This window comes from Diabrotica virgifera, chromosome 3 (genome assembly GCF_917563875.1).
Source record: "Diabrotica virgifera virgifera chromosome 3, PGI_DIABVI_V3a".
In the NCBI taxonomy this organism is placed as follows: domain Eukaryota; kingdom Metazoa; phylum Arthropoda; class Insecta; order Coleoptera; family Chrysomelidae; genus Diabrotica; species Diabrotica virgifera.
The window spans coordinates 276,911,183-276,983,271 of NC_065445.1; the positions used below are offsets into that span (position 1 = coordinate 276,911,183).

General features: G+C 33.1%; 1 protein-coding gene across 1 annotated transcript; it reads right to left on the reverse strand.

The window, feature by feature from the left end:
* Positions 1 to 23,016: 23,016 nt before the first annotated feature.
* LOC114331457 (odorant receptor 43a-like) lies at positions 23,017 to 42,880 on the reverse strand. The gene is made up of 4 exons (XM_028281043.1): positions 42,684 to 42,880; positions 30,559 to 30,658; positions 24,041 to 24,142; positions 23,017 to 23,214 (listed from the first exon to the last, which is right to left on the reverse strand). Exons 1-4 carry the CDS (start codon positions 42,878 to 42,880, stop codon positions 23,017 to 23,019), a joined length of 597 nt encoding a protein of 198 aa, XP_028136844.1.
* Positions 42,881 to 72,089: the final 29,209 nt, after the last annotated feature.

Here is a 72,089-nt window from a genome sequence, read left to right on the forward strand (position 1 = left end):
CTAGTGAAAAAGTTTAAATAAAAAAGTTGTAAGCTTTAAAAAGTTCTGTCCGAAAAAAATTTTGTTCTTAATTTTTGGCGGGAAATTTAAATTTTAGAACGATTTCAAAATTTTAAATGGGTATAAAAAAATAACTAAGATATTTGTTTTCACTAAAAAAATGTATAACGTGTATTTTTGCATAAAGTTTCACTCTGAATTTTTTCAAATTTTTAAAATTGGTGAAACGCACCTTTAAAAATAAAAAACCGCATTTTTTCGGTTTTTTTTTTCGTTTTTTGATACAATTTTATACATATTTTTCAAAAAAGGTAACACCGTCACTGGTGTAGGTAAAAAACTAAAGAATAATTGGGGTTTGCTTAATAAAATTTTTTTGTAACGCCATCCATTTTCAAGATGCAGGGCGTTGAAGAAAACAAAATTTTACACATTTTTTACGATTTTGCCGAAACTACTGGCAACATTGTAGTAAAATTTGGCGAGTTTTAAGAGGTAGTTATTGTGCATTTTTTGACATACAATTAAGAATTTTATATTTATCATTGGCGCGCATAGGGGTAATGATCTGAACTTTTTAAAGAAAAAAGATAGTACGCCACTGACATATTTCAAATTAACAATCGTTTTTGAATTCCTCGTTCAACTTGTGACAAAAAATCTATCTTTCTATTTCTTCATACGAGGCGCCGTTTTGCTGCAAAAAATAAAATATCTTAACGCTTCCAAAGTATTCGAATTAGTTTTTATAATGGATGTACGAGTTTACGTAGATGTAGAAACTACTAATAGTAGTATTTTATTTCATAGAAGTTCGAATACTTTGTAACGGTTAAGATGTTTTATTTTTTGAATAAAAATGGCGCGTCATATGAAAAAATAGGAAGATATATTTTTTGTCACAAATTGAATGAGGAATTCAAAAACGATTGTTAGTTTAAAATATGTCAGTGGCGTACTATCTTTTTTCTTTAAAAAGTTCAGACCATTACCCCTATGCGCGCCAATGATAAATATAAAATTCTTAATTGTATGTCAAAAAATGCACAACAACTACCTCTTAAAACTCGCCAAATTTTATTACAATGTTGCCAGTAGTTTCGGAAAAATCGTAAAAAATGTGTAAAATTTTGTTTTCTTTAACGCCCTGTATCTTGAAAATGGATGGCGTTACAAAAAATTTTTATTAAGCAAACCCCAATTATTTTTCAGTTTTTCACCTACTCCAGTGACGGTGTTACCTTTTTTGTATCAAAAATTGTATCAAAAAACGAAAAAAAAACGAAAAAATGCGGTTTTTTATTTTTAAAGCTGCGTTTCACCAATTTTAAAAATTTGAAAAAATTCAAGGTGAAACATTATGCAAAAATACACGTTATATATTTTTTTCGTAAAAACGAATGTCTTAGTTATTTTTTATACTCATTTAATTTCCCGCCAAAAATTAAAAACAAAATTTTTTCGGACAGAACTTTTTAAATCTTACAACTTTATTATTTAAAGTTTTTCGCTAGTTCTCGATGCGGCTGAGATTAAAAATAAAAACCTAAAAACCCTACTTAGGCTCTAGGTGGGTCACATGACCACCTAGGGGGCTAAAAATTTCAGAAAGTTAGTTTCACTATATATGGTAAACGGTGACCTATAAGGAATTCGAATCGAGTTTTCATCTTTTCGACTTTTCATCATCTTACCCGGCTAGGCCCTTTGTCCAAAGTAAAACAATTGATTTTTTGAATTCGTTTAAAAAAATGTTTAAACAATTTTCCGACCGCGGTACTGCCTGGCACCTTGTGGATTTGTTACAAGGACCTGTTTTTGAGCAAGTTTGTGAAAAAAAATTAATCGGAATAATTTACCTAACGGGACAAACATACAGCGTGGACTATTTGCATTATGAGCCAAACGTAGATGGTTTGTAAAATACACAAAACACAAAAAAAATTAGCAGCCATCGCCAAAAAAAAGTTATACGTACCTATTAAAAAACAAAAAAAAAGAGGTTATAATATGTACACTCGACCTTCGGGTCCATAAAAATAGATGTTCTGTAAAGCCTCAGCTGTGCGTGTGAATTTTTTGTAATTTATAATTTAATAAGTATTATTCTAAATGCGAAATAAGCCACAATTTAACTAAAAAATGATTTTATTAACGTTTCGACGTCCACCACGGACGTCGTTGTCAAAATACAAAATATTAATAAAACAAAAATGTTGCTTGGTAAAAAAATCTAATAATTTAATTTAATCTGACTTATTTATATAGATCTTCCCAAACCATTTTTCAGTGCGTCACAGATTATCGAATTCCCTCTGTGGATATACCCACAATTCCCACCAATATACGTGGATGATATACTAGTATACTTTACAGGAACTAACAGACAACTTGACCAATTTCTATCATATATTAATTCACTTCATAATAATATTGAGTTTACAATAGAAACAGAACAGAATAACTCCATAAACTTTCTAGATGTAACGATTTCCAGACTACACAACAAACATGAGTTCTCCGTATATCATAAACCTACCCATACTGACACAACTATACACAATTTATCATCCCATCCTACACAACACAAATTAGCAGCCTACCATAGCATGATACATAGACTGACAGAAATTCCCATGACAAAAAATAACTTCGAGATAGAACTAAACATCATTAAACAATTAGCAGTAAACAACGGCTATGATGAACAAACAGTTAACAAAATTTTAAACCAAAAACTCCATAAGAAATCCCTGAAATTAGTGTATCCACCACCACAGAAAGAACCCAGTACCTTCTGCTCTCTCACATATACTGGCAAGATAACAACAAAAATAGCCAGATACATAAAAAAGAAAGGAATAACACCAGTTTTCAGAACTAACAACAACTTAAGCAAATATATTAAGAACAATAAAAGCCGAAAGAGAAAGCAACTACAGAGTGGTGTGTACAAACTAACTTGTGGTGACTGTCCGAAAAGGTACATCGGTCAAACTGGCAGAACTTTTGACAAACGGATAGCAGAACACAAAAGGGCATTCAACAATAGAAAAACAGACACTTCTACATACGCACTTCACCTTCTAGATCATAATCATTCCTTCAATGAAGGGTTTCAAATTCTACATATTCAAAATAAAGGCCTTAAGCTATCTTTTTTAGAATCTATGGAAATTAATAAACTGAAAAATACAGATATAATTCTGAAGGACCAACTCGAGACAAATAGCTCCCCACTCCTCAACCTCTTCGGTTGAAGACTTAAAAAGGCAAACACATTGTAAACTATATCACTTGAGAAAGGCACTCTGCCGAAACAGCTGTAGTCACTTAGTTATAATAAATTTTGTGGAAGTATAGAAAACAAACGTTTTCAGTGTTTTATTGTTAAATAAATTAATTGATTGTTCACCTTAAAAAATATTTGTGTGCCAAATATAAAATAAATATACAGTGTAGTTAGAAAGTTATGAACCAAATAAGAAAATGGCAAAATAGATAAAACATCCAGTATCTGTGTTATTAGTGAAGTAAGACCCATTAAGTATGGTATTTTTGAGACCGCCTAAGTATCCTTTTTCTACAGTTAACGTATGTTACTTTCCCAATGAAACACCCTGTATAGTCTAGTTTGAGAATTACATTAAATATTTACAGTTACATGACGGACTCCCCTTATTGAGTAAATTGACTCTTCTCCATCTATTTTACGTGTCGTGACGATTTTTCAGTTTATTTTAGAAAAAAAATAAATACATCACGTTATTTCATAGATGTCAACGCATATTTTTCACAAAATTGTCAAAATAGTCTCCAAGCTCCCCTACCTTCAACAATGGGTTGGTTAAGAAGGCAACACCTTGAAGTTAACAGGATTTACTCTAAAGACATTTCCATTCTAGCAGGGTATTAAAATGAAAATGTACTTTAAATAATTCGAGTAATATCCAACTATGATTCCATTTAGAATTTAAGCAAGCAAGTAGCTCGTAGCGTAGTTAGAGTAACGTTTATCACACTAATTATACGTTATAGTAACGCAGTCTAATGCATTAACCAAATTGCGGCACTATATATTATTGGAACTGTAGATCCACACCTGAATTTCAGAGATTGTTTGAATATGTGCCTAAAGTATTAACTTATTGGTGTTGAAAGTTATGGAGGATGGAATTCTGAATAGAATGTCTCGCAGTTATAGGATAACTTGCTTTGATAAATCTTTGGTAAAGCTGTTACCGGTATTATATGACGTTTTCAAAAATCCCGAGTTGAGTTAGTCAGTTTTAATTTAATATTATTAGGCATCTGTAAAAACTGATCGCTAAAATCAACAAAATAAGGCCCGAAAAAAGTTAGGTTTTATTGACTACAAAAGCAGGCTGGAATAATTACAGAACATAGCACAAACTACCATATATAATATATTAGTTTCGTGATTAGGAAATCTCAAAATATACTTTATTGCTATATTATTTTCGAAAGATAATTGACAATGGAGAATATGTATGGAGTAATTAAGGAACTAAAGAAAGAAGTAAGGAAGGAACTACGGCAGATTAAAAACACCGAACTAGAATAATTACCAAAATAATCACCGACGTGCCTTTTTTTCTGTCATATACAATTTAATGCGTTAGAAAGAAATCGAAAAACTGTGACGCACTGAAAAATGCTCATGAGAAAAAGCATACACACAATACAGTCACAATCGGAACGATGTTATGTTGTTTAAGAACAGTGAAGACTAAGACCATTGTTTAAAAAATAATTTTTTAAATAGTGTTTTAGTCTTTTTTAAACAATGCTAAGACAGTTTGATTGAAATACATAAATAAAGGAATACTATAGGTGCCTCTTGTTTCCGATAATTCAAGCCAATAAACGTCGCTCTGCCGCCGTGTGCCATGAGTCATTTTTACTATCGTATATAGTTCAAATTACACAAATACACATTATCTCTCAAATATTATGTTACATACATTTTTATTTTAAATTGTTGAAATGTTTTTCTGATGAAAATCGGTCCAGGTTAGCCGGACTTCCGGGTTATCGGGGGCCGACTTATCGGTGTTCCACTGTACTTGAAAAAGAATGAAGGGAGAGAGAAGCTAAAATGATGAACCACTATGCTTGTTGAAGGCGATGGGATAGATGTTTGAAGGTTTTTTATGTGAAAGACTGCTGTCTGAGAAAGTTAAACAGAGAGGGAGACCTATTTGATGACCAATAATAAAATAACAATAGTGGAAGAGGGTCACTTCATAGCCGATTCGAGTTATAGGGGTCTACTTAAACGATAGACAAAATAATGATAGAACGATGGGATCGAATACTAGGATAGAGAGAGATTGAGAGATAGAGAGAGAGAGAGCGAGAAGTTTAAAATTAGTACAAATTTTCCAGTTATGATGATAGACCCGAAGAACTGTAGAGTTTATATGAAGGGGAAGGACCAGAAATAACAAAATCAGAAATACTACATGCTATAAAATTGGCAAAAAATAAGAAAGCCGTTTCGTTGGTCCTGACAACATACCTACAGAAATGTTAAAACTCATAAGTGAGGAAAACATTGAAATACTAGTCAAACTTTTCAAGATGTTTATTCGACTGGTGATATCCCTGAAGATTGGTTAAAGTCCGAATTCATAACCCCACCAAATAAACAACGTCCGAAAAACTGTAGCGATTATAGAATGATAAGCCTTATGAGCCACACTTTGATAATCTTTCTACGTATCATCCACAGTAGAATCAGAGATAAATGTGAAGAAGTCCAGGATGAAACACAATTTGGCTTCAGAAATGGACTGGGAACCCGGGACGCATTCTTTGCACTAAATGTATTATTGCAGAAGTGCTGAGATCAAAGAAAAGACGTATTTGCTGTATTTATTAACTATGAGAAGGCCTCTGATCAAGTACATCACAAATTAATTAAAATATTAAAGGATAAAGGAGTTCATAGTCAAGATGTACGAATCATAGAAAAATTTTACTGGCGTCAAACAGCGACAGCTTGCATGAATGGAAAGTCAACAGAAATATGCAAAATACAAAGACGTGTCAGACAGGGTTCTATACTGTCCCCACTGTTATTAAATTTATATTCAGATAGAATATTTAAGGAAGCGCTGCATAATTTAGAATGGGGTGTGAAACTTAATGGAATTCTGATAAATACAATCAGATATGCAGACGATACAGTTATTTTAAGTGATGATATGAATGTATTACAACACCTTTTAAATGCCATTGACACAGTGGGAAGAGAGTTTGGCCTAAACGTAAACTGTTCAAAAACAAAATACATGGTATTTAGCCGTTTGGCCCATCAAGATTCACGGTTATATGTTGATGGTCATATAATTCAAAGAGTACTCAGTTTTAAATATCTCGGTTGCCATATTACTGAACAACTAGATCCAGATAAAGAGATAAAATGTAGAATCGAGAAAGCCCGCACGACATTTTTTAAAATGAGGTCATTCTTCTGTAATGATAACTTGCAATTTCAACTTCAAAAGCGCATGATTAAGTGTTACATTTGGTCTGTCCTCTTGTATGGTGTCGAAGCATCGACATTAAAAATATCCACCATTAATCGTTTGGAGGCCTTTGAAATTTGGCTGCACAGACGTACACTGAAAATACCATAAACGGCTATGCTGACAAATGTGGCAGTCCTTAAGGGAGCAAATGCTGCCCGCGAGCTGCTTGATAACATCAAATATAGAAAGATGGCCTATTTTGGACACGTAGTAAGGGGAGACCGGTATAATATTATTTAACTTATTATTATGGGTAAAATCAAAGGACGCAGATTAATTGGTAGAAAGCAGGCCTCTTGGTTGAAGAATATCCGGAAGTGGACAGGAATAAAAAAAGCCGATCAACTATTTAGAATAGCTCGAGACAGAGACAGTTTCGCCATGTTAATCGCCAACGTCAAGGGGACTTGATAGGGCACGTTAAGAAGAATTCAAAATTTCCGCAGGTTGTATAATAAATTATATCTGTCTTGGTGTACATCATTTAAAACATGTATTATGATAAGGTGCTGGGTCTGTAGATGCTATTGGGTATGGAGCTTGTAGGTTACGCTGTCGATATGTAAGTCGATGCAGTGGCTGGAGTGGAAAAAAGGATTAAAGATCAAGTGGAATAAATGGAGAAGATTTCATTGAGAACTAAAGAAAACTGGAAGTGGTCCTACAAAAACCCAAGCAGATTTGGTAGTAGGGCGGCGAATACTGAGAGAGTTAATAATTAGTATAATAAGGGTACGGATTATGTCGATTAAGAAAGTGTGTCCTATATTGACCTACACGGCGGAGACAAGACCTGACACACCTAAAACGAGACGACTACTAGAAACAACAGAGATGAAAATACTCCAACGAATATAATGGAAAATTCTGTTGGATAGGGAGAGAAGCGAAAACATAAGAAGATCATGCAATGTAGAAGACATAAATGGATGGGTGACAAACGGAGACAGGAGTGGAACGAACACATTAGTAGAATGACAGAGGATAGGATAGTACGAATAGCACGAGATAAGTCACCAAATGGACGAAGAAGTATTGGAAAACCAGGAAAAAGATGGTGCGATAATTTAAATAATTTAGGAGGCTAATATTGAAGAAGAAACAGGCTTTAAAGCCTACATACAACAAGGAAGAAGAAGAAAAAGAAAGTGTGTGAGCTTTAAATAAAATTCACAGAAGAACCTCAGAATATTTCCGCACACGTTAAAGATGTTATTAAGAGAATATGGGTGGTATTAGGCATCATTTTTAAATTATTAATAGAGGGTATCGATACGTCAAGATAAATCGTGAGGAGATTGAGGTGCTCAATAATGTATTCTTCCATGCTTTTGCTTAGAGTACTGGTATGAATGGAGATTTTCGAAATCGACATATGCACTTAGAAAATCAGAAAGGTCTAGTGAAGATTACTTCCTAAAATGTGTATGGTGATTGCTAGGGTGAAAAAAAGAAAAATATTGATTTTAGAGGGAACGCATTAACACAGCTAAAATTTCGTAGACGAGAGACGATAGGGAGTGGACGCAGAGGTCTCTACATAATGATTCTTTATGCAAAACATGTCGTTTTGACTAACACATTTTTCACTAATTATTAATTATTGTTCCCGATCAATCAGTATCATAGTTATTGGAAGCCTAACTATTATACGATAATAGCTAATACAATAATTAAAGAACTTTGTTTTAAATATATTTATTGAAGTTATACTTCTTTACGATCGAGAGTGAAATTTTATAATGCATGCGCACACAGATAGTATGTAGTTCGTTGCTAATCTTTCAAGATATGTATGTATCAGCGCTGTCAGCGCAAATAAGTCATTAAAAGGATATATTAGTGTTTTTAGTAAATGTATTATTTATTATAAGCTTTAGTACGTTCTTTAAAGATAAAATATTTCAAAACCTCTAAATTTTAAAGAACTGCTTGGATTGACATGAAATTTAGCATACACATAGCTAACAAGTCAAAGAAAAAAAGTGATATTGTGCCGATGTGTGTTTTTGCCCTAGGGGTGAGTTCCACCCCCTTTTTGGGGTGAAAAATATATGTTCTAAATAAGTCCGCAAATGGATAAAATGACTAATTCTAAGCAACTTTTGTTCTATAAAGTTTTTTCACCAAGTTAATAATTTTCGAGTTATTTGCGAGTGAATATGTTAATTTCTCGACAAAATACCCACCTTTTCAGACGGTTTTTCGCAAATAACTCAAAAAGTAAGTATTTGGTAAAAATAAAAATTTTTAACAAAAATATAGCACGCAAAAAAGTGAAAAACTTGGTGTACATATTAGGTCACATATTCCAAATCGTATATTTTAACGTGCCATAACCAAAAAACGAAGCACTTTTTTGGAGAAAACTCTATTTAACTTTTGTAAAGTGTTTAAAAAATGCTTATTTTTGTTTTTTTTTTATTTGTAACATCCAAAGTAAACAAGTTACGCTCAAAATAAAGTTGGTCCCTTTTTTTGATAAGTATCGGGAAAATCATCGTATCGATCATAGGATCTGCAAGTTTCATCGGTTCAAAAATCCTTATTTTTGAAAGAGCTGTTGTTAAAAGGGCTTGAACGAGTCAGAGTGTATGCAAATTTAGCAACACCGAATCTTGAGAAATTTTGTCATACAGAAAAACAAAAAAATACAAAATATTCAGAAAAGTAAAGCCGACTTTTTTATTGTTTAAGACTTTTGGTATCTCTAACAATTTTTAAGTTATTTTGAAAAAAAAAGGATTTTTTCAAAATTAAAACTTTTAAAAATTTTCCTTTAAAAGCATTTTTTTCAAAAATAAGCACTTTGAATCGATCAAACTTACAGATCATATAAACACAATCATATAAACACAGGGGTGATCTTCCTGATTTTTTTTTGCCAAAACAAAAGAGACCAACTTTATTTTGAGCGTAACTTGCTTACATTTTATGCTTGAAAATTTTTTTATAAAAACAGATATAAAGCTTTTTTTAAACACTTGAAAAAAGTTGAAATATTTTTTCCCCAAGAATGCTTCATTATTTGGATATTTCACATTGAATTATTCTATTTGGAATTTTCCGAATATGAACCTATTTCTCATTAGCTATAACTCTGCTTTTGCTAGCTATAAAGACCTAATATATACACCGATTTGTTCACTTTTTTGTAGACTATAGTTTTGTTAAAAATATTTTTTTCGACAAAATGTTTACGTTTTGAGTTATTTGCGAAAAACCGTCTAAAAACGTGGTTATTTTGTTCAAAAATGAACATATTCACTTGCAAATAACTCGAAATGTATTGATTTGGCTAAAAAACCCTATAGAACAAAAGTTGCTTAAAATTAGTCAGTTTATCCATTTCGGGACTTACCTTGGACATATATTTTTTCACCCCCGAGATGGGGTGATATTCACCCCCAGGGCAAAAGCACACATCGGCACCATATAACTTTTTTTCTTTGACATGTTAGCTATGCGTACGCCAAATTTCATGTCAATCCAAGCGGTTCTTTAAAATTTACAGCAAAAACCGTGAAAGAATGTACTATTTTGTGTCTTTGGATTTCCCTTCCTCGGGAATAAGATATTTTATAATAATAACAAGTATATTTAAAGTATTTTTGTATACTTCACTTGGTCTATTAAATTTGTCAGTATGTATGAGAAATCTTGAAACGTGTCAAAGCGAAGGGAATATAGCTCAGTGGGAGAGCGTGTGACCGGAGATCGAGAGGTCCTGGGTTCAAATCCCGGACGATTCATATTCTTTTTTTTTTTATAAGTGGTAGGTAAGAAAGTTAGTTTAATATTTAAATGAAATACAAATAACCTGTTAAGTAAATTTATTTCTTTGAAATTATATAATAGAAGTATAACTTCTTACGTGCGTACAAAGTACACACACATTCTTTTTTTTAACAATCACAAATCATTTAAAGTGCTATTTTAACCATAGAACTACAAGATGACACGGAGAACATTTTACGGAAAAAATTTGAAACAAATTTTCTTTTAAAATAGAAGTAGGTTGAAGGCTCGAATATATGGAATTTATAGGAATAAAAGGCAGATATCGAGTGTATAGTTTAATTATTAAATCTTGCTTAAGTCGAAAAATGTAAGAACAATCTTACATTTTTCGACTTCCCAAGATGTAGTACCCGGCATAATTTAATTAATTTTTGATCTGTTTGTCCTTCGTCCTGGGTGTGTTTTATGGTATGTATTAGTTGCCAATTTTAAAGAATTTATTGCCAAACAAATGTTGCATTTTCAATGAAAAATTCACACAGAAAATTCCATGGTTCGCCAACATGGTCATAAAATAATTTCGTTTGTCTACAAATTTCTATAGTAGTTCAGAGAAATAAGGAAAAAAAATATCGTGTTGGTGACACTTCCCCCTCCAGGCTGAAACCAAATTTTTCGAGTAATATGGTCATCTATAATAATAACCTATATTATGTTTCCTGCAGCCGATTTTGATGATATACATAGTTATAAACAAATGAAGATCAAAAAACGGTAAATTTTCGCTTTTTTCGTCTCTTACTAAAAAATTGGGCATTTTAAACAAATTTGAGAGTAATAAACTCATAAACCGTATAAAAAACTTCAATATGGCGTTCGCTGAATATGTCTATCCTTATTGGTTACTTAGAAAATTGCCAAATAAATCATAAATTTTGAGTTTTTATAAATATTCATAACTTATGTAAAAATTAACTTAGAACCTTCTTATTACACGGAATGCTGAGACTTATGGTGCTTTAATTACACCCTAAATTTCAAAGTAATTGGTCAAATAGTTTAAAAGTTATTTAATTTGTTTATCCAAAATTAATTTTTTTTGCAACACTGTAAGTCTGAAAATGATGAAGTTACAGTAATATTTTGGATAGTTTATGAAAGAAGAAAATTTACAGTATTAATTTAATTTAAAAAAATGACAAAAAATAATTATAGATATTGCAAAATAATTTTGCAAAAACATGTGAATTAAAAAAATGGGGGGGGCTAACTTTGTCCCTAAATGTCCTAGAACAGTTGTTTTTCTTTCTAAATGTGTATAAAAATTCAGTCTTTCTAAATATGAAAAAATAATTTTTCTACGGGTAACGGTTAAAAAGTTATTCTAATTGTTTATAAGTAAGCAAAAAATGGACATGTTTTTGCAAAATAATTTTTCACTGTTTAAAGTTATTTTTTGTCATTTATTTTTAATTAAGGTAATAGTATAAATGTTCTTCTTTCATAAACTGTCCGAAGTATTATTGCAACCTCATAATTTTCTGACTTATAGTGTTGCAAAAAAAATGAATTTGGGAAAAATAAATTAAATAACTTTTAAACTATTTGACCAATTGCTTTGAAATTTAAAATATAATTTAAGTACAAGAAGTCTCGGCATTCCGCGTAATAAGAAGATTCTAAGTTAATATTTACCTAAGTTACGAATATTTATAAAAACTCAATATTTATGATTTATTTTGCAATTTTCTAAGCAACCAATAAGGTTGGACATATTCAGCGAATGCCATATGGAAGTTTTTTATACGATTTATGAGTTTCTTACTCTCAAATTTGTTTAAAGTGCTTAACTTTTTGGTAATAGACGAAAAAAGCGATAATTTACCGTTTTTCGATATTCATTTGTTTATAACTATGTATATCATCAAAATCGGTTGCAGGAAACATATAGGTTAATAATATAGATGTCCATACTACTCAAAAAATTTGGTTTCGGCCTGGAGGGGGATGTGTCACGAGAAAAACCTTATTTCTCTGGACTATAGGTACATTGCCATACACTTGGTAGTTTTTAGAAACAGCATTTTTCTATAAGATTATTTATTACCAATAGTTGATCGTTTGTTCGGAAGTCTTTTCTAAAACCCAATTCCAATTTATTGGAATCCATATACATATTGACATAGTATGTACTATAACGTATATTCGGTACACTTATTTTAGCTAGCCACCAATGATCGGTTATTAGAATATGCCGCTTATTAGAATATTTTTGCCTGGCACGAAGGCTATTCTAATAAGCGGGTTCTACTGTAATTTTAAACGTCACATTTTTACCAACTGTGTGTTGTATCTTGGTTAGCCTGAGCTCTGATTAATGCTATGGCTGGACATTTTTTTTTTATTTAACCACATTTATTTTAACAATCCGTTACTTTCATGGGAACAATTAGAACGAAGTCAAATGTATGTCTATTATATAATGGTTATTTAGGGATAACTTCCAATGAAGTTTCTTTCAATGTCAATTGGAAACCAATTTGGTTGTCTGTAATAATCTTAATTTAATTTTTTTGTGTTTCTTACCAACATAACAATCAAATTTGCCTCGAGACTACCTCGTGGTTCTATGATGTGTTTAATAATTTTATGATACATATTATATGATAGAAAATTACAATTTTAATGAAAATTATTTAAGTAAAAAGCTTCACTCATTATATCTCATAGTGATGAATATATTTAAGGTTGCGTAACCTGCTTTTAAAATCTGAAAAATAAAAATTTTGTAATTATTGTATTTTGTAACTGTATTATAAAGTGTGTACCTACTTGAAGATATAGAAAAAGAAATCAAAAAGAGACTAATGAAAGCAAACAAGTGTGTTTATACAGGGTGTCCAGAAACTCTACCGACAAAGGAGGACAGGAGATTCCTCAGGTAATTTTAAGAGAATTTAACCAAATTGACCTAGTCCGAAAATACTTCCTAAGGGAGCTAGACCTATTTGAAGATGGCGTCTGGTAATTAGTTTTTCTTAAACACCTCCGGAACGCTTCCATTTAGAAAAACCAAAATTGGTATGCGTATTTATCTTCCAGAGATAAATCGATTCCATCTACTGCAAATTTCTAGTACCGGTCATAGGCGTCCGTTTTGGGTAGGGCAACGGTTACTTTATTGCATAACTTTTTTTGTCTTTAACTTTTAAGCATTTTTGACACTGGATAATTAAATTGTGAGGTATTCCTGTACTAAAAGGTACTCTTGTTGTAAGAAAAACTAATTACAAGACGCCATTTTAAAAGAGCTCTAGCTCCCTTAGGAAGTATTTTAGGACTAGGTCAATTTGGTTAAATTGTCTTAAAATTAACTGAAGAATCTCCTGTCTTCGTTTGTCGGTAAAGTTTCTGGACACCCTGTATAAATAGGTTACTAATAAATTGATACATATCGCACTCCTAGATGTAAACTGCGTTAACTCAAAATTTGACCATTTCGACTTAACAAAATTTTCAAATTCTTGACCTGAAGATCTATACGTAAATAAAACCCACGTAACAATACCTTGAATAGTTTCCGAGAGATGACGCTAAACGTCACTTTAGTTGAAAGATTTTAAACCGGGCGGTTCAAGTATTACTACGCCATTTTCAGTTATCCTCCAGTCACCGTAAGTGGATGTCGATAGTAAACTCGCTGAATTTGAGTTACAGCACTTTACGTGAAAAATATGTGGTAAGTAACATTTTCTATTTCAAGTTAATGTAGTTTACATGAACATTTCTTTGGCGATTTAAATAGTGATTTGATATTATTTTAAGTTGTACTGATTTTGGTGGAAATATATGATAAATTTTTTTGAGATATTTCAAATTACTTTACTTATCGTGAAAAAATTATTGCTTTCAGAGTTACAGTAGTTTAGATGAATAAAATTTTTCCTTCATTTATTCAGTTAGTCTTTTGAAGTTTGTCAATTTTCGCAATCCAAAGAAATTAATTGTGACATTTTGAACTATAGCTTTGACCCTACGTAAGATGCATAAATAACTTTGTGACAAAATAATGTTTTTTGAGTTGCACTACTTTACATGAATATTTTGGTAATATCAATCAACTTTTCTGTTTTTTAGGAAAATGACAGGCCGTGGAAGCAAAATATTAGAAATTTTGAAAAAAGAAGCAGAACAACAGCGTGCAGCTGTTCTGCATATACCAGTAAGCAGCCAAGTCAACAATGAAGAGAATATAAATCCAATATTAACTGATCCTGACCATCCGGTCATAACTGAATCTGTATTTTCTGTTCCTGGTATGTATAGAATTGATTTACCTACTCAATGTATTTCAACTGACGTACAGGATGTGACAAACTCTTCAAAAAAAGCTAACGATGTGTCTCCGATTATTAGCGAGTCTTCCCCTGTTCCTGTTTTGGATACAATGGTACTGCCTATTCACAATGCAACTAGCAATATTCATGTGACAAACGCTGTAAAAAAAATTCCAAAGCATTACTATGTCTCACCGATCCATAGTAACGAAAGTGATGTAGACGACTCAGACGCTGATCCGAACTACAATTATCGTGAAGCTGATTTACCTCAATTACAAACAACGCGATCTCGTAGCTGTTCCTCTTCATCGAGTTTGACTACTTCTTCCAGCTTTAGTAGTAGCTCTTCTTCTGATAGTGATGATAATACTACTAGTCACATACTACAAGATGCAACCAATATCTGCGATGGTCCGACGTTAAGAGCAATTCAAGATTTGGCACATGACCAAGAAGAGAAGAAAGGAAAGAAGAGGTTAAGAAAACCAGAAGGCTGGAAAATTAATTACACAAAGAGCCTTAGAAATTCGGGAAAAGCTTACCAATCTAGATCTAAATCTAAGAAACAAGTTCCTGCACGACAAATTCGCCCGCCTTTTGGAGAAAAATGCAGATGGAATTGCAGTACCAAACTCGAAATCACAGATCGCCAAAAATTGTTTGATGCATTTTGGAGACTTGGGGACCTTCAGCGACAGAGAGAGTTTATAGTGAGACATTCACAAGAAATAAAGCCCAAGTATAGGTACGTAAGTACGATTAAGTACCGGGCTCTAAACTCAGCCTTTTATTTTGTAGTGAACAACTCGCGAATTCGTGTCTGTAAAACCTTTTTTAAGGCCACACTTGACTTAAGTGATCAAGCAATTAAAACAGCACTTACCAAAAAGACAGAATGTGGGTTTATAGAAGGAGAACAAAGAGGAAAGCACGGAAATCAACCCACCATAGACCCTGTAATTACTGAAAGTGTTGTTCAATTTATCAACACTATTCCAAGGATTGAATCGCATTATCTCCGTGCTCAAATTTCACGGGAATACATTCAGTGCGACAGATCTTTATCAGATATTTACCGCGATTATAAAGAACTTCGCCAAGCAAGTAACATGCCATTCGCTACAAGCTCGACATTTCAGCGCATATTTAATTTTCAATTCAACATTGGCTTCTATCGACCGAAAAAAGATTTGTGCGACTTATGCGAAAACTACAAAATTGCAGATGAAGAAAGTAAACTCAAAATTTCGGAAGCCTATGAAAATCATTTAACAGAAAAGGAACTGGCTCGAATTGAAAAAGAGAATGACAAAAAGCGGACTGATGCTATTGTGGTGGTTTATGATCTCCAAGCAGTAATGCAAATTCCTAAAGGGCAAGTATCCCTATTCTTTTACAAGTCTAGAATTAATTGTTTCAGTTTCACTATAAGTGATTTACAGGCAAAGAATGTGGACTGTTATTTTTGGGATGAAACGGAAGGGAAACGTGGAGCGGTTGAAATCGGTAGTTGTGTATTGGCTTTTATTCAATCACAGTTAGATCAGCATTCCGATGAAGATATAGATCTGATATTTTACTCAGATAACTGCTGTGGGCAGCAAAAGAACAAGTATTTATTGACTGCTTATGCCTACGCTGTGTCCAATATGAGAGTAAAATCTATAACGCACAAATTTTTAATACGGGGTCATTCGCAAAATGAAGGGGACAACGTTCACAGTGTGATCGAAAAGCAAGTAAAAAGGCATCTTAAGTCAGGTCCTATTTACATCTCACAGCAGTATACGACTTTGATTAGGGCTGCCAAAAAAACTGGCCCTGCATACAAAGTGCATGAATTGACACATGACCAGTTTTATGATTTGAAATCGCTGCAGGAAAGTTGGGGAAATAATTTCAATTTGGATGAAGAAAACAATCAAGTTAGGTGGCATGACATTAAAGTTCTTAAAATGGAACAGGAAAGTCCTAACACTTTCTTAATGTTGTTCTGAAGCTATTTTCTTGTGGCATTTTTTACAATTTTAACTATTTAGAATGGGAAATAAGCCACAATATTATTAAAAAATGATTTTTTATTAACGTTTCGACGCCCAAATCGGGTGCCGTTGTCAAAATACAAAATACTGTATTTTGTATTTTGACAACGGCACCCGATTTGGGCGTCGAAACGTTAATAAAAATCATTTTTTTAATAATATTGTGGCTTATTTCCCATTCTAAATAGCTAACACTTTCTATTATAAAACATCATTTGCGGAAACAAACTTTAAAAAATGTTTTGTACACAAAAAAAATCCACTAGACAAATGGCGGAAACTAATGTTGACTTTTCCAGTGGACTGATAAAGGCATATACTGTAAAAAAATACTTTGTCAGATGCAAAAAAGAAGGATATCAAAGAACTTGTGGAAAAAAATCTTATACCCAGATCTTACTACGAGTGTTATTATAAAAATATCTTGTAAAACAAAAACAAAAATCCATTATAAAAGTAAAATAAATAATAACTATAAAATAATTTTACAGTATGTAGTAGTTAAGATTATTAATAGGCTAATGTATTTGTGTTAACTTTTGTAATAAGACAAAATTATAACTTTTGATTTAAACTAACCACCTATGTTTTCATTCCATCACTAGGGCATAAATAAGTATCAGTGTACTTCAGATTATTCGGTAAGTATAATTACAAGAAAGACCAACTCAAAATACTCAAAATACTAAGAAATTTGAAGATTTTTTTAGAGTAAAAAGTAATGTTACTCTTTTTTGTTCAAGTAAAGTAAACTAACTTGAGATACTGTGCAAAAATAGTGCGTACTTCTAGTATAAAACTGGAGTAACTAAAAATCTCCATATTATTTAAATTTGAACACATTAATTAAAAAATGAGTACCTTAAGTACGGACTAAAAACCATTATCATTATAATACTATCAATTTTTTTTTATATCTGCCTTACATTAGCTAAAATCAGTTTTTGTCAATTTCTGAAAAATAAGGTATTTTGAGTTACAGTAGTTTACATCTAGGTGTGCGATATATCAAGAGATGTCAAATTAAGAATATACAGAACGGTTATTACGCCTACAGTAACTGACGTATCAGAAACATATGGGTATCCCATTTCAGGTGCAGATATGGGAACAAAAAGTTCCAAAGAAAGTAGGTATTTGGAGGAAAAACTAAAACGGCGTTTAGATCAGAAGGACAAATGAAGATCTGAGAGGGTTTTATGAAGAGCCCAGCTGGCTGGAACACATACAATGATAGAGGGTATAGAAAACCAAAAATGCTAATGTCAAGTATAATGGGAAGATGTCAAAGAAGAGGTCGACCCAAGACAAGGTAGAAAAGTAATGTAGAAGATCTAAAAAGACAACAAATTGGAGGATAAAAGCAATGGACAAGAAGGATGAAGAAAAATGGTCAATAAAGCAATAAAGAAAGAGAGTTGTCTAGTTGTTTGAAAGCTACTTGGGAGATCAATCAAAATAGATATATATGTCACATTCAAAAGTATATTTTATAAATGAAGTAAAAAACAGACGTACTCGCAATAATTTATTTCTATTTTTCCCACCAACTTGTCAAAAAAAACAAGAATTAGACATGAAAATTTAATCACTTTAACTAATGTAGTGTTCTTCTGCTATTTTTAACTTATCTTTCTTTTTACCCGACTCCACGACTGAACGTATTGGTTTCCTTTCTCTTCTTTCAGTTCTGGTCTTCAGTTTCAGGTACCTACAATAATGTTAACTAACTCAAATCCCATAGCAATATGCCTGTTGATACAATCATTTAGTTGTAATTTTCACAAGTTTCTTCCTGTTTATGACCACTGCTCTTAGCCTAAGAACATCTAGGAGCAATGACCTGAACATGGTTACAATTGCATAACCAGGGTTAACATCACCTTCAGTTATTAACTCTTTTGATCCAGACGTTGTCAGTCGTACAATGATTAAGACATAAATAAATAGAAATATTTTCTTCTTCTTCTTTAGGTGCCGTGTCTGTATTCAGACGTTGGCCGTCATCATATTTACAATTTCCTGAAATCTCTCTCTATCGGCTGCTGCGCGAAATAATTCTTCTACTGTGCAGCCACACCATTGTCTAATATTACGCAGCCATGAAAGTTTCTTTCGACCAATCCATCTCTTTCCCTCCACTTTTCCTTGTATTATAAGGCGAAGCAGATGGTATTTAGGTCCTCTAATTATATGGCCGAAGTATTCTGTTTTTCTCCTCTTTATGATGCTTATGAGCAGACGTTCCGAATTCATCATTTGAAGAACATCTTCATTGGAAGTGCGAAACCCACGATATCTTTAGGATTCGTCGATAGCACCACAATTCGAATGCTTCTATTTTGTTTAACATTGTGGTTTTTAACGTCCATGTCTCACAACCATACAATGGGATAGACCACACATAACATTTCAGCACCTTCTTTCGAATATTCATCGATAGGTTTCCATCTTATATTTTATTCCTCGACAGGTTTCCTCCATATTACATAAAACTGGTTTCCATCCTAGTTATTATCTCTTCATCAGAGTCACAATTTACATTTAACTAGCTGCCAAGGTACTTGAAATGATTTACCCGTTCTAACTCCTCTCCATCAAGAGAAAGCTGACCTAGATCTATATTAATCTTTCCAACTGCCATCCACTTTGTTTGAAATCTTTTAATAAATATAAATATTTATTTTATATAAAACATTTTACAAACAAAATGTCAAACACAGTCTTTCGTCACTTTTTTCTCTACCCTCAAGAACTTGCCCATATACTTGTTAACCTATGCAGCATTGTCCGTCTATCCAATCAAATTCCTATTAGCATAATTTTCGCAAAAATAATGTTATTGAAGACTTTAGAAATCAGTCCTTGTAACGGCATCATTTACTTTACTTGTAACCGCTGACCTGATGATACTCTGCATATTGTAGAGAGCGAAACCGATCGTCGGAAGTTAAACAATAAATCATTGCGAGCACATCTGTTTTTACTTCAATCAAAATGAACTCGCATATGCAACACAGTCAACATTTTATATATTTATACATTTGAGTGTAACAATTTTTATGGGGGAAATACCACAAGACGGATAAGAAAAAAACGTTTCTAAAATGTCAGAAACGTGTTTTAAACTGATACTGTGGTTAATTCCTATTGTATATATTCGGTTTCATAACGTCTTACGATATTGTCCAACTCCCAAACGTCACTGTATTCTGTCCTGAGTTAGGTCTTCATTTAGATTTCGAGCGAATCGCTTTCCTAACTCCCAGATTCCAACTCTGTGGCGGTCTTCCTCGTTCTTTCTTCTCTCTGGGGGTTGCCACATCTTAGATTTTAGGCAATCTTTCGTCCCCCATTCGGCTCACATGTCCATACCATTTGAGCTGTTTTCTCTCAATATCCTCAACTATAGTACCCTCTATACCCATTTGTTGTTTTATTACTTCATTCCTTATTCTTTCGGCTCTTGATATTCTCATCGATCTTCTATTGGCATCCATTTCCGTGATTTCGACCTTTTTCTTATATTTCTCGGTTATTCTCCATGTCTCGGCTCCATAAAATAGGCTAGTTTTAACCATTGTCTCATATATGTTCCATTTTCTTTTCTTTGGTATTTCTTTAATCCATAGAACTCCGTTTAGACATGCTATAGCTCTTCGTGCTTGAATGATTCGATGTTCTATTTCTCGTTCGTCTTTTCCACTACGGTCGAAGATGACTCCCAGGTATTTATATTCGTCACATGGATTTATTTTTTGATTGTCTTCGATATCGAGTTGTTCTGCTTCAGCGCCAATTTAGAGGTATTTTGTCTTTTCTAAATTAATATTCAAATACCATTTCTGGTATTCTTCAATTAGTTTTCTAAGCATATATTCCATGTCGTCTTTGTCATTTGAGATCACCACCTGATCATCTGCAAACTGTAAAGTGTATATTCAATCCTGATCGTTCAATTGTATACCCATTCGTTTGACTTTCCTTTTCCAGTGTTTCAGAGCTGCAGAGATATAAATCTTAAACAGAGTCGGAGAGATACAACATCTCTGTCTGAGACCCTTAGTAACTGCAAATTTTCCAGCTAAGAGGTTTCCGAATTTCATTTGGGAGTTTGAACCGTAATATAGATCTTTGAGAGCACTAACCAATGTTTGACGTATGTTTGATGTGCCCAGGACTTCCCATAGTTTATTTAGGGGGACTGTGTCATATGCCTTCTCAAGATCTACAAAAGTACTATGTAACTCTCTATTTGTCACAACTTTTTTTTCTATAATTTGTTTAAGAAAAAAAGATGTTATCTGTACATGAGAGATCTGCTCTAAATCCTCCTTGTAATTCGTCTTCAGACGATTTATAACCTTCCGCTATCAGGTCTCGTAGTATTCGACCACATAGCCGACTCATTGAACTTGTGACCAATATACCTCTATAGTTTTTACAATTTCTCATGTCACCTGTTTATATATTGGAGTCATATATTATGCTGTTTTCCATTCATCTGGTGTTGGATGTCCATTAATATATTCGTTAAATATTAGGGTGGTTCAAAAAAAACTTTTTGTTTTATTTCAGATCGCTATAGTGCGCAAAAGTTGCCATTGGTATAGACTTGAAAAAAGCACTAATTATTATTTTTTTATTAATTTGTCTTCCGGTCGCGCACTGCCATCGAAGTTAGCAAAAATTGAGAAAAACCTTAATTTTTCATATTTTTTTTAAACAGGCCAGATGGTTATAATTGCGTTCCTATACCATGCATTAAATACTAAAAGTATGTAAAATCAATATAAATGCACTTATTATACATTTGTTTCATATCTTCCGGTCGCGCAACATAATACAAAATGAGTAAATTTAGTAGTTTTTGCAAAATTTCAAAGTTTGACTGTTTAGTACAATTTAATCAAACGACTTTTAGAAATACTATAGTTTAATTCAATTACAATAATATATTTAAAATCCAAGCATATAGGATAAATTTTGATATTAAAGTGAAGGTCGGTCGCGCAGCTTCGTCAAAAACAGCAGACTACGGAGAGGCGAGGCGAAAGTGACGAATGCCAGCGAAGCTCGCGCAGCCACAAATAGAGATACATGTGGGAAGACCTCTGCAATGGAGTATTTGTCTTCTCCATTACAACGAACTGCCATTCCGAAACCTTTTCCAACACTTAAATGTAAATACAACAGGCACAATAGGATATCCGGACCGATTGGAAAGGCCCTACCTGATTGTGAGAGACTACCAGTTGTTGTTGATTTTAATCTTATCGATTGTGAGATTCAAAAAATTGAAAAGCGGATTCTTAGCAAGGACCGATTGTATTTGCTTGAGATATCAGAATTCGTCAAGTTAGGACATTGTTCAGAAAACTTTGTGGTAGGTACGTGATCCTGGCCCAATGTCAAAGTTGGCATCGCTAAGCGGTGCAATAATGTGGTTCTAATATAGCCGTCGCTGGAACTGTGTCCACACACTTTACTTGAAGCTTCGGTCACTAGCTTAACGCATCTTTCAACTGCTCATTGCTCACATACTGTTTTATCTCTTCATTAGTCAATGTTCCTAGCAGTGGAGAGGAGTCAGTGTACTGGTGTTCCATTTGATAATTTCGTGATACTATTTAGTTTTAAAGTTTAAGTTTGATGGTTTAAAGATTCTGATAGAGTCACTTTCAGATATTGCTGGCTTCTCCTTTATGATACACCTAAAGCCCAGCTCTCGGATATGGTTTCTTTCATCAGTTAACATAGCCAAAAGTAAATTTTCGGGTGAACAAAGTAAGCATTCTGTTGTAAAACGTGATCAACAACTTGAAGAAGCTCTTGTGGTAAGAACCTTGAAGATTCAATGATTTTGTAATCATGTCTAGGCCCATCTGTGAATTTGTGGTTTATTTTTGTGGCAAACCACATAGGCATATTATAACTTTTGAGAATTAATGTGACAATCTCTCTCAGATTTTCAGACGGGTTGGACACACTGAAGTAGAAACGCAAAACTCTGTGAGCAGTAGCAAGCCATCTTGAATGTGACGTTGGGCTAGGATCACGTACCCACTACAAAGTCTTCTGAACAATGTCCTGACTTGATGACTTCTGATATCTCGAGCAAGTACAATTATTGGTGCTTGCCAAGAATACGCTTGTCAACTTTTGTGTGACTTTGTGACAACTCAAAATGGTGTGACTTTTTTCTGAACATTATATGGACTATGTAGAACAATTTGGTGTTGGAGGATAACTTTCACTTTGAATGTCTGGGTTTGGGTCTAACTATATCATACTATAACCAGAAAAAAATAGCTTCAGAACAATATAAATTGAAACTTATAATTTAAGTGTATTTACACTAATAATGTTAATAGTTACCCTTAATATTAATGCATAATTTGCATCAATTATATTAAATCCGTTTATTCTAATCGGCTTTGAAGCGTTTATCAAAAAGATTAACAATATTTTCCGATTTTCCTTATTCCAATTCCACCATGGGCAATTGATTCCATTTTCAAATAATTTTGTTGACTAAAATTAAACAATACAGACTTTATCATGTACAGCTGCGGTCACTGAATAGTTTACACCTTTATTTTTACATTATTTTGATTTATTTTTTGAATTATTTATTTAACTTTATTTTGATTTTTTAAATTTTAATCAACGGATTCTGGCTCAGGCAATGGTAATTAAATAGAGAAAATATGTAAGGGTGTAAACTATTTAATGGACCTAGCTGAACACAATTTAAATCTTTTAACTTTTAACTTTTTTTACTATACTAATTGAAATGTACCTATTCCAAAAATAGTTAGAATAAATAAAGAAAAGCCCTTTAAAAGTCGCTGAAAAAAATTGTAATGTATTAGGTTTTAAATCGGGACCTTTTTAAAATTAAAATTTGGGTAAAAAGAAATGTTTTTTTTTTAATAAAGTATCGGTTTCATTTTACGAGATACATACAGTGAGAACCAGAAATATACAGCGCGCTAGAATAAGTGTTACCCCCCCCCCCCCCTTATTAACTTATTTATTTTAGCACATAAGCAAAACGCTCGGACAGGTCGCTTTTTAAAATAATCATAGTATATTATAGCATCAATGTTTCGAACTTTACGCAATCCCTCTCCAGGTGACAGGCACAACTTTGATTTTTTTAAATGGGAAAGTACATCATGTGACACCTCATTTAAAAGCTTTTGAAATATTGGTTACAAAAATGTATAGTACTTTAATCCTTTTTAAGGGTGTAACATTGTAACAACCTTAAAGAATATCTCTCTTTCCCAATCTATTTTATATTTCATCCTCTTTTTATTACATGGCGTGTATATCAAGCTAAAACAATACTTACGACAACATACAATTTGTCAGACATTTCACATAAAATGAGTAATGTTATTATATTTACTATCAATGATACCAGTATTCTAATGTTGCTTTTTGGACTGATGTTCTGAAATGTAAAAAAAAAATACTAGTACATATCTATATACTTTGTGAAAGAGGTGTTTATAAAAGTATGAGTAATAATTATTTCTGTTTTAAGAATGATAGGAGAGATTATGTTGATCGGGCGTAGTTACTAGAGTACCTATACAAGGTGTCCAGAAACTCTACCGACAAAAGAAGACAGAAGATTCTTCAGATACTTTTAAGACAATTAACCCTATTCGCTTAGTCCGAAAATGCTTCCTAAGGGAGCTAGAGCTCTTTGAAGATGGCGTCTTATAATGAGTTTTTTTTTAAATATCGCCAGAACGCTTCTATTTAGAAAAACAAAAATTGGTACGCGTATTTATCTTCCAGAGATTAATCTATTTCATCCATTGCGAATTTTTAGTACCGATCATAGGCGACTGTTTTGGGCAGAGCAACGGTTAGTTTATCGCATAACTTTTTTGTCTTTAATTTTTAAGCATTAGAGAAAATCTATTTAAAAATTTCTCGTTCTTTGAATTTAAAAAAAAAATTCAAAAAAAAACCTATTTAGAAAGACGAAAACTGGTACATTTATTTATATTCCAGAGATGAATCGATTTCATTAATAGCGAATTTCTAGTACCCGTCATAGGCGCCCGTTTTGGGTAGGTCAACAGTTATTTTATAATGTAACTTTTTTGTCTTTAGTTTTTAAGCATTTTTGACACTAGATTATTAAATTATGGGGTATTCGAGTACTATAAGTTACTGTTGATACTGTTAGTAAAATACCTACATCGTTTTTTTTTTTTAATTTTTCAATTTTTTTTCAAATTCCAAAATCGAAAAACTTTCAAATTGATTTTTCTAGAAAACGATGTGTTCTACCGATTTAAAGCAAGAGTACCTTTTAGTACTAGAATACCTCACAATTTAATAATTTCAATAAGTTGAAGACAAATAAGTTATGCGATAAAATAACCGCTGCGCTACCCAAAACGGACGCCTATGACCGGTACTATAAATTCACAATGGATGGGATCGATTCATTTCTGGAAAGTAAATATGCCTACCAATTTTCGTTTTTCTAAATAGAAGCGTTCTGGAGGTATTTAAGAAAAACTAATTACATGACGCCATCTTCAAAGAGCTCTAGCTCCCTGAGGAATCATTTTCGGACTAGGTGAATTGGGTTAAATTGTCTTAAAATTATCTGAAAAATCTCCTGTCTTCGTTTGTCAGTAGAGTTTCTGGACACCCTGTATTTAAACATAGTAGCAAGTTTATTAGTAGTGGAGTCACTGAAGATTTTCTCCTCCGATTTCGTTGAACCTCCATCGATTTTCATGAAAATTGGTAAGTAGTTAGATGATACCTCAAGCAATAAAGGTGACATGATGCAAACTTGCTCTTTTACCTTAGGGGTGGAAGCCACCCCTTCTAGGGGGTGAAAATTATTCTATCAAAAATAATACCATAAATCGATGTAAGCATAAATTCTAAGAAAAATTTGTTATATAAAGTTATTAATACAAATCAATGCTTTTTGAGTTATTGAGGATCAAACATTTTATTTTTTCGAAAAAAAATGCATGCCATGCAAGCTGTTTTTCACGTATAACTCAAAAACTATAAGCTTTTGCAAAAAAGTTATTATTAACAAAATTGAAGATAAAAAAAAATTAATACACTCCTCACTTAAAGAACTAAACTAATTTTAAATCAAAGTGAGTTATGGGTAATTGAATGTAAATTTTTTTCGACGAGTACTCAAATCTAAGTATTCAAGCTTAAATAACGGGAAACCGATGCATTTTATAAAATATACCTGATAAGCATTTGTCAAAGCACCTAGGATTACCTATCAATTGAGCTTCAGAAAAAAATTATAGCATTAAAATTAAGCAAGTTATGATGAAACTAAAAGAACCCTTTCGAATTTTTTAGGAAAAAGTGGAAAATAAAACATACGCCACTTCCACAAAAATTAAAATTTATAGTAACCCTTACAATAATTTTTTTATATTAGCATAAGTAATGATTTCAACAATTTTGACCGGTTTAGAATGAAAATTTTTGAAAAAAAGGTATAATTTAAAAAAATCAGAATTTTTAAAAGGATCGTAATTTTCATTTTCTTTTGATAATACCTACACAAAATACTCAATTTACGTAAAAAATGATATTTAATCAAATTTTAGTTTTTCTGTATCAAATCTTTTACCTTTTTTATTATTTCTATGGGGTAAAAAATAACCGAGATAGCAAAGTTTAAAGCTTAAATTTTGCTGCGAGAGCCATGTAACCGTGGCCATTTAACCTTTTATTTTTAAAAAAGTAAGGGGTTTAAAGGATTATATTCAACGTAGTTTAATTGCCCTTGGAATTAGATTACAACTGGTTTTTAGGTAAATTTGATATCCTAAAAATTAAAGGAGTTAATAAATAAAAACAATAACATTTTTTGGAAAAAATTTTAAAAGATAAATTTTGAAAAAATTTTGGATCATAAATTTTAATGCTATCAACTTGTTCGAGGACTCGTTTGATAGATATTTCTAAGTACTTTGACAAATGCTTAATAAGTTTATGTTATAAAATGCATCATTTTCCCGTTATTTAAGCTTGAATATTTAGATTTGTGTCCTCGCCGAAAAAAATATACATTCAATTACCTATAACTCACTTTCAGTTAACATTAAAAGTTTTTTTAGTAAGGAGTTTATTTCACTTTTTATTATCTTTAATTTGGTAATAATAACTTTTTTGTAAATACTTATAATTTTTGAGTTATTTATGAAAAATCGGTTAAAAACATGCATTTTTCTCACGAAAAATTAAAAAAATTTTGATCTTTAATAACTCAAAAAGCTTTGATTTGTTTTAATAACTTTATATAACAAATTTTGCTTAGAATTTGTTCCTCTATCGAATTATGGGATAATTTTCACCCTCGAGAAGGGCTGGCACCCACCCACAGGGTAAATTTCTCAAGTTGGCACCATATCACCTTTGTTCCTTGAGATATCCTCCAACCACTCACCAATTTTCCAGAAAATCGATGGAGGTTCAACGAAATCGGAGGTAAAAGTTCATATCCACCTTCAGTAACTGCACTATAGTAGCAAGTTGAAAATTTGTTAATAGCTTAACGGTGTCTAGTCGGACAAACCTTGATGTGCGGGAACACTGAAACAGGGGAAGTTTTAATAATTGTGAAACGTGTCATCCTGACAAGTTTATAAGTGTGAAAACTAGGAGGTTGTTTTTAACTTTATTGCATAGCAAATATATTTAACAGGGTGTCCCGGAATGATTGGTCATAAATTATACCACAGATCTGATAATAAAAGTTACAGCCATTTGAAGTTACAAAATGAAAAGCAATTTTTTTCAATATATCGAAAACTATTAAAAATTTCTTATTGAAAATTATCATGTGGCATTCTTGTGGGAGGAACATCTTAAAAAAATTAGTGAAATTTGTGCACCCCATAAAAATTTTATGGGGTGTTGTTCCCTTAAACCCCCCTAAACTTTTTTGTATGTTCATATTAAATTATTATTGTAGTACTATTAGTTAAACACACTATTTTTAAAACTTTTTTGCGTCCTAATACTTTCTCGAAAAGTCAGTTTTTATCGAGATATTTTGAATATTTGTCAAATCCACCACATATTTGGATATAGTTAATATAAGTAGGATTCTAGAGACCTGGTAAGAATGAAAATTTATTTATAATTTACATTTTTAAGTATATTTTGAACCATATTAAACAAGACGCCACATCTCGGTAAAAGGTGCCTTAACGAAAAAATACTAAGAGACAAGGAAATTTTAAAAAATACCGTGTTTAACTAATGGTATGGCAATAATAGTTTAATTGGAAGGTACACAAACATTTGGGGGGTTTAAAGGAACGAAATCCCCATAAAATTTTTATGTAAACTTATTAAAAAGAAGCGGCATCTCGATAAAAACTGGCTTATCGAAAAAATTCAGAGAGGCACAAATGTTTTAAAAATATTGTTTTTAACTAATGGTACCAGAATAATAACTTAATTGTAACGTATACGAAAGTTTCGGAGGGGGGTTTAAGAGAACAAAACGCCATAAAATTTTTATGGGATGTACAAATTTCACTGTTGTTTTTTTAAGGATGTTCCTGCCATATGAATGCCACATTTCCATTTTAAATAAAAAATCTCTTTAAATAAAAAAGAGTTTTCGATATATGAAAAAAAAAATGGATTTACATTTTGTAACTTCAAAGGGCTGTAACTTTTTTTGTGTGCACTATTGTATATAGATAAGTGAGTTTCAATTTTTGACCCCAGAATCTGTGGTATATTTTATAACCAATATTTTCGGGACACCCGACCCTGTATAATATATGAAAAAATGTTTGTCCGACAATTATGTTGGGCATTTTAATAAGTTCGATACATAGAACATGTTAAATGACAGGAATTATGTTGGCGGTAAATAGCAGTCTGATTTCTGTATGAGAGTTCAGATTTCATTAAAAAAGGGTAACAAATCAATTGGGAAGTTCTGTCCGACAAAATACATGGGACGTTTTCGTATCATGGCGTTCGAAACCTGTAACCTGTTCCACAATTAAGACTTCCCCTGTTTCAACGTTCCCGTACATCAAAATTTGTCCGACTAGACACCGTTAATATTTTTATACCAAAGAATAACAAATTTACAATAAAATAATTATTCTGGGTTATTAATGGGTTAAGACAAACATTTACAAACATTATTTTGCTTCATCTCCTAATTTTCATAAAGCGGAAAACATACCAACGCGATCTCGACGCGCGATCTACTGGCGATCAAAGGAATTTGTGTAGCGTTCTGACTGCGATCGCGGCGACATAAGTACTTTAGCGTTCAGAACGAAGCAGGTTACATTTATCGCTGGACCAAATTGCAAAATAATATGATATATTCTTCTACCTGTCCCACCCAGGTTATAAGAATATGCCTATTAAAAATAAATGTTTCTTCAAAACTTTCTAAAGTCATTCATATGTATAGAAACCGTCTATACCTCTCTGCGAAGTTCTGGGAACAATTTTTGAAATTCTCCTTATTGCTTGTACCTCAGGTTAATGTCATATACATACCCAAACATCTCTTCTTCTTCTGCAAAATAAACTGCATAAATGTCTTCATTATTAAATGGAAAAATAGAACGCCCACGCACGCCTTTTATTAAATTTCATTCTTTATCCGAATTAATTTCGAATAATGAAGGTTACACGCCTTCAAATTATACTGAAACAGGCAGTGCTTCTTCTTCTTGTAAATCTCACTTGTTATACGCAATATTTGCAGCTGTATTATTTATACCAAAGGATTATTTATTACCTATTAAAATAAACCGAAGAGTAAGACAAGGAGATACCATCTCGCCCAAGCTATTCAACCAAGCTCTAGAAGATGTGTTCAAACAAATACACTGGGATGACTTGGGTATAAACATAAACGGGCAATATCTGAATGACTTACGATATGCTGATGATATTGTATTAATAACAGAAAAAACTGAAGAATTACAAAGAATGATGGAAGAACTAGATATATAATCGACAAAGATAGGACTGGAGATGAATTACAGTAAAACAAAAACCATGACCAATCAACAAAAAGAACTAATAATTACAGTGGCACAAACTAGAATAGAACAAGTAAAAGAGTATATATATCTAGGACAAATCACTAGATTAAATAAATAAAATCAGACCGAAGAAATAAAGAGAAGAATAAGATTGGCCTGGGCATCATTCGCAAAATTTTCTTATATTTTAAAGAACAGAAAATACCCGCAATATCTAAAAACAAGAGTCTTCAATCAATGTATACTCAATGTTCAAATATATGGCTCTCAGACAAGGACGTTTACAAAAGAAAATAATGTAAAAAATAGCAAAGACCAAAAGATCCATGGAAAGACAAATGCTGAACATTAAACTATCAGAGAGGAAAAGAAACAAATGGATCCGTAACAAAACAAAAGTGAAAGATGTCTCAACCCAAGTAGCAAAGCTTAAATGGAAGTTCTCCGGACACACCCTACGACAGAAGGATGAAAGATGGACTAAGACGATTATACATTGGAGACCGTGGAACCACAAACGAAAAGGGGGGAGGTCACAAATGCGATGGTCAGATGACCTGAAGAAGCACACTGGGTCAAATGGATGCAAATTGCCCAAGATAGAAAGGCATGGAAGAAGAAAGAGGAGGCCTATATCCAAGGATGGATGTTTAGCGCTGATTAGATATTTATACCAATGAAATCGCAGGTCGCTATCGCTCCGATGTGTTCGCTTTCTGCAGAAACCGAGATCGCCATCGCCATCGTGGACGCGATCGCGATCGTGGTCGCTTAGATGTGTTCTCCGCTTTAAAATTTAGTAACATAGGCTAATACTTACAGTCAACACAAAAAATGATAATGCAGCGAACGAAACTATTGATAGCAAACAAAGGCACAAGGTAAAACCACCAGTTAAATCCAACATTCTACAAGCAAGCCTGAAATTTTTGTCACATTATAATATTTAAAATTTTCTAATCCCACATATTATTGGTTATTAAGACCCATATAGTACACAACGTCCGATGGACGTCCATGCAACGTACATTTCAAGGGCGGATCCAGGACCGATTTTCGGGAGGGGCCATGAACTTTTTTTAGGGAGGTGTACCGGGGGGCCAGGGGGTAATTTTTTAAAATTACGGTTAAAATGGTGAGTTTGAAGGCACTTTTTACACACTTTTGAGTTCTATAAAGACATTCATAAGTTATCGTTATTAAAGTATTATTAAAGTTGTTACCGATTCATCCACATTTCTTCGGATCCAAGTGCAGTTCTTTCAACAAGTTTAAAATACTATTTTTTTCAATGCTTCTCCTGTCCCTCTGTCAGGCTTTGTTCTTCCCCTCTTTCTTGATTTTCACTAATAATTGTTTTTATGTTCTCATACGCGTCAATTAACTTGACAAAGTTTTCACGAATGTTGTTATGGTGTATGTATTTCAAATTTAGATAAAGCTGTTATACGTCGGATACGTCGGTTATTTCGTCAAATATGACAGAGTAATAATTTGCACTTTGAACCTGATTCATGTTTTGTTCAATGATTTCTTCACCACAACATGTTATTAATTATTGATTTTGACTGGTGTTACTAATGTATGTTGCTGCGGATAGGTGTCGTTGAATAGTCTTATCTCCTGATGAGATTTTAAATCTTAACAATTCCCCTCATTGCTAGGTCCAGCATCTTCGTCCAGAAGCAGAAGGCCATCATCATGACAGCCTCTTAGAGGAATATTTTGTCGACCTAAGAACACTATAGACTCTACTATTGGTCGTAGTCTTTCTTTATTTTCTTGTATCTCTTTAGACCTTTGAGAGTCTTTCTGGTTTGACTGACTTTTGCGGGTTCTGATAACTTTGTAGAAAATCCACCTAAACCTCAACGCACTCCTTGTGATATGATGTTCTTTCATGGATTTGTATGGCTCCGCCTTTGCCCATGACTTTGGCGAAAGATGTTAAAGGTTTCATGACAAGGCTGTCATCCCTTTATTATATGACCATATTTTTCATTAGAAAAATAAAATTCAATACTTGTAAAACAATCCCTTTTGACTGTTCGAAAATACCAACCAACTCCTTTGTTGTAAGTTCTGATGATCCAAGTAACGCTTCATTTCTTTTTTATTCTTTGTGTGTATAGAATATGAAAATTGATAGGGATTTTGATGGCTGCCAAGATCGTTCTAACAATTGGCACTTATCTGTATTTTGATTTATAAAACATCCTAAGTATTTTGATTTTTAAGTATTTTGATTTATAAGCTTCTTGAAGCTTATGTTACTGCTTTTGTTCAATTCTAGTCCAGGAAACATATTTATCCCCTGTTTTATACATATTATATGTGTTCGAAACTAAGAACATTTGAACTGCCAATATTTAAATTTATATTTTTTTAAATTCTGGGAGGGGGCCATGGCCCCCATGGCCCCCTCCCTGGATCCGCCCTTGGTACATTTATTATAGTCCAAACGTCCATGGACCAAAACTGGACGTACTATGTACGTACATTACGCGACGTCCATTGGACGTTTGATTTCAACGTACACTGGACATCCACTTGTGGTTCATGGAGATTTTACACAAAACGTGATTATTATTATGAGTAATTATTAGCTTCTTGTTTTAATCAAAGCAATATTATTAGTAGAATATAGAAAGCTTCCAATAAATGCAGTCACATATGTTTTCATCATCGAATTAAAACACACTGAACCACTAAAATAATTTTAATTAAACTTATATAATATTATTAGACGATGATAAAATGATCGTAAACTTTTTCAGTATTACAGAGCTACATCGGTAATTATAGACCTTACACGAATTAGACACTGGCAATTTAAATCTTAAATGTGCATTTGTAAATGTTAAATTTCCCGCCTTGCAATATTTGTCCGCCATCGAATGTCTTTTTAGTTGCCAGTTGCCAACTGGCCCGGCGCGGCGTATTTCATCTTCATGACTTCATCTTCATTCTTCATGCTCCTAAACCATTCCTAAACTAAACAATTTTTCTATGTGCGTGATGCTGCCATTAACTGAATCTAGTTTTTATTAAATTATTACATAAAATTCCTCATCTTCATTATTCATGCTCCTAAACCATTCCTAAACTAAACAATTTTTCTATGTGCATGATGCTGCCATTAACTGAATCTAGTTTTTATTAAATTATTAAATACAATATAATACATCCTGTGATAATAGCTTTGTGTTTGCTGTTTATCGTGCAAGTTCAGTCGTGCATTAATGAAGTTCCTATAAAAAAGTACCTATATATTATAATAAAGTTGTTATAGTAAAAAAAATAAAAAAACGTCTCTTGTGTAATATTTTAATGTATAAGTTTTAGAATTAAAGGAACTATTTCCTATAAAAAATTGGAAAAGGCTGCAAGACTTGTACACACTTCTAAATAGGTCAAAACGGCAAACAGGTGTATGTTTTCAAAGAACTTTTGATAGTGTGTAAAAAATATATTTTATATCAGCTAAGTACTTTCAACACATAACGTGCCATCATCAGAGCTTCCTAAAAGGACATATTTAAGATAAGATTTTTTTCATGTAAAAAATGAGTGAAAAACTTACGTCCTCTTAAAATACCTTCATAGAAGAGCAATTGCTTAACAACACAACAAAAAACATGAATACTGGGCAAAAGCCACAGATATAGGGTAATAACCCTTCTTTTATTAATTTATAAATTCTTTATAAATTAATAAAAGAATTTAGATGCGATTCTATTCACTGTAAAGGGTTATTACCCTATATATGTGGCTCTTGCCCAGTATTCATGTTTTTTGTTGTGTTGTTAAGCAATTGCTCTTCTATGAAGGTATTTTAAGAGGACGTAAGTTTTTCACTCATTTTTTATATGAAAAAAATCTTATCTTAAATATGTCCTTTTAGGAAGCTCTGATGATGGCACGTTATGTGTTGAAAGTACTTAGCTGATATAAAATATATTTTTACACACTATCAAAAGTTTTTTGAAAACATACCTGTTTGCCGTTTTGACCTATTTCCTATAAAGGCTTTTTGCTATGTATTAAAATTATAGATACTAGATTGCTTTCTGAAAAGTGGGCTAAAAATGTCCATAATACGTACATTGAATGTACATCAGATGTACATTAAATGTACATAAGGCGTACACTGAAAGCTCCAACAACGTACACTGTACGTTTGTTGCGGACGTTCTATGGACGTCAAATTTTGTGAACTCTGGACGTTCGTTGGACGTCCATCGGATGTCCATTGTACCTTAGCGGGACGTCTATTGGACGTTCCAATGTACACAGATATACGTCCATTGGATGTCTATAAAACGTACTTGTGCTATCTGGGGAAATTGTTCCGCACCAGCCGATTTCAAAGTATAGTATTTATAAAAGTTAGAAGCTTATTAACTTTAAAAGACGCTTACAGCTTCTATTTTTGATTGGGGAAAGCGCAGATTTTGCTATAAATAAAAATCACAATTTCCAAACAAAGATTTAGTATAATACTAAATTATAAATTTGCAAGTGAAATTTAATAAAAAATTTTCCTCTTGGTAAAAGGTATATTAGATTAAAAAGCCCTAAAAGGCTACAAACATATAAACAAAACGTTTCCGCTCTGTAACAAGAGCATCATCAGTGTTACAAGAAAATGGTGAGCCAACCAAAAAATACAAAGGTCAAAGCCTCTCAAAAAACAGACAAAAGTCTTATATAAATGAACACATGGAAAAATCCAAAGGATCGATTAAATTCCTAAGGATACGGCCCTAGGGCAACACATGACTCCCACACGTGGTTTTTGCGTCAAAAAGTAACTAGGTCATTATGTTATTATACCTCAACAAATTAAACAGAAATCAGTTAAAAAATATTGCACTGCCTTATTTTGTTTGCTTTTAAACTATTAAATAAATTATTACAAAATAATGTCACAGTTGACGTTATATTTATGCAGTCACGGATTTCCATCAGACCTACTTCATTCGAAGTATCTTGCTGAAGTTGCTAAATCCTTATTGGTTAATTGATAATTATAAAATGTTTATTAAGAATAAAATTGTAAAATAAAACAGTTGTAACATCCATAATTTAATTTCTGTTCGATAATTAAGTATCTTAATTGTCTTACAGGTTGTATATTTGTCTACATTTTAACCAAAGAAGTAAACAGAATATATAACGTTACTCAGAATGAGGTATTTGTAAAATACCAAATGTAAAGTTCAAAACTAATGTGGTAAATTAGCGAATTTTGCAGATTTCTCGGACATGAGTTAAATCGGTTCTTTTTTAAAAAGCACTATCAAATCTAATATCTTAAATAAAACCATTTCATCTAAACATGTTATAATTATATTTATGATTTTATTGTGGAATGTAATGATACTGTGCAGAAAAGAACTTTCCGGCACAGAAACGTCACTTTTCTGCACACTAATGTCATAAATCTTATACTGTGAGAAAATATCAATTTTGTTAACAACTGAACAGTAAACTGTGCAGAAAAGTGCACTTTGAATAGTGGTTATAGAAAAAATGAATTTCCTTCAACTAACGGTCGAATCTATCAATTTTTCATTTATAGCGCCAATCTTGCAACGCTAAACTGGTCTTTGGAAAAGAAAGATAGAAAAAGTTAGTATGCAATTTAAAAGAAAGTGAAGAAAGTATAGAATAGAGAAGAAGGAAGGAAGAAGCATAGAATAGAGCACTGGCTAAGTAGCTCGAGAAACAAGAGACTAAAAAGAAGGTGAGATTCGATGGCCAGAAAAAGGAAAAGGAGAGAAGTTCAATGGAACGTGACCGATAAATTCACGTCCGATAGAAGAAAACCATTTGATTTTCGGAAACGTCTAACCATAGACTATTTCAGACAGGTTTCAACCAGAAAGTAGGCCTATTTACTTTGCAGAAACGGAAAGTTTCCAGGTACGGAAAATATGTAGAAAATTCAACAAAAACCAAAACCAAAAACCATAAAACCAAGCTCTGAACTCCGAAATCCAAAATTAAAATCCAATCGGAAACCAAACCCAAACGGAAACCAAAATCCAAACGAAAACCCTGAGCCCTGAAACAATAGAATATTGTTTTGGATTTACAAAAATTTAAATGACAATTTTTTACCGTGATAGAAATCAAAGAATTTATTACCTTGTACAATGGATCTCTCACGCTGCTTGCCACGACAGCAAAATGAAGACAATTCAGACATTATTGGTCTTTGAAAAATGAACTTTACAAAAACTAAACGACGAATAGAGGTGGGAACGAATATATTTTTGGTAGAGGCTTTGTAACTGTAACAAGACGCTCACGAAAAAACTAGAAGCATTCGAAATGTGGGTGTACCGACGCATTCTTCGTATATCCTGGACCGAACATGTCACCAACATAGAGAGGTAATCCACAGAATCGGAAAAGAGAAAGAAATCGTGAGCACAATTAAACAAAAAAATAACTTGAATATCTAGGTCGTTTATTGAGACACGATAAGTACCGTCTCTTGCAATTGATTGTATATGGGAAAATAGGCAGTAAGTTCAGGCCAGGCAGGAGAAGATATTCGTGGATCCAAAATCTGCGGAAGTGGTTCCGGTTCACATCAGTCGAACTATTCAGAAGTGCCGCAAGCAAGATCCAAATTGTCATGTTGTAACGTTTAAGTTTTCCCAGTGTAGAATTTACTTCAGTTTTCATTGCTACATGGATTTTAACTTATTTCCCTGTAGATTCCAGAATCTCTAGTGCCGTGTTTTTCTTAGAAACACATGTGTCGCTGTCCAAAATGTGAAGATTTGATATGCTTTTAGGTGAACTAAGTCGTTAATGCTTCACCGTCGAGCAGGCCCGGTCTGGCCAGGGCGGCTGGTCGGCGATCGCCGAGGGCCTCCGGCTCAAGGGGGCCTCCAAAAGCCAAAAAATTCAAGTAAACAAAAGTTTTTTTATTATAAAAAATTATTTTGTTTTACTGTTTCACAGCGACGTAATACAGCAAAAACAATTTTAAATAAATCATTTTAGCCTCTGGATTGTTGATATACATGTCAATGTCATTTAGAGGTACAGTATTACCTAACCAAATAGAATCGCTAAGATCTTCAAATTGCATTGTAAAATATTTAGCAATTATTCAATTTCAACCAAATTATTAAAAATTTAAAAGCATTTAAAACCACGTTAGCCGCATGCAGCAAACATAGGCTAACTAGTGTTGCCGTGAGAGGACCCCATGGTCCTCGTTCTATTTCCGAGGGGGGGGGGGGTTGGGCGGGGAGGGGCTGGGGGGGGGGCTCAAATCACCATCTAGCCGAGGGCCTCCAATGGAGCCAGACCGGGCCTGCCCTCGAGTCATAACTCATCTTAAGTATTAGGTTTGCTAAGCCCTTTTACGAGTGGTAAGGAAATCTGTTCTTGAATATCTCTCACAGTTTCCCATAATTTTGATTGGTTAAAATTCCACCCCTATCAAAGGACGCCAAAGGTTCATAAAAACCACAAATTCTTAAAATTCTGCATCATTTGTGAGTTGAGTTAATATAGTCAGTCATTATGTGAGATCAAGTTTGTTCGTGTATTTTGGGCCCCGCCGATTAGGCAGGTAAGAGTATTAATGATTGTTTATTGGTATGTACAATAATTGTACAATTGCGTTTTCTATTTTTTTAAAGGGTCCACCTTTCACCTTCTACCTATGCATTATGTTGTCCAGCTGCTATTATATCAACCCTGTTACTGTTATTCTTTAGACTATGTCGTACAGTCGAATTTCTTCCTGGCCATCTTTCATACCTTAAGAGCCTGCCGGCTTACAAAGGGCCATCCTACCCTTTGACAACTATTTGAAGTAAGTCACTTATCTTTTACTTATTGAACAAGTTGGTAGAGACGCCTTTGGCATGCCCAGGGCAAGGACCTTTTTGTGTTCTTCTGTGAAATAAGTTCAATGACCTAAAGTTTTCGCTCAGTTTGTGATAGTGACATTCTGAAAAGTAGGTCATACTTTTAGTATGAAGTTTAAGATTATTTTTTTTTAAATGGGTGATCATTTAAACTATAGACATTTTGATTATGTAATTTTTTTGTGTAATTACTATAATATTTAGTATTATAGAAACAAAAAAAGCTTTTTTTATTGTCAAATAGATGACGGAATATGAGTGTTAATTATATATTTTTAATTTTTTTTTTGAGTAATTATTCAGTTTTTCAGTTTAGTAATTAGAGTCATTAGAAATTATGGTCATCTATTTTACGTTGTTGATTATTATCGGTCTGTGTTTGTGTTGACCAAATAATATTAGCTTAATATATTTGAAGTTTTCTTTTTTTGGTCAACAATTTTATAGTTATTTCTTTATGTGTAGATCCTGTAAATATGTATTGAGTATTACCTTATTGAGAACACCTTATTGAGTAGTTCAATAAAAGTTACATTGAAACTTACGATGTAGTATTTTATTTGATTTTATTATTTACAGCTCAAGATTAGAACATTGATGTGTTGTCGTAGTATTGTTGCTAATTTTTTTTGTTGTGTTATGTTTTGTTAATTATTGTTCCTTTGAGTATTTGTTGGTCAAAATACCAGGCGCCCAATATTTTTGTTTGTGTATTCAGTATTTAGGTTTTCTAGAGTCCATGAGTCAAACCATCAGTTAATGTTATCTATTTATTTTTGTCTATCATAGTTTCATTAGTTCTATCCGCATCCATTATTTATTCACTTAACACATTTCATTGACACAGAAGCTCAACCCAAAAACCATGCCCACATCTCTTCCGACTGAACAACGTGGCCATTGTTTCGTCAATGTAGGCGATTGGACCTTTCCATCTTCGGTCATTCCTTTATTCCATCTAAGGATAATATCGTCCTGATCCTTCTGGTTCAGCCTTCATGACCTCTTGTCCATCCGATCGTTATAATGTTAATAACTAACATTCGCAATGGACAGGGCATTTGCAGAAGGAAAAATCACGTGAAACATCAAGTAGACAAAGACAAATATTTGGACCTACGAAGAACAACAATAAGAGCAATAACAGCAGCAAAAAAATAAATGTGGGATAGGAAATGCCAAGAGATCAACACTTATATAGGCGGAATGAAGTGTTCAGAGACATGGAAATTTTTAAACAAAATAAAGGACACAGAAAGAAATACTACTTCTATTCAGTTAATATCAACAGAAAAATGGAAAGACTACTACGAGAGTTTGCTAACAGAAAGTAGAGCCGAATATACCACACAATCACCAACAGAAGTATTCGTTGAAGGTGAAGAGATAGTAGTGGGAGTTGATGTGGTGAAGAAAGCTGTAAATGAACTAAAAAATGGTAGAGCTCCAGGGCCAGAAAGTATTCCTGCCAAATTAATAAAGTGTGGCACAGATAAACTCTTTCACGCGTTTACTTGGTGTATGAACAAATATATAAATGGTGTCACCCACCCAGTTTATGGAAAGTAGCTTTATATTTCTTTCATTCATAAAAAAGGAAATAAGTTGGATTGCTCAAATTACAAAGAAATATCGGTAACTAGTACACTAAGTCGGGTGTATGGGCGCATTCTTAGAAATCTCATTGAGATGGAGTATAGGGAACAAGAAGAAGAAGAACAGGCTGGTTTCCGCACTGGAAGGACTTGCACAGATAATGTCTTCTGCCTAAAACAATTAATTGAAAAAAATCAGCAATAAATCAAGAGACCCATCTCATGTTTGTTAACCTCCGGAAAGCATACGACAGCGTTCCTGTGACTAAATTGTGGAAATTACTACAATAAACTAACATCAACTCCACTTTAGTCAAAGCCTTAAAAAATCTATATGAAAATTCTACATCACAAGTAAAAATTGACAACACACTAGCTAAAAAGTTCATAGTTAATAAGGGTCTACGCCAGGGCTGCTGTATTTCACCAATTTTGTTCAAGATATATGTTGCAAAAGCAGTAAACGATTGGAAACGCAAATGCCACGGTATGAGTATAGAGCTCGAAGAGGGTTGTTTATATACCTTACAATTTGCTGATGACCAAGTCATCATAGCTAATGATAAAGGCGACCTACAGTATATGGCAAGAAAAGTAAAGGAGGAATATGAACACTTGGGCTTGAAAATTAATGTGGAGAAAACTAAATACCTACCCATAGGAGCTGAGTTATCCAATATCGAACTAGAGGATAATGAACAAATCACATCCTGTAGTGAATACACATACCTGGGAGTAATCTTCGACAGAACAGGAAAAGACGATGAGGAAATAAAGAAAAGGGTAACACAAGCTACAAGAACAATTGGCTGCCTAAATGGAATACTTTGGAACTCCGAAATAGGAATACAGCGAGAATTCAATATCTGTGAAACACTTATTAAAAACAGCCTACTTTACGGAGCAGAAACTTGGAGAATAACCGAAAAAAACAGGAAACAATTAGAAGCTGTAGAATTGGATGTGTTTAGAAGATATTTAGGTATATCCCGTAGGGAAAGAGTACGAAATGAGGAAGTAAGGCGACGAATTGGATTATATGGTTACTTAACAACAGACATTGAGAGAAAACCGTTGATTTGTTATGGTCATGTTCAAAGAATGGAAGACACAAGATTGCTCAAAAAGATCATGCAGTGGATACCACCAAACCGCAAAAAACGAGGAAGACGCAAAAAGACATGGAAAGAAGAGGTAACCAAAGCAACGAGTACAAGGGATCTTAGAGATGGCCAATGGGATGATAGAAGGACGTGGAAGTTAGCCATCGGACAACGTCGAAAGACGTTCTAAAACCGATACTTACATACGAAAATCACGTGAAACCGTAAATATATTAGGTAAGTAAGAAATCTAAAAATTTTTTTCACTATTCAATAGGCTGGAGCGAAAAAATCGATTTTCAAATAATAATTTGCCTATATGTGGAAAAGTGGTCTAGGATTGGATATTAACTTGTGTTAAAATCTTTGCTCAATCGGATGTTATTTAGTGGTGCTCCCACCCACATTTGTGAATAGACGCTTTCTCTTGCTTAGTAAAAAATTGTGCTATAATTTATTTAATCTGACTCGTTTATATCGGCAATTCAGACATATATTTTACATTTTAAAGTACAATACTTTAAAATGATATTGCCAATATTTATGAGTTGCGTTCCTGGGATGACTTTACTGAAAGATAGTTCATTCGATTACATGAAATCAACCCCAACTCAAGAATATCCGTCGCAAAAAATCATAGCATGTGATCTGTCTTTAAAAAGACAAACAAATGCAACGGTGACAGTAAAATTCTCATGAATTAAAATTAAAATAAATTTTTTAGTTAAATTGTGGCTTATTTCCCATTTAGAATAGTTGATTACCGAAAAACACATTGTGTTGTTAGTTTCAGAACCAAACTCTGAGTATTTTGGGTATCTTAATTTACAATCTGGTTCAGCAAAAAATATTGCAGACAATTTATTCAATTTCTTAAAATCGAAATGTGACTTTTCTACTTTGGTTGCAATTGGATGCGATGGAATAGCGGTAAATACTGGCGTTCACAATGGCGCAATTCGCAAATTAGAGCTTCAAATAAAAAAACCATTACAGTGCAGTGGTTCGTTTATCTTTTACATGGAAACGAGCTACCATTACGACATTAGATGAAGTATTTAGATGGAGAAACCGCAGGACCTACCGGATTTTCGGGTGAAATAAGAAAGCTTTTAGAAATTTGTGAAACCCTACCTGTTTTTGAATTTCGAAAAATTCAAAGTGAACTTCCTGAAGTTGATACATATTAATATATTAAGTACAGACCAAAAATATTTGTACGAAATAAGCAAAGCTGTAAGTAATGGTACCGTATCAGAGAGCTTAAAATATCGACAACCGGGAAAGATTTCACATTCGAGATGGATTACAACAGCAAACAGACTTTATGTAGGAATTTTAAATCCGACTACCGATTTAAATATTGTGGCAACTTATCTACAAAATGCGTATGTTCCGACTTAGTTTTCAATCAAAGTAAAGCCAGAAGGTAAATATGAGCCAATTCATTTATTTAATATGATTCAATGCTCACAATATTTACCACTAAAACTAAAGAAAATAGTGAACAAAGTCATTCAAGGTAATGGATATTTTGCACATCCAGAGAATATTCTCGTAGCCATGTTGGGTGATAAACGATCCCACATCCGAGAGCTAGGTTTGAGGCGCATATTAAAGTCTAAGAATTGGCAAGAAACCAAGGAAAGAACCAAGGAAATTCGCCAGTTTAAAATTCCAACTATAAATTTTGGAGCCAAAGAGTATTTTGACTTAATTAATTGGCAAACTAGTGTAATATCAGAATCACCAATAACAAAACAATTGTCAACAGATGAACTTAGAAAAATGAATGATGACACGAGACACGACTTCAAATAAATTTGAAATTCCTAAATTTCCTTGTCATTCGCAAGCAGTGGAAAGCTGTGTCAAACCAGAGACAGAAGCATCATTATTGGTTTGTGGAGCTGAAGCAAGAGATGGATTCATAAGAAATCGAGTTTTGTAAAGACAAGTAGGTATGTATTACCCAAGTTTGAAACAAAATCCGATTTTTTCAAACTTTACAGTAAATAATTAAATAAACAATGTTGTAGTAAGTTCTGAGTTGTACACAAGCAAAAATAACATTAATAAAAAATAAAAAAGTTATGTTTTTTTTTTGAATAATTTTTTTTAATTTGTAAATTTTTAAAGTTCTGGGGACACCGGAAGATATTGTTCTATAAATCCCAAATTTTGAATAACGTTTTGCAATAATATCTAACCACTTTTCCGCATATAGGACATATCAATTTGTAAAAAAAATTTCTTTCCTTTGTTTTCGCTCCACCCTACTATTCAACTCCAAATTGAATTTTTTTGTAATATTTGGAGATGTAATATTCAGTTAAATAGTTTTACCTTTTATTTTGATTGTGGACCATAATACACAATTTCAAGTTTGAAAATATTTTCCTTTGAAAGTCAGCATCTTCCATTTCTCCCTCTTCTAATAAATTTTCCATAAGTTCGTTCAACACTTCATATCGAAATTGAACATTGCAAGTCACGTATAAGAATATTAATGATGGTATTGAATACAGATATCCAGTTACCATATAACTGAGACATAAAAATAATTTGCTGAAGAATATTGTGTACTTGTCTTCGAAAAAGTTTTCTATGAAGTATACAGCAACTTGCCATTCTTTTTCGTCACCAAAGATAGGGCAGAACAGACAAACCGTTGCAAACAAGAAAACGCATGCAAACTTACAATACGTTTTTATTTTCTCACAATCTTCCAGCATCCGAAGGTAATTTTTGGAACTGGAAAGACTTAGTGGTATTCCGGTTCTTTTAAGAATTTTTTGATATCCAAAAATATGGTTTTCCAATAGATGAACTACAACATACATAATCACCATCTAAAAATATAAGAGATTTTATTAATATCATTACAATGTTTTTTTATGAGAGTGAGATTCCAGGTAATATGAAGAAAAAAGTTTTCGACCAATGCGTGCTACCGGTGATGACCTATGGTGCAGATCACAAAGAAAAACGCACAAAAGCTAAGAGTAACGCAAAGAAAAATGGAGCGATCAATGATAGGGGCCACTCTACGAGACAGGATTAGAAACGAAAATCTACGAGCTAAGACTAAAGTCATAGACGTCATTGAAAGAAGCTATAACTTAAAATGGAAATGGGCTGGACACGTTGCCAGAATGAAAGACGGAAGATGGATTCACAAACTATTTGAATGGAGAACAAGAGCCGATAAACGTAGCAGAGGAAGACCACCAATACGATGGCAAGACGACTTAAGAAAGACATAAAAAAACTGGATACAGAAAGAACAAAATAAAACACTTTGGAGACAAACAGGGGAGGTATATTATGTCCAGCAGTGGATCGAGAGAGGCTGACGATTATGAATGTTTCTTTTATAAACAGAGAACCTAAAAGCTTTATAGAACGTAATATATTTGTTTTAAACATTTTATAAATCTCCAATTCAATCAACTAAGATAGTTATCGTTCACCCTAGCTTAGCTCAGTCTCTCAGGTGTGTGTTCGTCTTGTCCTGATCTTAGATATGAACCATGAAAATTCAGAATGGAATCAATAAAGATATAATAAAAATATGACTTTGTAAAAGCATTAACAAATATATTCAAATTCTTGCCATAAACTAACAATTTTTAAATTATACTTATGGCTTTCGGTATCTGGTTCGCTGGTAACTTGTTGATGTCGGATGGTACTGCTGTTGGTTCTGCAACTGGCTCTGGGGTTCTAAAGGCAATATTCCACCAATCCTACAGATGTTGGTTGTTGCAGTTTAGGTGATGTGGTTGCAGTTTAGATTTCATGTTCTTCGTTCTTGTATCGCCGGCGATTGAGGATTGTTGAAGATCCCGGAGGGAGGACAGTGATCTTTTATCCCAAAAACGAGAGGAATAATGCGTATAATTGACAATCAAGAAGTTAAAAAACCAAATTGTACCTTTGCCAAATAGTATTCAAAAACTAGTAGATGGCAAGGGTAAATTAAATGGAGTTCAGATTGATACTAGTCAAAATTGGATTTACACGTGCATATCTCTCTCTCCTGTCGTTACCCCATTACTGAGTATCGTGATTTCTTCCAATATTCCTAACAATGTTTCTCCATTGGCCTCTATCTTCAGCTGCTCTAAGAGCTTCGCAGAATGAGTTTCCAGCTGAATGCTTTATTTGGCCAGACCATCTAGTTGGTAATCGCCCTCTTGATCTTCTCCCCGGAACGTTTCCAAAAACAAATAATCTCTCCAAACTATCGTCACCTCTGCGAACCACGTGGCCAAAGAATTGCAGAATTCGTTGCAGACATATTGCGGACAGCCTTCTTTTAATATTGAGTTGGTTTAGAATGGAAACGTTTGTCCTATGAGCTGTCCAAGGTATGCGCAGCATTCTTCTCCAGCACCACATCTCAAAGGCATCAATTTTTCGGCGCTCGCATGCGCGAAGAGTCCAAGTCTCTGCTCCGTATAGAAATATTGAGAATACAGTACCAATACGTCTCCGAACTTCTGCTTCACAGTTACCATCGTTAGTTATACTAAACCAGAGATAGACAAAGGTGTTTACTATCTGGTATTCCTGTAATATGTTAGTCAGTTAAATAGTGTCAAATCTGTCGACCGCCATTATTTTTGTCTTAGCTTTATTGATTTTCAGACTAACTTTATTGCTTTCGTACTCAACTTTTCGCAGAAGATCAAACATTTCTTGCTCATTTGCTGCTGTAAGTGTAGTGTCATCATCAAATCGTAAATTTGAGATTTTCCTACTAGCTACTGTTTCTCCACCGGCCCATACTTCTAAAACCATCCTCATGACATGTTCACCATAAATGTTAAATAAGTCAGGTGACAGCACGCATCCTTACTTAACACCTCTCTCGGTCTTGAATTGGTTTGAGAAGTTCTGATCTACACCACATTCACATAGCAAATTCCCAACATAAACAAACGCACGTGTTAACGATTCGTCCACTCATTCGTCAAGAAGCTATTAAATATAATTTATCGCTCTAAACGAGGCGGTTTCTCATTTTACAGGTCCTAACTTGTCAGTCTGCGTCTGCAAATTCAAATAGTATTTTTTAGCATGTTGGTTTTTAAGATAATATTATTTTGTGTTATGTTATGTACTTTACAGTAGTTATTGTTGAGTTATTAATTAAGACTGGTCGTGTTTTATAGTTAGTTATAAGTTTTATAGTGTGTAGTCTGTGTAGTGAACGTTTAGTATCCATAAACAAAGTATGTATTCATCAAAAGTAAAAATAGCTTGTGGTAATCACTTTTATAAAGGCAAGAGAAACTTATATTTTAATTTATTGATGTTTCAAAAAGTTTCATTTCCTCAGTTATCATCTCAGTTAATGAATATTTTATTTTACCACATTTTTCTTAAGGACATAGGCGCAAAATTTCGCCTGTCAAAATGTTCAATGTGTTTTAAATATACTCATTTTTTTTTTCGAGTCCTGTGAAAACTAATAAATATTTTTGAAAAATTTAAAGGCAGAATGAAAGATTACATTATTGTTGAGGGCCGAAAGTCCCTGAAAACTTCTATAATGTTTATTTTAATAAGTTACAGGGGTGAAAATAAAGGAGAAAATTTAGGGTGATTTTTAATTGCAAATATTTCACTAAAAAGGAACTTTTTATTTATTCTAAGGGACTCTTGACCCTCGGTAATAAGGTAATATTTTATTCTGGGTTTAATTTTTCAAAAATACTTAGTTTTCTCAGGAATCGAAAAAAATTAATACAATTTAAAACACATTAAAAATTTTGACAGCCGATATTTTGCGCCTTTCCCCTTAAAAAGAACATAAAATTTTGTTTGCAATTAAATTTCAAGCAATTTTTACGGTATTAATTTCAAAAGTAAATATTTTTAAAAATCATATGATACACCTCAGTACGGCCCTGTTTAGCTTCCACGTGCGTTTGTTTACAGTTGGGAATTTGTAAAGTGAATGGACTGTAGTCGTACTGTCGCTATATTAGACTGGTACAGATTTTTAATAAGTGTCACCAGGTGCATTGGTGCGCCCATTTCTATTTAAATTGACCACAGATTTATCCAGCTTACACAATCAAATGCCTTTTGGTAGTCAACGAAGCATATAATCACAGGTACTTGAAATTCTCTAGTCTTTTCAATGAGTTGTCTCATGTTCAGGATTTGTGCCTTTGTACCTTTACCCTTTACAAACCCCGCTTGTTGCTGAGGTATTTGGTAATGTAGATAGGTTTTTAAACTGTTTTTGATGATATGCAACAAGATTTTACTAGCATGTGTTATTAGTGACAGTGTGCGGTAGTTTTCACATCTAGTAGTAGTTCCTTTTTTGTGTAGTGGGATATAAATTGAGGTATACCAATCAGATGGCCATTTTCCTGAATTACAAAGAGCGACACAGATATATCGATGATATGTAATCTTTTGTCACCTAGTAACTGTAGTATTTCACATGGTATTGAATCAATGCCTGGGAATTTATTTCTCTTTAGGGATTTAATTGCATCTTTGACTTCAGCGAGTAAGACAGTAGTTTCTCTAGGGTAGTCAGAAGGCCACTGATTTTCTGCTGATACCTCGTTATTTTTATATAGCTCGCCACAGTAGTTTCGTCATGTTTCCAATATTTCATCAGTATCGGTCTTTAAATTACCTTCCTTATCTATTACAGACCACGTTTGGGGTTTAAATTCTCTGGTAAGGAGTTTGATCTTCTGGAACAAGTCCCTCAGTTCATTTCGACAGCCATGTTGCTCTATCTCTCTGCATATTTGAGAGATGTAATAAGCTTTATCTTTGCGGCACTTTTTTCTGATTTCTCTCGATAACGCTCTGTATTCATCCTAATGCAGAGTGCATATACATAGATTAGAAAGAAATAAGTATTTAAAACTGACCATGTGCTCGCAGACATGGAAGGTTTGGTATAAAAATATTAGAAAGACTTTTAGATGTAGAAATGTAATTAAAATATAATATGTAATATTCTTACCCAAAGAGAGATGATTGTTTCATGTGAAACAATCATCTGAATGTGAAACAATCATCATGTGAAACAATTAGAGATATGAAATTAATTTTCCACCACCATATTGCCTGCGTGCTTAGTTATTGGCCTTGCTTTATACTTTATGCAATTTGGCCAGATCGATCAGGTTGGCGGTCACGACGTTGACTGCGGTCCATGTTGGGCCCGCAGAATATGTTTACTTCTGAATTTTTTGAAGTAAATTGGCTATGGTGATAACTTTGACTAAATATTTACTTTTTATACACAACCTATACTATAGTAAGCGAACATATATGGGCGTTATGTAATAACAAACACAACCTATTAGTAATAAGCATGATTTAGAAATAATGTGTATCTAGTTGAGCATTCTAGTTTTATTCTGTTTATGCTAAGAAACTTCATAACTGATTTGATTGATTCTTCATCTACGTTATGTAAAATTGAATATATATTGTTATCGGGGTTGGAAGTCCTTTCTTGGCAAAAAAAATGTAGATATCCCAGTTTGGAATGGATTGAGAATTGAGAATTGAGAGACGAAGTGTCACTGCCATGACAGTGGGACGTAGGAAGTGGCAGGCATGTTCCGTATTAACAGACAGATATCTAGAGTGTAAGGATATACAGGTTACGTTCAGTATGTTCAGTTGATGATTTAAATGAAAAGAGATATAGTAAATAAAAGATAACAAAAGAGGGCGCCAACGAGTTTTTAACGAAGAAAACTGGTAAAACAAATAGAAGCAAATAATTACTAATGAAATATTAAAGAAAATGAAGTAAAATAATTATTTAAAAATAAAATATAAAAGATGTTACAAATTTTAAACTGTATACATTTATATTTATACGTATAAATATCCTCAATATATTTATTTTATTTTTAACCTGTGTTTTGCCGAGTCTGTGGTCCTAAAAGAACTACCCGTCAAAACATAAAATATTGAACCTCACATTTATTCAGCCAAAACATGGTTGTTGCCTACAACACCATAGCCAAGTATGTCAAACTCAATTTTAATAAGACAACCTCCGCAACATCTGACGGTTATACTAATACATTTTTTTAATAAACTTTTTTGAAAACCATTTTCTAAGTGGAAACCGAAACGTCAATTTTTTTAGGTAAAAATGTAATTGTTATTACAATCAATTGTGACTAATCCCATATTCACTCCGTGCCTGACCATGGTGGGGATACACGAAACTATGCCAGCGTTGTTAGCGGCGAAATATGACAATTTTGGCGAATTTTTGTAATGTCAGTGTCATTATGTTCGTTCGCAAACCCTGTCGATGACTTTTAGTCCACTATAACGCATGCGCATTCTAATTCCATATTATATTTATTTAATGTATTATCTTTTGTTGATAAATAATATAATATATAATAATTAATAATTAATTAATGATATTAATTAAGAGCGCAGGCGCAAATATTTTACGGCTATTTCTACTTCATTTTCTTTATACGGTAAATTACGTGTAGTAAAATTCTCACTGGTATAGATTTGTACATAAACATTACTTGACAATGACATTGTCACCATTAACTTAGAGATGACTTTCGAATGTTCTTGGATAACTGTTACTTGTATAACCGCTTAAATTATTAATTCAGTTAATTAATGTGATAATTTTTTCACTAACTATGTATTCAGTGATTATAATAATTTATATACTATGCAATTAATGCAATTAATCGAGAAAATAGGAGAAGTGATAAAGTAATTTTTTTAGTAATATATTGTTACTATGGAACGCTTAGATTTTTGAACATCTTTAACAACAAAATACTTGGATAACAGAATATATCCTGGTGTATTCTCCGCTTGGGATCTTCCATAAATAATAAACAATAAATAAAATTGTCACTGTCTTGTCAGCACATTCTGTTGGACTGCGTGCGTTGTATGACAAAGATAGCGAATGTTCGATTTGGAAAATGTTACGATGGACATGGTGTTAATTTTTTTTCGAATCCTGAAAAAACTCATAAATATTTTTGAAAGATTTAAACGCAGAATAAAATACTAAATTATTACCGAGGGCCAAAAGTCCCTTAGAATAAATAAAAGGTCTCTTTTGAATGAGATATTTGAAATTAAAAATCACACTAAATTGTCTCTTAGTTTTTCACCCCTGTAACTTATTAAAATAAATATTATAGAAGTTTTCCGGGACTTTAGGCCCTCGGTAATAACGTAATCTTTCATTCTGTGTTTACATTTTTCAAAAATACTCAGAAATCTAAAAAACTGAATCCAATTAAATAACATTGGAGCCGAAAGTTTGCGCCTATCCCCTTAACAATAAATATATGTAGTATATTTATCTATCAACGGTATTATATAAATTATTTTAAAGTGCGCATGCTCCCCTTGTCGTGGATTAGTGCTTGACTGTCTCCTCAAACACACTTATTGTTTGTATAACAAATTTTATCAAAAATGGTAAATAAATATTACATATCAACGTCAAATATGTCATATGTGTGTCATATGATTAACGTCAAATTGTGGTCGCCAAAAATGTCAGGAGACTACGCTAGGTGTCGCGTCAGTCAAGAACGGAGTGCATAACCACAATATTTAACTTATATATACCTGCCACAAGAATATTATATAACATACCGAAAAAATGTAGAAAAGTGATGGCATATACTGTTGAGTAAATTTTGTATTTCCTATTATTAACATCTCGAACCAAGCATATGCACAATAAAATGAAAGGTAACAGACTAGCATATGTCTTAATATCTCATATGGCCAGAAGTGTGACAAAAGCATTTTCGGATAATAAATATCATAAATAAATGCCAAAGGGTCGTCATATTGGCTGTAGTGCTCTTTATTGCGTTCAGACATTGATATTTAGTCTAAAAATTAAAAATTATTATATTAAAATTTTTTGGCCAGTTTCAAACTCAAATAACTAAAATGGAGACAAATAAGAAATTCCTTTTTTTTTTAGTTAATAACAAATTTATTAACACTCCGAATATACAACCTTATAGGCTAATGTGATGACTAAAAACTATAGGTTTTGTCCTGCGACAGGTCTTGTGTTGCCCGTACCACGTCAATCGTTTTTTCTTGATGTCATGGATAAGGGCATACAAACTTATCATTTATTTAATGGTGTCATTTCTGACTGTAGCATTTTTTGAAATCTTGAGTGATAATTTTATTGCATCTATTTCAACAGTTTCTAATCTTTTTTATATTTCTCTGTTAGTCTTCAATTCTCAGATCCATAGAATAAAATAACGTTTATTAAAGTTTTGTTTGTAATTAATATTTTTTCTTTGTAACGATTTATTCCTGAGAACGTCATTGAGACCGGATATTGCTTTTTTCGTTGTTATTATTCTTCCTTCAGCTTAGCGTAGGTTTTTATGTTGACTAAGTTCAGTGATCAAAAGTGGACAAAATCAAAGCAGCTACAAACCGAATTCAATATACAATACTTCAATAATTCAACACTCATACAAGAATAAACGAATAGAAGAATGAAATGTATACCCAAAGAGCCTGAAAAATACAAAGATACACTACAGCCGGCCACTCACAATACTGCGGCGTCGTTCAATTTTGTCGAATTCGACTAACTGACACAACTTTTGATCGTATGTGACCGTGCATCCAACAAAATCGTTACACGTTTACCACATGGAGACTGGCCTGTCGGCTGCAGTACTGCAGAATTGATATCATCCACAACTCTGTTACCGACGCACAGTGGTTCCAAATGCTTAAAACGTGATCATGAGGTAAAATAAAAAGTCCCTATTCAGGGATTTTCATGTTTACAGATATTTTCTCATACTATCCTAGAGTCGTAATACGCATGTATAAGGATCAGACCGGATCTATTCTTATTCATAACTCCGGGACAAGTGAGCCATGTACCCTACTTTTATTTTCTTCGCTTTTTTTGACCAGGCTCTGATGATTTCGTCCATAAATATATTGAATATTAGTGGGCTCAGCCCTCCTCCTTGCTTCAGTCCTTCACTGGTTACAAAGATATCCGAGATGATGTTTCTCCAAATGATACTAATCTTGTTGTTCTTATATGAGCACTTAATCAAATTTAATGTTTTGTCCTCTACACCTTTTTTCTTCAGTATTTCCCACAATTTACCTCTATTCACCTTATAAAGAGCCTTCTCCAAATCTATAAATGCCAGTGACGCTGTCTGGTTTTGTTGGTTAACTTTTTCTATTATTTGCTTCAGTGTGAATACATGGTCCTGGGTGCTGCTTCCTTTACGGAATCCACTTTGCGCTTCATGCAGTGAAGTTTAAATTTTCTTGTACAGTAGCCTCTCAATTATTTTTTCGAAGGCTTTCATAGACGTACATAGTAAAGAAATTCGTCTATAATTACTGCAATATTTCTTGTCTCCATTCTTGTAAATGGGTAAAATCAGTGCCATTTCCCAATCTTTTGGAATTATCTCTGTCTTCCATATTTCATTAAAAATCTCCAAGAGTACTTCATTACCTTTATCACCCATGTGCTTCAGCATTTCGTTCGTTATTCTATCATACCCAGGCGCTTTTCTATTTTTTAGCCATTTAATAGCATCCTCTAACTCTTCTAATTTTATTTCATCTGTTTCTCCCTGTTGTAGTATTTTTCCTACTTCCTCCTCCACTGTATCTTTATGCGTTGCTTCCAGAAGTTCTTGAAAATACTCTTTCCATCTGCTCATTATTTCTTTGTTTTCGGTTAACACTTTTCCTTCTGAATCTCTAATATACGTATCTGTTTCTTTTGTATCCTGCCTGAACACGATTTAAGCATTTTATAAAACAGCTTTTGGTTTTCTTTGCTCTTTTGTTCCATTTTCTCTCCAAATTATACTATATTGTTCATACACTTCAGAATTACTTTCGTACTCAAGGTTTTTGGCATCGCTGATAACAAATCTGACATTATTTTTCTTTTGAAAATCAAAATGGCGGATCCAACAAGGCGGAAAAAAGTGAAAATATCAATCAAAACGCAAATGTTTTTGTCAAATTTGGTAGTTTAAGGTCGCTGTGTAAAAATCTGACATAATTATTTTATAAAATAAAATGGCGGATCCAATAAACCGAAAGAAATTCGATAATTTTATTTTAAATGCATAATTTTTTGAAATTTTATATTATAAGGTACTTTTGAAATTGCTGATTACCAATACATTTTCTTTTTGAAGTACAATATTCAGAACCTGTTACTTATGTATAACCGCCCATACATACACAACAATCGCCATAATCATGTAATATGCATCATTTCACACTTTTGTATTCAAACAACTGCCGGCAATGCAAAGGCAGTTAAAGGCAGCTAAACCAATGTGATTCTGTATCTTCTGACTGTAAATTAAATTTGAATTATATTTTACGATTAATAATCCTTAAACGTTAATTCCTAAAATATTTTTGAATGTATTTTTACGAAATTTTGATTATTTCAAGTATGTTTTTACTGTTTATTCATTAACAAATTGTATGCATTTATTGTTATCAAATCTTTAGTTAACTTTTATGGTACACTAGTACATACCTAAAAAAGAAGAATCTGCTTTACAGTAATAAAATTGATAAACTACAAAACGTTTTACAGCATTTTTATTATACGCATTCTTTTTGATTTTGACTGCCGCCCTGGCAAAATGGTGAGGATTTCGGAAGGAGCCTTCGCGGACGATGTGATGGTAGTTGCAGAAAGTAAACAAGACCTCCAAAGTAATATGGAAATCTGGAATTAAACACTAAAAAGATAAGGAATGATTTTGAATAAAGAGAAAACCAAAGTAATGAGGATAGGAGACAATCAAAAAATGAGCATTTCAATTGAGGGAACAAAAATAAGAACACGTCGACATGTTTGAGTATTTGGGCACTAAGACAGAGGATTCAGGAGATGACGAAATGGAAATCAATTCAAGAACAGAAAAAGCTATGAAAACATACTATCTAATGAACAGGGGTTTAATAGTAAAAAAAGAAATTTCACGGAAAACCAAGATGAATGTATACAAGACGATATTCAGACCAATCCTCACTTGAATGGCGTCCTTAAGTTTCGAGAGGTAAACATACTAAATAGCAGATACAATAATTAAAGGAACAATAGATTAAAATTTATTAATATCTACCTGTGCCGGAAACTTAACCACACCATTTAAAAACAAATGACTTTGTAATAAGCTTAAAGGTCGCGTCATATTATAATGCACGTCGCGTTTTCGGCACGTAGCGTTTGCAGACCGGCAATCGGACTGCCCATTCACATTTTCATACATAGAACGTTTCCGTCGGTTTCAGTTTGGTGCGGTGCAGATGTGTTTATTTATTGTCACAACACATGCTTACATGACAAATTGCCTCGAAAACTAATTTTTAAAATAGACCGGGCAGTATCGTCGCCCCGGCTAGCGAAATTATTCCGATTCGATATTTTTAAACAAACTTACTCAAAAAGAAGTCCTTATAACATATCCACGGTGCCGGGCGGTACCGTGGTCGAAAAATTGTTTAAACATTTTTTTTAAACAAATTCACAAAAATATTTTTTTCATTTCGAGCAATATTTTTTAGATAAACTGGGTCATTCTGGGTAAAAAAGGTCTCTTGTCATTTGTCTCTAAAATTGATTGTTGTCGAGTTACATGCGATTAAAAATTTGAAAAATGCGAAAAGGCCATTTTCAAGGCTTAATAACTCGATTAAAAGTATTATTATGAATTTCAATGAGTGACCAAATCAAGTTTCAAACCCCTTCTTCAAGGTCCCAAAGAGATTTTTGTCATTATTTTACTACAAAGCTGTTATTTTTAGGTATTAACAATTAGCGCTATAGTCCAACTGTATCGTCGTCCCCGTTAGCGCAACTATTTCGATTAGATTTTTTTTGCACAAACTTACTCAAAAAGAGTCCTTATAACAAACACATCCACAGGGTGCCGGGCGGTGCCGTTGTCAAAAAATTGTTTTAACAATTCTTATTAAACAAATTCACAAAAATAATTTTTTCATTACGAACGATTTTTTTTTTAGATAATTTGGGTTATTCTTAGCAAAAAACGTATCTTGCAAAAATGCGGAAATGGCCATATAACTCGACAACAATCAACTTTAGAGAAAAATCACAAGAGACCTTTTTTGCCCAGAATAACTCAAATTATTATTAATTTGGGTTTAATTAAATTATTAATAAAAAATTATTTTTGTGAATTTGTTTAACAAAAATTGTTTAAACAATTTTTAGACCACGGCACCGCCCGGAACCTTGTTGATGTGTTATAAGGACCTCTTTTTGAGTAAGTTTGTGCAAAAAAATCTAATTTCGCTAACGGGGGCGACGATAGAGTTGGACTATAGCGGTAATTGTTAATAGTTAAAAATAACAGCTTTATAATAAAATAATGACAAAAATCTCTTCAGGACCTTGAAGAAGTTGTTTGAAACTTAATTTGGTCACTTATTGAAATTCATAATAATAATTTTTAATCGAGTTATTAAGCCTTGAAAATAGCCATTTTCGCAATTTTAGAGAAAAATGAAAAGAAACCTTTTTTGCTCAGAATTACCCAAATTATCTAAAAAATATTGCTCGAATGAAAAAATATTTTTGTAAATTTGTTTAAAAAAGATTGTTTAAACAATTTTTCGACCATGGCACCGCCTGGCACCTTGTGGATATGTTATAAGAACCTCTCTTTGAGTAAATTTGTGCAAAAAATCGAATCGGAATAATTTCGCTAGCGAGGGAGACAATACTGACCGGTCTAAATACTCTGTATCAAATTCAAAGAAATACCTGAATAAACAACGAGGGGAAAACGACCCGTAGCTGTCAACATCCGAAAAATATTGTTTTCGAATGAACCGAACGCAAACGTAACGTGTCTTATACGCTACGTTACGTGTCTTATACGCACAATATGAATTGTTCAATTTAAAAACCATTAAATTATATTTTTCGCAAACGAAACGCTACGTGCCGAAAACGCGACGTGCATTATAATATGACGCGACCTTAAGACTAAGTTTTTTCTAAAATAACTTGCTGGCAAGTATACATGATTTATTTAAATTTGTGTTACCTTAAAATTCTTCTACTGTAAGTTCTCACCTAATTTGAGACACTTGGGGAGTCGGTCTATATATCAATATTACCCAGTTGTGGCACGTATGTTACATTATCTTCTTTTGTAACCTAAATAATACAGAGCAATGAAAGTTTATTAATTACTATGCTTAATATAAATGGCATAACTTTTACTTTTATTAGTTGTTTAGGTACGTTGAAGCTAATTTATTATGATTATTTATGGCAGTTTTGAAATAAAATTTATTTGGGAATGTTGATCTACCTCTAATTATATAATCTAAAAAATATTATTTAATGGTTATCACGAATCTAAAAAATATATGGGTTAAAGCTGTTAAAGGGCTAGATAGTATTGATTATGGTATGTCAGAGCTTCTTTTTATTTCTAAAATTTTCATAGACATCTGTCTAATTCTAGTTCAATATTTTTGGTTGTGGTCTTTTGACCATATTGCTCTCAGGTGCCCTACTTCATCGATTTAGCAATCAGCACTTTAGCACCAGCGTTCCGGGCGCCATTTAATATAGCACGCCTATGGATAAAAAAAAATATCTATACTTGGTGCTACTAACTTTACGGAGTGCCTCGGTAGCTCTAAGTCTTCAGAGATCTAGGGGTGTGGATTCTTAATAGATTTTAAATATAATAGAAACTCAACTATTCGGGGGCGCCATAATTAAAAGAAAAATGAAAGACGAAACATACATAAAATTAAAAAAAATAACTCAAATAAAAATTTAATAAAAATATATTATAGTTGTAATAAGATACAATCACATTTACATAAATATTAGTATAACATTACTTACCGTATTGTTCTCAGTTGAATATCATTTAGGACCAAGAGAAAAGGGATCATATAATAATTAATAGTCAAAAACATTATTGCAAAATGAATCAAATTTTTAATAAAATTAAAATAAAATAGAAAATGATGATTTCGTACTCAATGAACCTTGAGTACGAAAGTAATTCCGAAGTGTATGAACAATATAGTATAATTTGGAGAGAAAATGGAACAAAATAGCAAAGAAAACCAAAAGCTGTTTTATAAAATCCTTAAATCGTGTTCAGACAGGATACAAAAGAAACAGATACGTATATTAGAGATTCAGAAGGAAAAGTGTTAACCGAAAACAAAGAAATAATGAGCAGATCGAAAGAGTATACGAGACGAAAGATTATATTAAGACGAAACATACGTAAGATTAAAAAAAATAACTCAAATAAAAAGTTAAGAAAAATATATAAATATATAGTTGTAATAAGATACAAACACATTTACATAAATATTAATATAACATTACTTACCTTAGTGTTCTCAGTTGAATATCATTTAGGACCAAAAGAAAAGGGATCAAATAATAATTAATAGCCAAAAACATTATTGCAAAATGAATCAAATTTTTAATAAAATTAAAATAAAATAGAAAATGATGGATCTGTTGGAGATATACAATGTTAGAAATCGTGTTTATAAAAACGATAAAAAAGTTTACAAACACTACCTTGTTATATAATCCTGTCCTTATTCTTCACGTTGCTAATGTCCAAATCACTACTTTTCACTGAATTTAAATAAAAAGTACAAAAATGGTTATTTCCATGTAAAGTTTCGAAGGGTTTTGGAGATGAGAACGAAAGACAGACCCTAAATGGGAAGGGCCGTAAAATCCACAGCCTTCGACCAAAATGGGTGGTTGACATACGGAGGGGCGAGTTTTTTCCTATACTTTAAGATGGGAGTTGGCGCAATTTTCAGTTCAGTCAGATTTAGAATATCTAAAATTTCGTGTATATATAGTATCACATATACGGGGGTTGTGCGCCACTGGCGAGAACTGCCGTTCTCTGGGATGTGATTGTAGTTAATAGAACTTACACCTGAGTGACCGAGCTAGACGAAGTCTTAGATAATTAGCTCTCATCGTTAGTTGGAGTTTTGTTGTTACACATTTTAACACCCAACATTCTGTGGTAATATTGGTACACATTGGCGAATACCGATTCTGATGGATCGCTCGAATGTTACAGGGTACAACATGGAGATGCATTATCCACAACATGGTTTAATCTAAATCTGCTCCAATCTCAAACTTGTTCTCTTCTTTTACTTCTTGGAGATCTTTCGATCTGTTTAATTCTGAAGCTGCCTCTGGTTAATTTCTTAGGAAGTAAATTGAAAATTATCCTTCCACATTTAAGGTGATCTTCCGAGGGGTCATGAACCGGGCTAGTGGTTTTCTAGGGCAATTTTTGGGAATATATTCTCATTCATTCATCTTACATGGTTGTACCACATCCTCTTGCGCTGCCTTCCCCATATTACAATATCATGGATTTTGCATTGCTCTCTAATATTTGTATTTCTCACGTTGTCTCTTCTTGTTTTCCCCACTATTGTTCTTAGGGTTTCCATTTCGGCAACCCTTAGCATCTGTTTCGTGTTGTTGGTGTCTTCGCGCATTTCTATGTCATATGTCATGATCGGTCGTATGCAAGTCTTGTAGATTCTAATTTTACTATCTGCGCATATATGGATTTGACTAGACTATCTCCCGCAGACGTCCTGACAATGCAGATGCTTTGTTTATCTAACACCTAAGTCCTTTAATGGGTCGTGAGCGCTTGATATATCTAAGCCCAGATATCTGAATTGCTTCACTTGTTCTATGAGGTTGTTCTCAACCACTAACTTACTGTTATAGTGGATATTTTTCTATTGTTATACATTTAGTTTTGTTGGTAGAAATGTTCGTATTTATTTGGCGGCTTATTTGAAAGAACTAAAAGAACTGTCTCTAAAGATCATCTTCTGATTCGTCAATAACTACTGCATCATCTGCGTAACACACCATACCAATTTTTTTGTTGCCCATTCTATATCCGAGATTAAGAGATGTTACTTTGTTTATAATTTTGCCCATGAGTAGGTTAAACAAGAAGATGCTTAAAAGTCGCCTTGTTTAATTCCTCCCGGTGTTGGAATATTTTCACTGAATTGGTCTCCTGCTTTAACTTTGGTTACGTTGTTGTTATTTAGGTTATGGTCTATCTTTGTTATGCTGGTCGGTGTTTTATTTTCTATTAATATATTTAGACTGTCTCCCAGGCGAACCCTGTCAAACGCCTTCGTCAGATCAATGAAGCAAATATACGCTGACATGCCGAACTTTATAGCTTAACTTAGCTTAGCTCTCAATCTTAAACTAAATAAATAAATCTCAAAAAAAACTAAAAATAGCACTGGGATCCTCTACAGATCTCTATAATACAGCTCGTATCCCTTAATGTCTGTATATAAACAGTATCAATTTTCGACTATTTTTTAACATGTTTTAAAATATATGCAGTTAAAACAAAATCTAAAAATGGATGGAGTAGTCCTACTCTTTCAATTAGTTACCAAAATAGTATAATTAAAAATGGAAAGATCCTTCGAAACAAAAATCAATCAACAGCTTCATTGAAGCAGTAAATCATCCTGTTGCGTACGTATCTTCTGTCATTAAGCTTGACCCTATTTCATTACGTCAGCGGGCAAATTACCCAAAATTTGTTCCAATCAGGCAATAGCCTCAAATTGGAGTGAGTAACGGAAGCGGATAGAGATGCGAACCGACCAGAAACACAAGATAAACGAGGTGTCGTAGATCTATCTCATTGACGGTGACAAGCGGCTACAATTGAATTAATCACTAATCTATTCAGCCACTCTCTGGCCACGCAGTCAGTCCACGCGTGGCGTGGCCTGTGTTGTTTATTTCGCTTCCATAAATTCGCCTTAAGCTTTGTTGTGTTTGAATACAACGGGATCCTAGAGACGGGAACGGCCACTATTTGCACTACTGTGTTGAGATAAACAGGAAATTAAACATATTTTTCAGGGAATCATATCACAATGTCCTTAATTCAAAATATTGTAATATCGCCTCATATGAAAAGTGCCTAAGTCCAAAAATAAGCAAAAATAAGATTTTTCGCTATCTGAATAATATTTATGGTACGCATGCATAGCAAGACAAAAAACTTCAAAAAAGTCAATAGATGTCGCTAGAACCACAAAAAAAAATCCACCCAACTTCACGGCTTTGGTGAATCACATGAAACTTGCCAAAGTCCATCATTGTCATTGAGGTTAGATGTACTTTTGTTGCTGCTGTGTTATATCTAGAAGAAAAGTATTAAAAGCTAAAATATCTTTAAGGAAATTGTGTAAACTTATTGAAGGTAAGTTCAATTTGATCATATTATTATAGTTTTTGTGTTAATTGCATTTAAGTAGGCTTATTATCCTTAAAACACACATTCGTTTTTCTTGTCCACTTTTCACAGTTTATTTTTGGAGACTTTTTATGGAGTTACGCATATTTACTCATGATTTTCGTTATTAAATGGACTAACAAATAATTAAGAATAGTCTTTCCAAAAATCGGTAAGAAATATTTACATTTTTAATACCGTTTTTGAAAGTAAAAGTTAATATTTCCTCTCAGAACTCTTATTATTTTAAAGCTCGTTTTCACGCTACGTTTTATTGTACGTTTTGTGTCATGCAAAACGTACGACAAAACGTACGTTTTGTCCAGTGTATAATGTGACGTGTAAACAGCAAAACGTACGTCTTGTCGACACACAAAACGTACAGTAAGACGTAGCGTAAAAACTCACTGCAATCTGCAATTAGGGATGGCGGTTGTTGACAAAACACCGGTTTTCGGTTATATTTACCGGTTTTTTTACTTACGTAATATGAAGTAAATTAGACTATAACATGTATATACATGTATAGGGTGGCCGCAAAGTCCCTTTACACTAATAATAATACTGTTTCAACACCTAGCAAATATTTATTTACGTTTCCGCGCATGCGCATCTTCAAGGGCACCTGTCTGGTCACGCATACAGACAACAAAGCGTGTCAATTACTACTTCAACACTTTCCGAGAGCATGACAAACAAAATGTTTATTTCTAGGCAAATGACAACCTCCATTTCTTTGAGGAAGTGAGAAAAACCCGCCTCATGTTATGGCATGGGCTGGAATTATTTCAACTTATCTGTTTGGGCCATATTTTTTGAAGGCTCCATAACTTATCACAGTATTTTATCTGCAGATAATCAAAGAAAGGTTATTAATGCCATCGACAGCTCAAGGCCTGCTGACACTATTTCTTTTCAACAAGATGGCGCCTCATCCCACTTCACTCTCGTTGTTCACAAACGCCTGAATGAAATCTTCCCGAACCGATGAATTGGACGTGGTTCTCCAATTCCTCGGCCTCCAAGACGTCCAGATTTAACAGCACCGGACAATTCACTGTTAAATTTCATTAAAGAGAAGGTTAGAAATGCAGATATGTTTCGAATGAGCTTTTACGCCAGTAACTCCGGACGTGCTGAAGTGATGAGTATACGAACATGGCGTCGTACCAAGTTGTGTTGCGACAATGCAGGTATTCACACCCATGTTTTAGATAAATAAATAATTAATAAATAACCTACAGACAAAATTATGTTATTATTCTTTTCCTCTGTTGTATAAGAAAAATAATTCATTAGTGTAAATGGACTTTCCGGCTACCCTATATAGTATGGTATAACTAGACCCAAACCCAGACATCCAAAGTGAAAGTTATCCTCCAACTCCAATGTTCAGAAAAAAGTCACACCATCTTGAGCGTCGGGTTTAGGGAGGAGAGGGGGGAGAAATCGGTAAATTCGTAGTTTTTTAAGTTTTTCGTAAATATTTCTAAAACTATACGATTTAGCATAAACAACCTTCTATACAAAAATGTTCTGCATTAAATTTGAAATAAAAAAGGCCCTATGCATAATCCTTCTAAAATGAAGGGTTTCAAAGTTACTGAGGTAGTATAATATAATTGGTCCAAAAAAGGCCTAACCTAAACATCCATAGCAGAAGTTTTTCTTTAACACCAAATTGTTCTATATGGTCCACATATTGTTCAGTAAAAAGTTACACCATTTTAAGCTTCCGGTTTGGGGGGGGGAGATGGGGGAGAAGTCGGTAAATTAGTAGTTTTTTTACGCTTTTCGTCAATATTTCTAAAACTATGCTTTAGCGTAAACAATTTTCTATACAAGGATGTTCTACATAAAATTTAAAACAAAAAAGGTCGTGTACATAAATGTTATAAAATAAACAGTTCCAGAGTTACGGAGGGTGAAAAGTGGAGGTTTTCGATACTTTTTATATTTTTTTGTCAATTTCCTACTGATTTTCTTTAACAGGATTGTGTTTTATAAATAAAATTTGCTATTTCTGTGGCGGGTGGTATGTTAGTGGTAAGCCCTTGAAGAAACGTCAACCTCACCACCTAAAATCATCATTAATTGCCCAAAAAATATAAAAAGTATCGAAAACCTCCACGTTTCACCCTCCGTAACTCTGGAACCGTTAATTTTATAACAATTATGTATAGGACCTTTTTTGTTTTAAATTTTATGTAGAACATTTTTAAATATTACATTGTTTACGTTAAAGTATAGTTTTAGAAATATTGGCGAAAAACGTAAAAAAACTAATAATTTACCGAGTTCTCCCCCATCTCCCCCACAAACCGGACGCTCAAAATGGTGTAACTTTTTACTGAACCATATGTGGACCATATAGAACAATTTGGCGTAGGAGGAAAACTTTTATTTTGGATGTCTGGATTAGGCCTTTTTTTTGACCAATTATACTATACTACCTCCGTAACTTTGGAACCATTCTTTTACAAGGATTATGCATGGGACCTTTTTTATTTCAAATTTAATGTAGAATATTTTTGTATAAAGGGTTGTTCATGCTAAACCGCACAGTTTTAGAAATATTGACGAAAAACGTAAAAAACTATGAATTTACCGATTTCTCCCCCCTCTCTCCCCCAAACCCGACGCTCAAAATGGTGTGACTTTTTTCTGAACATTATGTGGACCATATAGAACAATTTGGTGTTGGAGGATAACTTTCACTTTGGATGTCTGGGTTATGTCATCTTTTGGATCAATTCTATCATACTAATATATGAATAATTATAAAATCAAAAATGTAGCATCAAAAATAGTAAAACATATAAAATCAAATAATAAATCATTGTTAAAATTCTGAACTGGATGTATGATTGTCCTAAATGTTTTTGAAAATTTGTTGTATTTTCGAAAAAAAAACTTTTTCCTTTTTACATAACATACACAAAATTATTTTTTAAGCGATTCCACGGGGATGATTTTTTCTCCTGAATTTATTAATGATAAAATATAAGCTTATTCTCGTTAGCATGTATACAATTATAATACAATTATAACTGCACAGTTTACTGATATTAATATCTATTTTTAATAGGATTTCCCAGTTCAACAAACAAGACGTGTTAATTCTCAAGTTCACCAAAATAGCCAATTCAGCAGCTTATAACATTTCAAACATATTTCAGTGAGTGTGAGAGTCATTAGCGAATATATAAACGTTAAACAAATAAATAGGGCAGTCAATGATGGTATTTGGCTCCGAATTCCATCCTACTACATCGATTTGCTTGATATTTTCACAGTAAGTAGGTAATAGCTGATGAAACAAAGTCTACCTTATGCCGATGTGTACTTTTATCTTGGGGATGGTTTCCACCCCTTCCCGGGAGTGAAAAATTTTTTGGTTAAAATAACCACGGAAGAGGCGAGAGAATCTAATTTTAAGCAAAAACTGTTCTATAATAATTATTTTTTGAAAACTTTATACTTTTTGGGGTATTCGTGGTTGAAAATTGGCCATTTTCATTGAAAAATTACACCTTTTTGGACGGATTTTTGTGAATACCTTAAAAACTATGCATCTAAAAAAATAACTATATAAAATATTTACGTAGGTTATAAAAAAATAAATAGATTCGTTCCTTCATAAATCTTCTAGTTAAAATAGAAAGAGGGATATGCTAGGTAAGAAGAGTTTGTTTTTTGCTGCATGCTTAAATCGGTGTATTCAACTCGAAATAACAGATAAACGGTGGATTTTAGGTGTATAATGATACTTACAACTTTTATAGTGCTTGAAAAGACCTTTAAAATGAGTAATAACAAATGCCGATTAAATTCAAACTAAGCGAGATATTCTGCAAAAAAGTTGATGTCAAATATATTTTAAGAAGAAATGAGAAGTATATTTAACCCCTCATCCATCAGAATTTAAATACATCGTTTTCCTTTTAAAATACTTTTTATTTTAGTGTTATTTATATGTTCAAAAAGTTGGACTGGTTTAAATTAATGGTTTTTGAAAAAAAAAAATAAGATCAAATTATAGAGCGCATTTTTAAATTTTCTTAAAATCTTCCTTTTGCTCTATGTAACTCGAAATTGATAAGAGATACGAAAAAAAGATACCACACAAAAATGTAGGGTTTTTAAAGAGCTAGGGAGTACAGATAACTGAAGACGACAGCGAGAAGGAGGAAATACGGAAAGGGATAATGATAGCCAATAAAGTATACTTCTTTCTGTCGCAGGCATTTGGATCCAAAAGTATCCAAAGGGAAGTAATGTTTAAAATACATACTTATAACAATGGTATGTGTTGAATAAGGTTCAACCACGTGTACCCAAAAACCTTCATCTTACTGTACTAAAATGAACCCGATATAAATTTCTTATCTTGTAAATTAAAACTGAGCGAACCCCATTTTTGCAATATCTCTCCACTGGAGAGTGCCTTCGCATTTTAGATTTTAAATTTCATAAATATAAAATTCACCTTAACCTTATATACCAAAGTTATCCAAAAGGAAATACGATTATTCTTAAAATATTTATATAACAAATTTCTAACGGAGCTGGTCCGGCTGTGACAAGATAAAGAGCGTATATGCAGGATATATGGTAATCCATTTCTTTTTAAAATATCCTCAGGACCGGCCTTTCCGAGCAATTGTCTTAAAATATATCTGAAATAAATTTGAACTTTTCTAACAACTTTTATATATTTGTATTTGATTATGTAAGTGGTTTGTTTTTTTGTTAAAGACCCCGAAATCGGTATCGATACATGTATCACGACAACGATATTCCAAACCATTGTCGGAGATTTTTCACTCACGAGATATGACGATGTCCTCGTCTCCTTTTGCCAAATACTTTGCCTAGCATGATGAATTGAAGCCTTCCATATATTCCTTGGCTGCGCCTTACGTCATCAAAGTACTTAAGCTTACATTTTTCTACTAAGTTTAGTACTTCTTTTATTTTTTTATACGCTCTAGGACTTCGACGTTGGTGACATGGCCCACCCAAGATATCTTTAATAACTTCTGAATATCCACATCTCGAATACTTTGATCTTCTTATCAGTGGCTTTCATCTGTGTCCAGCCTTCGACTTTATATTCGCAGCTCACACAGCTCAACTTAAGACTATAAGCCTTAAGTTCAGCTTACGAAAAATGCGCTTTACACCATTAAGTCTTAGATTAATTTTCAGCTAGCCCCAATGGATTGCAACTTAAACTTCGTTTTAGTTAAGACCTCTTAGATAAGAATCGAAATATTTTGTATAACGTAAGTGAGACTTAAGGCGGCCCTATCTATAAACTGAGCTGGGCTAACCTGGAGCTTAAGATTTGTTGGTGCAACCAGGAATATGTCTATCAGATATTTGAGGCGATTTGAGGACTATTTCAATATTCGGCTTCAACATGCAAGTCCATGGTCTTTTTACTAATCAACATTACTTTAGTTTTTTTTATTATATACCAACTGAAACCAACAACCAAATGTAAGAAAGAAGAATGGATGACGGAGGAAATTCTAGAGTTGATGAATGAAAGAAGAAAAAACAAAACCATCAATAAGACCCGCTATAAACAGCTTCAAAACCAAATAAGAAGAAAAATTAGGGAGGCTAAAGAAACCTACTTCTCTGAAAAATGTAAAGGAATAGAAGAACTGCAAAACAGATATGACAACTTCAACCTACATAAAAAAGTCAAAGAACTAGCCGGAATAGAAAATAGAAGAACCTCAAATATATTTCTCGATAAAAATGGAAATATTATAATGGAGACAGAACGAAAACTACGACGATGGAAAGAGTACATCAAGGAACTATTTCATGACCAGAGAGAAACTAGTACATCCGTAGATAGCCAAACCGGAGGTGTGGGCACAGAGATAACCAAATCAGAGGTTAGTTAGGCAATAGACTCTATGAAAACCAATAAATCTGCTGGTCCAGAGAGGCATTATTCTCCTACAACGTGCTGACACAGAGATGTTTGGATGTTAACCGTCCTCTTTACGTCTGTTTTATAGACTACAATAAAGCATTTGATAAAAACATAATATATAAAGAGATTTAAGACTAATAACACACCTCTATTAGAGTCAGCGAGTAATAGTAAGAATTGAAAAAGAAATATTTGAAGAAATGGAAATAAAGAGAGAAGTCCAGCAAGGCTGCATACAATCACCTCTATTATTTAACGCTTATTCTAAAGAGGTAATGCGAGAAACTCTGGAAGATGAAACAGTCGGCATAAGAGTCAATTGAGTCTTAGTTAACAACATTAGATATGCAGATGATACAGTAATCAGAGCCGATAGTTTACAAGACCTGCAAAGACTAATGAGTAAAATAGTAAGGTGTAGTAGGGAGTACGGACTCTCCCTCAATATCTAAAAGACGAAGTTTATGAAAATTAGTAAAAACAACCATAATACTAACGAAATCTTGATAATAGAGGGCCAGCAAATCGAAAGAGTAAAAAAGTACACTTACCTAGGAACACTTAAAACAGAAAATAATGACTACACTGCAGAAATCAAAGTCAGAATCGAAAAAGCACGTTCTGATTTTATGAAAATGAAAAAGGTCCTATGTAGCAAAGATTTAACATTAGCTCTTAAAGTTTGCCTAACAAAGTGTTACGTATACAGTGTACTATATTATGGAGTGGAATCATGGACTTTAAATGTACATACAATGAGACGACTTAACTCCTTTGAAATGTGGACCCATAGAAGAATTATGAGGGTTTCCTGGGTAGATAGAGTTACGAACAACGAAGTACTAAGAAAAAGAGGTAAAGAGAGGGAAGTTGAACTTACAATTAAAGAAATAAAACTACAGTATCTCAGACATGTGATGCGGGGCGAGAAGTATGGCATCCTGCGGCTCATAATGCAAGGAAAGATAAATGGCAGAAGAAGAATCGGAAGAAGACGAATTTCATGGCTGAAGAACCTGCGAGAATGGTTTGGATGCAGCTCAAAACAACTATTTAGAGCTACTGCCTCAAAAATTAAAATAGCTATGATGATTGCCAACCTCCGCAGCGGAGATGGCACCTGAAAAAGAAGAAGAAGAAGAAGAAGAAGAAGAAGAATAAGAAGAAGAAGAACTAAAACTACAGATACCAACTCAAAAATAAAATGGACTGAATAAATACATGAAGGAAAACACTACTAGTACTACATAAATACATTAATAAAAATGCTGTAAAGGCAAGAAAATAAATAGATTGATTTTAAAGTACCTACCAGAAAATAGCAGGATACTTCTAAACTATTTTAGTACCTAAATACACAGCAAAGGGAATATATTGTCTTAGTTTCGACACCTTACCAAAGACGTGAGCCTACTTCCTGTCCCTCCTTCATAGTCAAATTTTTCAATAACTGAAAAAGAAGTGCCCGCTATACATAACGTTCCTAAGAGATTTGTTCAAAAATTTGACTATAAAGGAGGCTAAGAAAGTATACCTACTCACGTCTATTCATATTCTGGTTAGAGTGTAAAAATTGAAAAACAAGCCGATGTTATGCGTCAAGCGACTATTGCTTTCCAGCGACTTTCGATGGTATTTCGTTGACACATTGCTTCCAGTATAGAGTGTTTTATCAAGTAGCATTTATGTTATCTTATCTTTTGTTTGTGTAATCTTTTGACTTACCTTACCATAAAGAGGATTATTCAGACATAATGATATTAAAAGCAAAACAAACTGTAAAGCACTTTAGATATGTCCGTTATAATTGCTCTCTGCCTAGGATTTAGTGAAGCTTATCAAATTTTTGGCTACGCTATTAATTCCTCGAATAAAAGCTCTAATCAATAGTCTCTTATCAAAATTTCTTCCAATGGTCGTCGTTTAACTGACATGCGCAATTGCGCATTAGTTGCCATTAAAACCAAAACCAAAACAGAGTGAGATGATATAAAATAATTTGTAGCAACGACATGGACTCAAATTTCCCATAATAGGGAACGATTGAGTAAAAAAGAGTCATATTTCCATAGATGAACGCTCCTAACTGATTAGATATATAGATGGGTAAAAGAGATACCCATAGTGTTAATTTCATTCCCAAACCGCAATAATTTTTAACAACTTTCACTACTTTTTCGTCTCTTTGCAAGACTTCATTAATATTTTTACCTACCTTGGCATCGTGGCTATATATTTTTGGTTTCTCTACAGTGAATCACTAGACAAAAACATTTATTTGTCCATTTTATGTGTACGTTCTGTAGTAGATAGGAGTCAACTTTTCACAGTTCGTGAGAATCTCTCGAGTAAGACTAATTAGTAGCACTAACAAGTCAATAACATAAAGCTCATGAAAATTAAATTTAAATCAAAGCCATATGCCACTTTATTCTTCTTTTTCTTTAACCCTTATCCGGGCAACACATTTTACTTACGTAACCGGGCAACTCGGGTCCGTTGGGCCCACCACTGTTCGTGAATGTACTATTAATATTTACCCATATATTTCTAATATTCTTTTTTCATTTTTGACTAAAGTTATATTTAAATTGTCTAGATCCGGAGGGGCCAAACTTTCTTAACAGTGTGCCACTATCTGTTTATGAAAAGTTAGTCATGCCATCAAAAATTTTCTAACAAAAAATTCAATAGGTAGGTGGAATTTGTATGAAATAACAAAAAATATATGTAGCTACAATAGTATATTATTCCACGAGCATGTAATGATGGCTATTACTCACGATGATGAAGTTTGCGACACGAGCGAAAGCGAGTGTCGTAATTCATCAGAATGAGTAATAGCCATTACATGCGAGTAGAATACTATACTTTTTCTGCAACCTTTTTTATTTTAAATAGTAAAAAAATATAATTATTAACTACTCGATATTGTTTATTAATTTATTACTAGTAGTACAGTACATGTTTATGGTTGATGTGGTTAATGTGGCTTGTGAATCTGAATTTTCTTAATTAAATCTTGAATGTAGACTCTAGATTAATAAAAAGTGCTACTATAGTATGCGGTCTACCTTGAGGGTGCGATCTACCTGATGGATTTGCCATATTTTCATGCCATACTTGTCTGGCTTTGAAGGCATATACTGCTTGAAAGTAGACCTACGTCGATACGTTACAAGCTGCTCATCTACCGTTATGTTTTTTCCTGGTAAATAGTATTTCTGAAAGTTTTGTTTGACTTGATTCCACACATCACTTATTGCTGCTAATTTGTCGTTCCTTCTTCGTTCAGACCTCGTGTCTTTATGGTCAAATCGAACAAATCTTAGCAAATTTTTGAATCGTTTAATGGATGTTGGCACTCATGTGCCCTGCAGTTAGTAGTAGTCCAATAAAGGCATATAGTCTCAATATTTCCAGTTCTCTATCCCCAGGACTTTTTCGGCTTCTTCATTTGTACACTTTACTATTTCGTTCACAATTTTTTCGTCCACAAACAAACAAAAGGAATCAACAGGATCATCTACACTTTGACCAGGGACTAACATTACTTTTTGCGTTTTGCTTTTTATAAATGTCTCAAGATCGCATACCTCCTGTCGGTTGTGGTTGACTCTTAAAGTTTATTCCATCCTTAGTTTCAAAAATTACACACTCTGAAATCTGAGAACTTGTAGCTACACATTCTTCTTCATTATCACTCACTACTACTTGCTGATCATTCTCTTCACTTGCTTCCGAAAAATGATATTGAATTTCAGAGTCACTTTCAATGCCACCTACTTCAGGAGATTCTTCATTATCGAAATCCCATAAATTATTAGCAATATCTTTTAGTTCTGCAGCTGATAATGGTTTTCGTGACATTTTATTTGCACTATCTACTTTCACTGTAATTCAATATAATTTTAGGAGCTTAGATGTCGACACTAACATCGATATCAAACGATTAATAGCAAATGCATTATTTATTTCAAAATATATATAGGTACCTACCCAACAATATTATTGCATTCCAACAATATAAGCATCTCTTTGATGTTCACACCAAAGAGATGTTTACATTGTTTGTTACAGGTTTATACTTTATTATTGGATCTCCGGAATCATAAAAGTCGTTTAGATAATCCACGAAAACATTACCTGACTGCCAGATTAACTTCTACAACAAAGATTTAGACTTTAGGTATAAATACAAATAGGGTCCGACGGGCCCGTGTTGCCCCTTTACGTGACAAAATTCTTTCGACGCAATAATTTCAAAAATGGTAATGAATATTTTAAATAGCTCATAACTATGTTGAAGGAAACATACTTCTAAACAAATTCAGTGATGCATAAAACTCAATAAAAATTTTTTTATCAGTTTATGATAAAAGAATTGGCGTCTCGGGCCTGTTGGACCCACCTTGCCCGGATAAGGGTTAATCTTCTTCTAGTTGCCGTATCCTTAGTAAGATGTTGGGCGTTATCATGTTTTCAGGTTCCTGAAACCCTTCTCTATCGGCTGCTGCGCGAAATAATTCTACCGTGGAACTACAGCATTGTCTAATGAAAGTTTATTTCGACCAATCCATCTCTTTACCTCCACTTTCCCTTGTATTATAAGGAGAACTAGATGGTATTAGGTCCCCTAATTATATGGCCGAATTATTCTGTTTTTCTTCTCTTTATGACGTTTATGGGCAGACATTCTGAATTCATCGTTTGGAGAACATCTTCATTGGAAGTGTGCGAAACCCACGATATCTGTAGTATTCGTCGATAGCACCACAATTCGAATGCTTCTAATTTTATTTATCATTGTGGTTTTTAATAAATATTACCCTTTGTTTATCCCTTTTCTAGCCCTGCCCTGATAATAGCAGTTGATGGAACACATTTATAAAGGTATAGCACGGTAATTTTCGCCAGTATTTTAGTGAAAATTACATAGGACTCTTACCGGCCACTGCAACTTTATAACGCATATATTTTATATTTTCCTTCTGGTTTCCGTTTTTAAATGTTTTATCAATCTCAAGTAACATATTCTTTATTTGTAAAATTTATTTTTATTATTCTGTTTTATTTTTATTATTCTTTACGTGCCCTATCAGAACTATCCGACATTGTTGATAATGTTGATCACCATTTGTAAGGCTTCGCAACATGAAATAATTGTACTGCATTTGATATCTAGTCCATTCACGAATGTTTTTTGACCAAGAAACTTGTTTTCTTCCTACACCTCTACGGACCTAGATTTTGCCTTTAAGGATGAGTTGTATATTGATTTTCCCTTAATTTATTTTCTAGATAAGACATTTTCCGATGTTTAACAGTCCCTGTTTATCAGTTCTTTATCTTTGTCCAATGTTTATCAGTTCTTTATCTTTGTTGACCCCACCCCTAGGACTTCCTCATTAGTTTTTTTTGCTATACAAGGTATCTTCAACATCCGTCTTCGATTACACATTTTCAATGGTTTAATTGCATATTTCATGATTGATACTTTTAGTGTCCACTTTTCTGCACCACAAAAGGTCAGATCAAAGATAGCACTTAACCATTCGTTGTCTTGATGCTAAACTGAGATTATTATTGTAATGAAATGTCTTCATTTGAAGTAGTTTTAGTCATTGCTAGGCTGCGTTTTATTTCTATATCTGGATCTAGTTAATCTATTGTGACAATTCACAAATACAGGGTGTCCAGAAACTCTACCGACAAACGAAGACAGGAGATTCCTCAGGTAAATTTAAGATAATTTAACCCAATTCACTTAGTCCGAAAATGCTTCTTAATGGAACTATAGCTCTTTGGAGATGGCGTCTTGTAATTAGTTTTTCTTAAATACCTCCAGAACGCTTCTATTTAGAAAAACAAAAATTGGTACGCGTATTTACCTTCAAGATATAAATCTAATCCATACATTGCAAATTTCTAGTACCAATCATAGGCGTCGGTTATGGGTAGGGCAACGGTTATTTTATCGCATAACTTTTTTATCTTTAACTTTTATGCATTTCTGACACTGGATTATTAAATTGTGAAGTATTATAGTACTAAAAGGTACTCTTGTTTTAAATCGGTAGGACACACCGTTTTCTAGAAAAATCGATTTGAAAATTTTTCACTTTCTGAATTACAAAAAAAAATTTCAAAAAAAAAACTGTTTAGAAAGACGAAAACTGGTACATTTATTTATATTCCAGAGATAAATCGATTTCATTAATTACGAATTTCTAGTACTGGTCATAGGCGTCCGTTTTGGGTAGGTCAACAGTTATTTTATAGCATAAGGTTTTTATCTTGAATTTTCGAGCATTTTTGACACTAGAATATTAAATTATGAGGTATTCGAGTACTAAAAGTTACTCTTACTTTATGTTGGTAAAATACTTC

Excerpts from the sequence above, each read along its gene's own strand:
- LOC114331457 (XM_028281043.1), bottom strand. The coding sequence starts at position 42,880 with ATGGTAACTGGATATCTGTATTCAATACCATCATTAATATTCTTATAC. Across the intron at positions 30,659-42,683 it reads GTCCACAATCAAAATAAAAG|GCTTGCTTGTAGAATGTTGG; the intron begins GTAAAACTATTT and ends CAAAAATTTCAG. Across the intron at positions 24,143-30,558 it reads TATCATTTTTTGTGTTGACT|AACATCAGTCCAAAAAGCAA; the intron begins GTAAGTATTAGC and ends TTTACATTTCAG.